We start from the raw sequence: 71266 nt of genomic DNA on the forward strand, positions 1-71266 counted from the left end.
GGGGCCTTTGTTCTGTTCCATCCAATTTTATAGCTTGTGCATAAGGCGGGAATCCTTTGTCTCTCTCTGGGTTCCCAGCCCTCCTTCTAAATGGAAAGGCATGAGGTTAAAGATGGATTCCAGTACCAGGTGACATGGTCACATGTCCATGAACAATTCAGCTTTTTGCAGGCTGACACCATTGTTTCCATGTTAGTTTGAATGTTCCCAGGAAAGTTCAGATGTGGATTGGCATCTCCCAAAGTCTATTGTTAGTTAAGTACTCCCAATTACTTGAATTGTCCCTTCACAATATGTTGGCCAAATCTCCCTTATGTGTTTCCTACAGCAAACACTTCAAATAAAAGCATAGAAGCAGTGCTCATAACTTCAGATATAAAAATGATACATGCATAGAAATAGGATGAACACATTCAGTAGATAATAACCTTTGCAAAGATATGTTACATGGCGTACCTAGCACAAAGCATTTTCCAGTTATGTCATATTTACACTCATAAGCATATTTCCATAAACAAATAGAGTGCAACATCACAATTATCACAAAGCAAGTCTGATTGGACAGCACAGTCTCTTCCCTTTAGGGGGTTTTGTGACCAGCGCTACAAAGTCCACCCCAGCCTCCTTCAAAGTAGAAGGTTTATTGTCAAATAGAACAAAGCATTAGAGAAAATGGATTTAAAATAACAGGCAGCTGTCACACGTCTACACTCATCTATCTCACGTCTCACTACCAACTGAGTTAGACAGGGTTTGCTCTGGAAATAGAGGAACAGAGCTGGCCCATCTTACATTCTTTTGGAAAGCCAAGGAGCTCTTGGGACACAGCTTAGTTTCCCTGTGTCTCTGAGAGCATCTTCCCATCTTTTGTCCCCTTTCTTGTGGAAGCAGCCTTTGCTGAAACCTGTGTGAGCCTGGGCCCAGTCACCACAGTGCTCAGCCTGCTGTGAGGCAGGGCAGGGCTATTATCCACCTGTCCAGAGGATCAGAGACAGCCAATGGCTTGACCATGGTGACACATGTCAGGGAATCAAACACAGCAGTCCTGAGTCACAGAGCAGTGCCTGGACCACAGGACCAGAATTCCAGTCTCTGGTCTGCCAGCAGAGATTGAGAATGGCAAGAATCCCTGCACTTCAGAGATTGAGAATGGCAAGGAGCAAGTTACAGTGATTTGATTCACTGGCCTGTTCTCACCCTACAGCGTGGAGTCAAGAGCAGCCTGGGGACTGGGCTGACATACTCTCATTGGTAACAGCTTCCTAGAGCACAGAACACCCAGACCAAGTCCCTGAGGACAGATGCCACCTCAGGATGCCTCCTTCAGGCCTGAGGTGGCGCTGCAGGCACACTGACCTTCCCTCTGAGATTTTTGCAGTGACTTACTCTCAGCCTGGGATACTTAAAAGAGGAGCACCCTTTGTGGGGTCACATTAATTTAGTCTTCTCCAAAACACAGGCTCTCCGATCCTCCAGCCCCATCTTCCTCCTTTGCTCAGGAACATCCCCACCATCTTGCTTGCTGGGGTGACATTTGTTTCAGACTTGCCACATCCCCTACTCCCCTTTTTCCCCTGAAGCCCCACCCTGTATCCCATCTCTTCCCACTAAGCCCTGCCTCCTGCTTCTCCACTTTCCCCGATGCTCCGCCTTACATGCAGGCCTGAGTCAGGCCATGGTAAGAGCTGCTCCGGGAGCACTGGCTGCTGTGAGGAACCCCAGACTGCCCACTTTACCTGGCTTGTACATCCTGGGGAGTAAAATGTGGAGGGTCTGGGGCACCCACAGTGGCTGTGGCTGTCTGGGCAGCTCTTACCATGGCCCGGCTCTGGCTTCCAGCCAGACAAGGGAGCAGAGTCTCAGTGTCAGGGTTCCCTCCCAAATCTGAACACTGGGGTACAGATGTGGGGACCCGCATGAAAGACCCCCGAAGCTTATTTCTACCAGCTTAGCTTAAAAACTTCCCCAAGGCACAAATCCTTTCTTGTCCTTGGATGGGTACTACTGCCACCACCATGTGAGTTAGAGAAAGATTCAGGAAAAGAACCACTTGGAGTTCCTCTTTCCCTAAAATATCCCCCCACCTCTTTACCCCCTTTTCTGGGGAGGTTTGGGAATAATCTACCAACCAAATAGGTAAACCAGGTGAGGACAGACCAGACCCTTGGGTTTTTAGGACACTAAAAACCAATCAGATTCTTAAAAAAACAGAACTGTATTATAAAAACAAAATAAAACAAGCACCTCTGTAAAATCAGGATGGAAGGTAATTTTACAGGGTAATCAGGTTCAAAACACAGAGGATTCCCCTCCAGGCAAACTTCAAAATTACAAAAAAAAAAAAAAAAGGGATAAACCTCCCTCTTAGCACAGAGAAAATTCACAAGCTAAAACAAAAGGTAAACTAACGCCTTCTCTTGCTATACTTACAATTTGTAATCTTAGAGACTTATTTCAGGTATGGTTTAGGAGAGGTTTTTTTCTTTCCTGCCTGGTCCCCCTCTTTCTCCCGAGAGAACACAAATAAAAACCTTCCCCCACAGATTTGAAAGTATCTTCTCCCCTTATTGGTCCTTTTGGTCAGGTGCCAACCAGGTTATCTGAGCTTCTTAACCCTTTACAGGTAAAGGAGGGATTTTATGCTACCCATAGCTATATGTTTATGACACTCTGTTAAAGGGGAGTATAGGGGTGGGGCCCTGGGGGAAGAGATGAGGCAAAAGGAGGGGCCTCAGGGAAAAAGGAACCAGGATGGAATAGGTGGCCGTGGCCGTCACTCATGTTTTTTGGATCCTGTGTCACAGGTGCCAGAACCAAGTGATGAACTGACCCTTCACTTGACAAATGCCCTGATTATCCTCTCACGAAGATGTTTGCTTTTCACACTGTACACAATTGGATTCATCACGGGGGGGACCAGCAGGTAGACATAGCCCAGGAGAATCTTAAGTAAGTGAGAAGAGCTATTCCCAAATCTGTGTATCACAGTCAGGCTGACGTTTGGTGTGTAGAAGAGCAGGACGGCACACAGGTGGGAGACGCAGGTGTTCAGGGCCCTGAGGCACTCCGTGTGGGACGTGATGCTCAGCACTGTTTTGAGAATCATCATGTAAGAGAGGAAGATGAGCAGTGAGTCCAATCCAAACGTGAAGAGAGTAGTAAACAAGCCATAGATGTAGTTGACTGTGATATCCGAACAAGCCATCTTCATGACATCCTGGTGCAGGCAGTAGGAATGCGAGAGGACATTGGCTCGACAGTATTGGAACCTTTTCAGGAGACAGGGGAATGGTAATGCTACAGCCAGCCCTCTTACCACAAACACCAACCCCATCTTGGCTATTCCCGGTGGAGTTAAGATGGAAGCATATCTCAGCGGGTTACAGATGGCAACAAAGCGGTCAAAGGCCATCAACAAGAGCACGGAAGATTCAATTTTTGCAAGAAAGTGGAGGAAGAACAGCTGCCCAAAACAGGCATTAAGGCTGATCTCCCTAGAGTTAAACAAGTATATGCCCAGGATTGTCGGTATGGTGGATATAGATAAGCTAAGGTCTGTGACAGCCAACATTGAAAGGAACATGTACATGGGCTCATGGAGGCTTGGATCTGTTTTTATAATGAACAGAATGACTGAATTTCCTAGTATCGAAATAGCGTACATTAAGCTGAAGAGGATAGAGATCCAGATATGGACGTCTTCCTGCCCAGGTATCCCAGTGAGAAGGAACACTGCAGAGTTGAATTCGGTGTCATTCGCAGCTGACATAATGGACTGGGCCATACCAAAGAGTTTTGAGATTTACTTCCTAAAAGAAAAAAGAACAGGAGACTAGATGATATTTAATGAGACATTTTTCTGCTCTCTGTGCCACTTGAGAGATTTTTAGGAGCTTAAGGAAGATCAGCAAATCCATATCCTTGGATTTGCAGCACCAATAGGAAGATAGGCACTGCCAGAGTGGATCAGACCTGCAGTTCATCTAGCCCAGTATCCAGTGACCAGTTCCAGATGATACAGAGGAAAGTGGAAGAAGCCCTGCAATAGGCAGCTATGAGATAACCTGCTCCCAGGAAAAGTGTCCCCCTGACACCAGCTAGTTAGACATATTTTGTGATGTAAATCTGGAAGGTTTAGAGCTCTTCCAAGACTTTAAAAAACAAATCCTCATGACTGTAATTGGATTTTCTGGTTACCCATATCAACCTCCAGGCCCTCTTTGAATCATACTTAGCCCTTGGCCCCATTCGTGTCTTGTGGCTCTGAGTTCCACAGCCTACTTGAGCACTGTGTGATTGTACAGTTGCGACCTTCCTAAAGACACCCTTTCTGGCCCTCCACTTCTGAGTGTGACCCGTTGTATCATATGTATCAGATGGTAAAGACATGGCAAGTGCAGTGAAAACAGTCATTCTATAGAGCTGAACACAGTGATTCTATTTAGCTGTCCTGCATTGAAGCTACGTATAAACATGTTTTATTGCTTCTGTAGAGGTTATGATCTACTGAATCTATTAATCCTGTTTGTATACATGTCTCATTTGTGCATTCGAAGTTATGAATATTGGCTGCATACTTGTTTAATTCTGAGTAGGTTTCAGTGAAGCAGTTGGTCAGCTTCGTGAGAAAAGACTATTCTCAGTAAGTGCCCGATCAAGAAGCCCTTATGCCAACAATGAACTAGGAGATGCCGATCCACATCTGGGCTTTCCCAGGAATGTGGCTTGGCTGATAGGGAACTCAGTCATGCGTGGACATGTGACTTGCCCGGGGGACACCAAAACTCCATTTTGCAGCTGGATTTTGTCTAGGGGAGTGGAGGGGGTCTCCACCCACAAGATGTTCTGTCTGTTAATACTTGGAACCTCTTAAATCCTACTTTCTGTATTTAATACAATCACTTTTCACTTTTTAATTGACCCAGAGTATGTATTAATACCTGGGCAGGGGGGCAAACAGCTGTGCATACCTCTCTATCAGTGTTATAGAGGGTGAACCAACTGATGAGTGGTTACCCTTCCCTTCATAAATATAAAGGGAAGGGTAACCACCTTTCTGTATACAGTGCTACGAAATCCCTCCTGGCCAGAAGCAAAGTCCTTTTACCTGTAAAGGGTTAAGAAGCTCAGGTAACCCAGCTGGCACCTGACCCAAAATGACCAATGAAGGGACAAGATACTTTCAAACCTGGAGGGGGGGAAAAGGCTTTTGTCTGTCTGTGTGATACCTTTGCCGGGAACAGATCAAGGATGCAAGCCTTCCAACTCCTGTAAAGTTAGTTAGTAATCTAGCTAGAAAATGAGTTAGGTTTTCTTTGTTTTGGCTTGTGAAATTCGCTGGGCTAGAGGGAATGTGTATTCCTGTTTTTGTGTCTTTTTGTAAACTAAGGTTTTGCCTAGAGGGATTCTCTGTGTTTTGAATCTGACTGCCTGTAAGATTATCTTTCATTCTGATCTTACAGAGTTGTTCTCCTATCTTTTTTTTGTTGTTGTTCTTCTAATAAAGTTCTGGTTTTTAAGAATCTGATTGGGTTTTTGGTCTTAAAAATTCAAGGCTGGTTTGTGCTCACCTTGTTTATTCTCAAGCGTCCCCAGGAAAGGGGGTGTAAGGGCTTGTGGGGATATTTGGGGGAAATAGGAACTCCAAGTGGTCCTGTCTCTGTTCTTTGTCTAAATCTCTTGGGTGGTGGCAGCATACTGTTCAAAGACAAGGCGAAATGTGTGCCTTGGGAAAGTTTTTAACCTAAGCTGGTAAAAATAAGTTTAGAGTTTTTTTCATGCGGGTCCCCACATCTGTACCCTAGAGCTTAGAGTGGGAAGGGAACCCTGACAAGGGTAAAACGGATTTATTTAGGGTTTGGACCCCACTGGGAGTTGGACATCTGTGTGTTAAAGACAGGCACACTTCTGTAAGCTGCTCTCAGTTAAGCTTTCAGTTTGTGGGATGTGATTCAGATCTCGGTCTGGGTTTGCAGCGGGCTAGCAGGTCTGGCTCAAACCAGGCAGGGCACTGAAGTCCTAAGCTGACAGAGCAGGAAAGCAGGAGCAGAGGTAGTCCTGGCACATCTGGTGGCAGCCTCCAAGGGGGGATCTGTGATCCAACCGGCCACACTCTCCCCGTGTAAGGGTCTGTAGATTTTTAGCAAGTTACAAGGTAACACAGAGAGTTACTTCAGCTGGGCGGGGGAAGGGATGGCATCACAAAAGTGTGAATATGCAAACACTAGGTTTGCGCTAATGTCAAGCTGAGTGTGCAAGTTACTTCAGCCATGCTCATGTAACAGGTGATGGGCGTAAATTACATGCAAGCTCTGTTACACTCCCCTTTCCTGCCCCTCAGCTCTCGTGTTTGCTGAAATACAAACTATCAGTTCTTTTCTCTCAGGACTTTTTGGAAAGTCTTGCCCAGGTATTGCAGAGGGTTTGTGTTCATCACCCTGAACGTCAGTGTTAGAAAGAGCTTCTGGTCAGTGACCAGGAGACAGTATCATACAACTGTTTACTGAACAAAGCGTTAATAGCACAAACCCAATTTTGAATACTAGTTGGAGTACTTCTGAAATACTTTCTAGAGTCAAAGACATTAAGCACAAAGTTACCACTGCTCCTTGCCTTAGAGATTGCAACATCTCTGCAGCAGGCTCTCAACATCTATTCATCTCATGAAAGTGTAGTTTGTAATATTTGTATTACAATTAAAAGTTCTGGCATAATATTTACACATCTGTACTTTGGTACACACACGTCAACCCATTGTTTCCCCTCTCATCTTCCTTCAGAGATGATTTCTCATTGTCATGTCAGAGTGTGACTTACAGTGTCGTGTCTGTCATCTGGATTTCTTCAGAACCTGTAGAGATCGCAGCGTCTCAGCCATCAGTCAGTTGCTTGTCTGCCAACAAAAGTCCAATAACTCCTCTGTCCCTGGGTTAATAGCTGATGGGTTCTCCTCAGGTTCTGTTCTGTCAGTCTGTAGCCTGTATCCGGAGTGGTAACAGGCATTGGGGTCAGTATAGAAAATATTCATTCCCTGAGCTCTCACTCTCTAGTACAGAGTAACCCCAGCACCTCTTATTTGCACCATGATGTGGATTTACAAGAAGTGGATTCAAAGTCAAATGCATGAGTATTCATGGAAATGGAACCTCATTTCACACACAAATGTACTCTATTGCTCTCTCTCTCTCTCTCTCTCTCTCTCTCTCTCTGAATGTCTATGCCCTGAATTGATAAAATACATCACACACTGGAATGACATTGGGACAGGCATGGAGCTGAGCTGCCATAATGAATGTGTCTGTAAAACCCAGTTCTTGGGATGTTTGCTGTAGAGCTATATTGGGTTGACTATTGGGGTATTTATGCTATGGCTGTATTAGGTGAAACTAGCCTGGCTCTTCTTACTTTAACACCAGGCTTCTGGAAAAGAAGCAATAGCTGAAGAAAAGCGGTCTCTCAGTCACCCCCCCCAGGGAGGTGGAGAGACAACACTGGAGCTACGTGCTGGCAGAGCCTATTTCTGGGCTCCAGCCATGTCGCTGAGTTCACAATGCTGAGAAGCTCTTCACACAGACACGCTCAGACATCGCTGGGGAAGTCTGAAGTCCCTCGGCCTGCCCGGGTCCCCATCAGAGTGGATCCAGAATGGAGCCAGCCTGCAGCCTTTATGCTTCACTTCACATTTTAAAGACGGTGAAACCTGCCAACGTACCCAATTCCTGCTAGAAGAGAAGCCGCCAGAGGTCTTCATCCTAGAGGACAAGGAGTCATCGGAGCGGTTGCATGGGCAGCAGGCAGTCTCTGTTCAGACGGGGAGGCAGGTGTCTATATGAAGATGCCGGCACTTTCCCCTGGGGGCCACTTGGCCATTTGGGAACCTGAGATGCTTGGCTAAGTGTGCACCAGCTTTAACCCCTCTCATGACCTATGGCAGGAGACCAAATCACAGGGGACGTGTGGTGAGGCTACCCAACTGGACTGCAGTGTCAGCCCTGCTGCAGGCTCTATTCCTTGTATCTGGGCTTGTCATCACTGTGCATATAGTTCCAGTTAGTCATAGGGCTACCTCAAAGGTGGCCGAGTGGTAATGATGATGCTGTCACAGCTGTGATCCTGCTGAAATAAAATATAATATAATAGTAATTATTATTAACAACATAGGACCGGATTTCTCCCCGGCAGCCCCCTGTCCTGAATGACAAACCCAGGGTGCAGGCCAGGGAAGGGAGAGTCCACAAGGCTCCCTACATGGAAATTTCCCTTGGATTGTTCTGGGGAGGGGGGTGTTCCTTCCCTTCTCCCTTATGAATTAAAAGGGGGACGAAGGATCCAGGGATCCCCAAAGTTAGGCACAGATCTCAGTGATCCACTGGTAGCTAGACCTACCCACCCACAATCTCTGGGCCTCCACAATTGCTCTAGGAACCTCTCCAGCTCCCTGCTGGCACAGGCTGATCAGAGAAGTGCTACCAGGGCCAGTCACAGTAGCTACTGCCTGCAGGATCTGCTGGAGAGGCGTTGTACAGTTTGAAGGGGGCTGCATGGAGATGGGAATTGCAGAGTGCAGCCATAGACTCAGTCAGTCCAACCTTCATTTACGTTGTGACGATGAGGCAGATGAAAAGACTCTAGTTTCTCTTTGGGATCCAGGCAGTTGCAGCTGGGCAGTAACTTTCAGATTAAAATGATCCTTTTTCTATGAATACTCTGCCCAAAAAAGTGAATGAAAAGGAAACACTTCACTTTGGGTCAAAATGTTTCATGGAGTGAAAAAAATTTGTTTTCCAGCCCAGCTCTTGCTCAACCCATGAGCCTCTGTCCCTCATGCTACAGGACCTCACCCCTAGGTGGCAGCACTAGCCCCGAATTCGCCTCCCATGAAGAACAGGAACTTAGGGTGACCATATTTACCAATGAGAAAACTGGAGACCCTCAGCTGCTCAACCAAGGATGTCTCCCTCCCTCACACAAGATTGTTGCACGTGGCTGAAACCCTAGAGGAGCCCACCCAGTGCTTAGGAAGCTGTCACCTTTGGCTGGAACGCTGATCTTCCCTCCCCCCCCCCCATCTCACCCCGTTTCGGGGGCTGGCTTCTCCATTCACCTTCCCTGAAGATTCTTCCATTCCCCACTTCCCCACGTTTTTCACAGAAGTGGGCATTTGTCCCATTTCCTCCTCCCAGCTGGTCAAGTCACCAAGACCAACCAAGACAAATGGCTCCTTTTGACATTAAAAAAAAGTTGGTGTGGCTGGGAGAGAACTTAAAAAAGGGACTGTCCTGGCCAAAACGGGACGTGTGGTTACCCTACCATGGATGTCTCCTAGGGTGGCTGCACCAGCTTTATAACACAGGGAGCCCCTGGAAAAGGCTTGTCTCCACCAGCCCATCCATCGGAGGAACAATTTAAGAACAGAGGAGTGGCCATATGGATTCAGACCAATGTCCATCTACCCCCATGTTCTGTCTTCTGACAGTGGCCAGTGCCAGGTGCTTCAGAGGGAATGGACAGAAGAGGGCAATTATCAAGTGGCCCATCCTCCGTCATCTGATCCCGTCTTCTGACGGTCAGTGGTTTTGAGACACCCACAGCATGGGGTTGCGTCCGTGACCATCTTGACTAAGAGCTGTGGAGGAAAAATCCAGTAGGCCTAAACTTCCTGTTAGGATATAGATATTCAGGCCTGTCTGCAAAGGCCTGTACTTTAAGAATTTAGGTGTATTCTTATCACTTGGTTTGTTCTACAGGTATAAAAGAAAGAATCAAAATCACTGTCTGCTGGAGTAAGGGCCTTCTCTTACTGTGACAGTCTGAGGCCCTGTTCTTAGGCTAAGGCCTTTGGCTAAGCAGCAGAGGCAGCCATAAGCTAGGAAGCGACCGGTCACCTCCTCACATTCCAAACTAGTCACATTGAAATAAGGTGCTATTGGGCTGTTAGGCACTATCAGGACAGGATTGTATTCCTATCACCTCCAGAGAAAGGGAAGTGTCTAGAAAATACAAAAGGAAACTTAGTTTGATAGCATCCTGTCTGGCAAGAACTCACTTATCAATAGCTGGGATGTGAAATCCTCACTTCTGTATTGTTTTGTCATTATAGTTCCCACTTTGCTGTTGTTTGTCTGTATAATCTCTGTCTGGTTCTGTGATTGTTCCTGTCTGCTGTATAATTAATTTTGCTGGGTGTAAACTAATTAAGGTGGTGGGATATAATTGGTTACATAATCATGTTACAATATGTTAGGATTGGTTAGTTAAATTTCAGGAAAATGATTGGTTAAGGTATAGCTAAGCAGAACTCAAGTTTTACTATATAATCCGTAGTCAATGAGGAAGTGAGTGGGTGTGGGTGGGGGAGATGGGAACAGGGAATGGGGGTAAGAAAATTGGAATCATGTTTTGCTAAAGGGGGAAATGGGAACAGGGAATGGGAGTAAGGAAGTTGGAATCATGTTTGGCTAAGGGTAGGAATGGGAACAGGGACTCAGGTGTAAGGCTCTGCGGTGTCAGAGCTGGGAAGGAGGATACTAAGGAAGGAAACTGGAATCATGCTTGCTGGAAGTTCACCCCAATAAACATAGAATTGTTTGCACCTTTGGACTTCGGGTATTGTTACTCTCTGTTCATGCGAGAAGGACCAGGGAAGTAAGTGGGTGAAGGAATAAGCCCCCTAACACTTCCCAAGTAGGCCTAAAGCTTTGGTCAAGCTAACTGTGTATAGAGAGCATAAAAAGAGAGTCAGGAAAATTCCAGTGTGGGGCAATTGCAGCAACATAGCTTAAGAAATATCACCCTACCAGCTAGAAATTAGGAAAGACCCGTTAACCGCAAAGAACAACTTGTCAATAACAGGAAAATCTTGTTTCGCTATATCCTAAATAAGGAAAGCTCCTGTTACAGCTTGCACTATATGCCAAATAAGGGAAAATGCTCTTAAAGGATGTGTGCCTAACAAATTGTGATTTTCAGCTACATAAACTCCTGTATTTCCTGCTTATGCAGAGCAGCTACGGCTGACTCTCCCTTTATACGTATACTTGAATAAGGGATCCTCAGGTGATTCTGATTTGAAACAGAAGACATGGTTAATTTTCCACCACAGAGCCACGGATGGAACTATCTTCCATGAACTTACCTAGTCATTTTTTTACCCGGTTAATAATTGTCTTGGGTGGAATGTTATCTTGGATGCAATTTGAAGAAGTTGCTCCTCTGAATCCTGATAGGCACTCAATAAGGATATGCACTGGCCATGAAGAACCGGGATTGTCACAGTAAAACTGGGATATATGGTCTCTTTACCTTCTTAACCAGGTCCTTTCCTGTCTTGGGGAAAGTCTCAAAATTGTCCCATTCTTGCAGCTGGGAACGGAACCTCATCTATGCTAAAAGATTGGATATTAGGAAAAACTTTTTCACTAAGAGGGTGGTGAAACACTGGAATGCGTTACCTAGGGAGGTGGTAGAATCTCCTTCCTTAGAGGTTTTTAAGGTCAGGCTTGACAAAGCCCTGGCTGGGATGATTTAACTGGGAATTGGTCCTGCTTTGAGCAGGGGGTTGGACTAGATGACCTTCTGGGGTCCCTTCCAACCCTTATATTCTATGATTCTATGATTATAGTGATGGGTTGGGTCACAGAAACTCCTTCAAGACTGCCACTAGATGTGCTGGGATGCCACTGAGAACACACACCCCTGCCAGAAAAGGCTTCTCTCCACTCCCATCTTGCTGAGCTAGGCACACCAGTCGGCTCCAGCACAGATCAAGAGGTTGGGCCATGCCCCCCTGCAGTTCACAGAAACTAAGGTTCACTTAGCCCAGGGGCTTCTCAGTTAACAGGGACTTTCCCAGCACCCAGTAATCAGTCTTTCTGGGAGCCTAAACCCTGTTTTACTCTGTATAAAGCTTATATAGGGTAAACGCATAAATTGTCTGGCCCCTATAACACTGATAGAGAGATATGCACAGCTGTTTGCTTCCCCAGGTATTAATCACTTACTCTGATTAATTAATAAACAAAAATTATTCTATTAAGTATAAAAGGTGGGATTTAAGTGGTTCCAAGTAATTACAGACAGAACAAAGTTAGTTACCAGGCAAAATAAAACAAAACATGCAAGTCTAAGCCTAATACATTACGAAACTGAATACAGGTAAATCTCATCTTCAGAGATGTTCCAATAAGCTTTTTTCACAGACTAGACTCCTTCCTAGTGTGGAACCAATCCTTTCCCCTGGTACAGTCCTTGTTAGTTCCAGCAGGCATCTTAGGTGAAAAGCAGGGGATTCCACATGACTGGGGCCTTTGTTCTGTTCCATCCAATTTTATAGCTTGTGCATAAGGCGGGAATCCTTTGTCTCTCTCTGGGTTCCCAGCCCTCCTTCTAAATGGAAAGGCATGAGGTTAAAGATGGATTCCAGTACCAGGTGACATGGTCACATGTCCATGAACAATTCAGCTTTTTGCAGGCTGACACCATTGTTTCCATGTTAGTTTGAATGTTCCCAGGAAAGTTCAGATGTGGATTGGCATCTCCCAAAGTCTATTGTTAGTTAAGTACTCCCAATTACTTGAATTGTCCCTTCACAATATGTTGGCCAAATCTCCCTTATGTGTTTCCTACAGCAAACACTTCAAATAAAAGCATAGAAGCAGTGCTCATAACTTCAGATATAAAAATGATACATGCATAGAAATAGGATGAACACATTCAGTAGATAATAACCTTTGCAAAGATATGTTACATGGCGTACCTAGCACAAAGCATTTTCCAGTTATGTCATATTTACACTCATAAGCATATTTCCATAAACAAATAGAGTGCAACATCACAATTATCACAAAGCAAGTCTGATTGGACAGCACAGTCTCTTCCCTTTAGGGGGTTTTGTGACCAGCGCTACAAAGTCCACCCCAGCCTCCTTCAAAGTAGAAGGTTTATTGTCAAATAGAACAAAGCATTAGAGAAAATGGATTTAAAATAACAGGCAGCTGTCACACGTCTACACTCATCTATCTCACGTCTCACTACCAACTGAGTTAGACAGGGTTTGCTCTGGAAATAGAGGAACAGAGCTGGCCCATCTTACATTCTTTTGGAAAGCCAAGGAGCTCTTGGGACACAGCTTAGTTTCCCTGTGTCTCTGAGAGCATCTTCCCATCTTTTGTCCCCTTTCTTGTGGAAGCAGCCTTTGCTGAAACCTGTGTGAGCCTGGGCCCAGTCACCACAGTGCTCAGCCTGCTGTGAGGCAGGGCAGGGCTATTATCCACCTGTCCAGAGGATCAGAGACAGCCAATGGCTTGACCATGGTGACACATGTCAGGGAATCAAACACAGCAGTCCTGAGTCACAGAGCAGTGCCTGGACCACAGGACCAGAATTCCAGTCTCTGGTCTGCCAGCAGAGATTGAGAATGGCAAGAATCCCTGCACTTCAGAGATTGAGAATGGCAAGGAGCAAGTTACAGTGATTTGATTCACTGGCCTGTTCTCACCCTACAGCGTGGAGTCAAGAGCAGCCTGGGGACTGGGCTGACATACTCTCATTGGTAACAGCTTCCTAGAGCACAGAACACCCAGACCAAGTCCCTGAGGACAGATGCCACCTCAGGATGCCTCCTTCAGGCCTGAGGTGGCGCTGCAGGCACACTGACCTTCCCTCTGAGATTTTTGCAGTGACTTACTCTCAGCCTGGGATACTTAAAAGAGGAGCACCCTTTGTGGGGTCACATTAATTTAGTCTTCTCCAAAACACAGGCTCTCCGATCCTCCAGCCCCATCTTCCTCCTTTGCTCAGGAACATCCCCACCATCTTGCTTGCTGGGGTGACATTTGTTTCAGACTTGCCACATCCCCTACTCCCCTTTTTCCCCTGAAGCCCCACCCTGTATCCCATCTCTTCCCACTAAGCCCTGCCTCCTGCTTCTCCACTTTCCCCGATGCTCCGCCTTACATGCAGGCCTGAGTCAGGCCATGGTAAGAGCTGCTCCGGGAGCACTGGCTGCTGTGAGGAACCCCAGACTGCCCACTTTACCTGGCTTGTACATCCTGGGGAGTAAAATGTGGAGGGTCTGGGGCACCCACAGTGGCTGTGGCTGTCTGGGCAGCTCTTACCATGGCCCGGCTCTGGCTTCCAGCCAGACAAGGGAGCAGAGTCTCAGTGTCAGGGTTCCCTCCCAAATCTGAACACTGGGGTACAGATGTGGGGACCCGCATGAAAGACCCCCGAAGCTTATTTCTACCAGCTTAGCTTAAAAACTTCCCCAAGGCACAAATCCTTTCTTGTCCTTGGATGGGTACTACTGCCACCACCATGTGAGTTAGAGAAAGATTCAGGAAAAGAACCACTTGGAGTTCCTCTTTCCCTAAAATATCCCCCCACCTCTTTACCCCCTTTTCTGGGGAGGTTTGGGAATAATCTACCAACCAAATAGGTAAACCAGGTGAGGACAGACCAGACCCTTGGGTTTTTAGGACACTAAAAACCAATCAGATTCTTAAAAAAACAGAACTGTATTATAAAAACAAAATAAAACAAGCACCTCTGTAAAATCAGGATGGAAGGTAATTTTACAGGGTAATCAGGTTCAAAACACAGAGGATTCCCCTCCAGGCAAACTTCAAAATTACAAAAAAAAAAAAAAAAGGGATAAACCTCCCTCTTAGCACAGAGAAAATTCACAAGCTAAAACAAAAGGTAAACTAACGCCTTCTCTTGCTATACTTACAATTTGTAATCTTAGAGACTTATTTCAGGTATGGTTTAGGAGAGGTTTTTTTCTTTCCTGCCTGGTCCCCCTCTTTCTCCCGAGAGAACACAAATAAAAACCTTCCCCCACAGATTTGAAAGTATCTTCTCCCCTTATTGGTCCTTTTGGTCAGGTGCCAACCAGGTTATCTGAGCTTCTTAACCCTTTACAGGTAAAGGAGGGATTTTATGCTACCCATAGCTATATGTTTATGACACTCTGTTAAAGGGGAGTATAGGGGTGGGGCCCTGGGGGAAGAGATGAGGCAAAAGGAGGGGCCTCAGGGAAAAAGGAACCAGGATGGAATAGGTGGCCGTGGCCGTCACTCATGTTTTTTGGATCCTGTGTCACAGGTGCCAGAACCAAGTGATGAACTGACCCTTCACTTGACAAATGCCCTGATTATCCTCTCACGAAGATGTTTGCTTTTCACACTGTACACAATTGGATTCATCACGGGGGGGACCAGCAGGTAGACATAGCCCAGGAGAATCTTAAGTAAGTGAGAAGAGCTATTCCCAAATCTGTGTATCACAGTCAGGCTGACGTTTGGTGTGTAGAAGAGCAGGACGGCACACAGGTGGGAGACGCAGGTGTTCAGGGCCCTGAGGCACTCCGTGTGGGACGTGATGCTCAGCACTGTTTTGAGAATCATCATGTAAGAGAGGAAGATGAGCAGTGAGTCCAATCCAAACGTGAAGAGAGTAGTAAACAAGCCATAGATGTAGTTGACTGTGATATCCGAACAAGCCATCTTCATGACATCCTGGTGCAGGCAGTAGGAATGCGAGAGGACATTGGCTCGACAGTATTGGAACCTTTTCAGGAGACAGGGGAATGGTAATGCTACAGCCAGCCCTCTTACCACAAACACCAACCCCATCTTGGCTATTCCCGGTGGAGTTAAGATGGAAGCATATCTCAGCGGGTTACAGATGGCAACAAAGCGGTCAAAGGCCATCAACAAGAGCACGGAAGATTCAATTTTTGCAAGAAAGTGGAGGAAGAACAGCTGCCCAAAACAGGCATTAAGGCTGATCTCCCTAGAGTTAAACAAGTATATGCCCAGGATTGTCGGTATGGTGGATATAGATAAGCTAAGGTCTGTGACAGCCAACATTGAAAGGAACATGTACATGGGCTCATGGAGGCTTGGATCTGTTTTTATAATGAACAGAATGACTGAATTTCCTACTATTGAAATAGCGTACATTAAGCTGAAGAGGATAGAGATCCAGATATGGACGTCTTCCTGCCCAGGTATCCCAGTGAGAAGGAACACTGCAGAGTTGAATTCGGTGTCATTCGCAGCTGACATAATGGACTGGGCCATACCAAAGAGTTTTGAGATTTACTTCCTAAAAGAAAAAAGAACAGGAGACTAGATGATATTTAATGAGACATTTTTCTGCTCTCTGTGCCACTTGAGAGATTTTTAGGAGCTTAAGGAAGATCAGCAAATCCATATCCTTGGATTTGCAGCACCAATAGGAAGATAGGCACTGCCAGAGTGGATCAGACCTGCAGTTCATCTAGCCCAGTATCCAGTGACCAGTTCCAGATGATACAGAGGAAAGTGGAAGAAGCCCTGCAATAGGCAGCTATGAGATAACCTGCTCCCAGGAAAAGTGTCCCCCTGACACCAGCTAGTTAGACATATTTTGTGATGTAAATCTGGAAGGTTTAGAGCTCTTCCAAGACTTTAAAAAACAAATCCTCATGACTGTAATTGGATTTTCTGGTTACCCATATCAACCTCCAGGCCCTCTTTGAATCATACTTAGCCCTTGGCCCCATTCGTGTCTTGTGGCTCTGAGTTCCACAGCCTACTTGAGCACTGTGTGATTGTACAGTTGCGACCTTCCTAAAGACACCCTTTCTGGCCCTCCACTTCTGAGTGTGACCCGTTGTATCATATGTATCAGATGGTAAAGACATGGCAAGTGCAGTGAAAACAGTCATTCTATAGAGCTGAACACAGTGATTCTATTTAGCTGTCCTGCATTGAAGCTACGTATAAACATGTTTTATTGCTTCTGTAGAGGTTATGATCTACTGAATCTATTAATCCTGTTTGTATACATGTCTCATTTGTGCATTCGAAGTTATGAATATTGGCTGCATACTTGTTTAATTCTGAGTAGGTTTCAGTGAAGCAGTTGGTCAGCTTCGTGAGAAAAGACTATTCTCAGTAAGTGCCCGATCAAGAAGCCCTTATGCCAACAATGAACTAGGAGATGCCGATCCACATCTGGGCTTTCCCAGGAATGTGGCTTGGCTGATAGGGAACTCAGTCATGCGTGGACATGTGACTTGCCCGGGGGACACCAAAACTCCATTTTGCAGCTGGATTTTGTCTAGGGGAGTGGAGGGGGTCTCCACCCACAAGATGTTCTGTCTGTTAATACTTGGAACCTCTTAAATCCTACTTTCTGTATTTAATACAATCACTTTTCACTTTTTAATTGACCCAGAGTATGTATTAATACCTGGGCAGGGGGGCAAACAGCTGTGCATACCTCTCTATCAGTGTTATAGAGGGTGAACCAACTGATGAGTGGTTACCCTTCCCTTCATAAATATAAAGGGAAGGGTAACCACCTTTCTGTATACAGTGCTACGAAATCCCTCCTGGCCAGAAGCAAAGTCCTTTTACCTGTAAAGGGTTAAGAAGCTCAGGTAACCCAGCTGGCACCTGACCCAAAATGACCAATGAAGGGACAAGATACTTTCAAACCTGGAGGGGGGGAAAAGGCTTTTGTCTGTCTGTGTGATACCTTTGCCGGGAACAGATCAAGGATGCAAGCCTTCCAACTCCTGTAAAGTTAGTTAGTAATCTAGCTAGAAAATGAGTTAGGTTTTCTTTGTTTTGGCTTGTGAAATTCGCTGGGCTAGAGGGAATGTGTATTCCTGTTTTTGTGTCTTTTTGTAAACTAAGGTTTTGCCTAGAGGGATTCTCTGTGTTTTGAATCTGACTGCCTGTAAGATTATCTTTCATTCTGATCTTACAGAGTTGTTCTCCTATCTTTTTTTTGTTGTTGTTCTTCTAATAAAGTTCTGGTTTTTAAGAATCTGATTGGGTTTTTGGTCTTAAAAATTCAAGGCTGGTTTGTGCTCACCTTGTTTATTCTCAAGCGTCCCCAGGAAAGGGGGTGTAAGGGCTTGTGGGGATATTTGGGGGAAATAGGAACTCCAAGTGGTCCTGTCTCTGTTCTTTGTCTAAATCTCTTGGGTGGTGGCAGCATACTGTTCAAAGACAAGGCGAAATGTGTGCCTTGGGAAAGTTTTTAACCTAAGCTGGTAAAAATAAGTTTAGAGTTTTTTTCATGCGGGTCCCCACATCTGTACCCTAGAGCTTAGAGTGGGAAGGGAACCCTGACAAGGGTAAAACGGATTTATTTAGGGTTTGGACCCCACTGGGAGTTGGACATCTGTGTGTTAAAGACAGGCACACTTCTGTAAGCTGCTCTCAGTTAAGCTTTCAGTTTGTGGGATGTGATTCAGATCTCGGTCTGGGTTTGCAGCGGGCTAGCAGGTCTGGCTCAAACCAGGCAGGGCACTGAAGTCCTAAGCTGACAGAGCAGGAAAGCAGGAGCAGAGGTAGTCCTGGCACATCTGGTGGCAGCCTCCAAGGGGGGATCTGTGATCCAACCGGCCACACTCTCCCCGTGTAAGGGTCTGTAGATTTTTAGCAAGTTACAAGGTAACACAGAGAGTTACTTCAGCTGGGCGGGGGAAGGGATGGCATCACAAAAGTGTGAATATGCAAACACTAGGTTTGCGCTAATGTCAAGCTGAGTGTGCAAGTTACTTCAGCCATGCTCATGTAACAGGTGATGGGCGTAAATTACATGCAAGCTCTGTTACACTCCCCTTTCCTGCCCCTCAGCTCTCGTGTTTGCTGAAATACAAACTATCAGTTCTTTTCTCTCAGGACTTTTTGGAAAGTCTTGCCCAGGTATTGCAGAGGGTTTGTGTTCATCACCCTGAACGTCAGTGTTAGAAAGAGCTTCTGGTCAGTGACCAGGAGACAGTATCATACAACTGTTTACTGAACAAAGCGTTAATAGCACAAACCCAATTTTGAATACTAGTTGGAGTACTTCTGAAATACTTTCTAGAGTCAAAGACATTAAGCACAAAGTTACCACTGCTCCTTGCCTTAGAGATTGCAACATCTCTGCAGCAGGCTCTCAACATCTATTCATCTCATGAAAGTGTAGTTTGTAATATTTGTATTACAATTAAAAGTTCTGGCATAATATTTACACATCTGTACTTTGGTACACACACGTCAACCCATTGTTTCCCCTCTCATCTTCCTTCAGAGATGATTTCTCATTGTCATGTCAGAGTGTGACTTACAGTGTCGTGTCTGTCATCTGGATTTCTTCAGAACCTGTAGAGATCGCAGCGTCTCAGCCATCAGTCAGTTGCTTGTCTGCCAACAAAAGTCCAATAACTCCTCTGTCCCTGGGTTAATAGCTGATGGGTTCTCCTCAGGTTCTGTTCTGTCAGTCTGTAGCCTGTATCCGGAGTGGTAACAGGCATTGGGGTCAGTATAGAAAATATTCATTCCCTGAGCTCTCACTCTCTAGTACAGAGTAACCCCAGCACCTCTTATTTGCACCATGATGTGGATTTACAAGAAGTGGATTCAAAGTCAAATGCATGAGTATTCATGGAAATGGAACCTCATTTCACACACAAATGTACTCTATTGCTCTCTCTCTCTCTCTCTCTCTCTCTCTCTCTCTGAATGTCTATGCCCTGAATTGATAAAATACATCACACACTGGAATGACATTGGGACAGGCATGGAGCTGAGCTGCCATAATGAATGTGTCTGTAAAACCCAGTTCTTGGGATGTTTGCTGTAGAGCTATATTGGGTTGACTATTGGGGTATTTATGCTATGGCTGTATTAGGTGAAACTAGCCTGGCTCTTCTTACTTTAACACCAGGCTTCTGGAAAAGAAGCAATAGCTGAAGAAAAGCGGTCTCTCAGTCACCCCCCCCAGGGAGGTGGAGAGACAACACTGGAGCTACGTGCTGGCAGAGCCTATTTCTGGGCTCCAGCCATGTCGCTGAGTTCACAATGCTGAGAAGCTCTTCACACAGACACGCTCAGACATCGCTGGGGAAGTCTGAAGTCCCTCGGCCTGCCCGGGTCCCCATCAGAGTGGATCCAGAATGGAGCCAGCCTGCAGCCTTTATGCTTCACTTCACATTTTAAAGACGGTGAAACCTGCCAACGTACCCAATTCCTGCTAGAAGAGAAGCCGCCAGAGGTCTTCATCCTAGAGGACAAGGAGTCATCGGAGCGGTTGCATGGGCAGCAGGCAGTCTCTGTTCAGACGGGGAGGCAGGTGTCTATATGAAGATGCCGGCACTTTCCCCTGGGGGCCACTTGGCCATTTGGGAACCTGAGATGCTTGGCTAAGTGTGCACCAGCTTTAACCCCTCTCATGACCTATGGCAGGAGACCAAATCACAGGGGACGTGTGGTGAGGCTACCCAACTGGACTGCAGTGTCAGCCCTGCTGCAGGCTCTATTCCTTGTATCTGGGCTTGTCATCACTGTGCATATAGTTCCAGTTAGTCATAGGGCTACCTCAAAGGTGGCCGAGTGGTAATGATGATGCTGTCACAGCTGTGATCCTGCTGAAATAAAATATAATATAATAGTAATTATTATTAACAACATAGGACCGGATTTCTCCCCGGCAGCCCCCTGTCCTGAATGACAAACCCAGGGTGCAGGCCAGGGAAGGGAGAGTCCACAAGGCTCCCTACATGGAAATTTCCCTTGGATTGTTCTGGGGAGGGGGGTGTTCCTTCCCTTCTCCCTTATGAATTAAAAGGGGGACGAAGGATCCAGGGATCCCCAAAGTTAGGCACAGATCTCAGTGATCCACTGGTAGCTAGACCTACCCACCCACAATCTCTGGGCCTCCACAATTGCTCTAGGAACCTCTCCAGCTCCCTGCTGGCACAGGCTGATCAGAGAAGTGCTACCAGGGCCAGTCACAGTAGCTACTGCCTGCAGGATCTGCTGGAGAGGCGTTGTACAGTTTGAAGGGGGCTGCATGGAGATGGGAATTGCAGAGTGCAGCCATAGACTCAGTCAGTCCAACCTTCATTTACGTTGTGACGATGAGGCAGATGAAAAGACTCTAGTTTCTCTTTGGGATCCAGGCAGTTGCAGCTGGGCAGTAACTTTCAGATTAAAATGATCCTTTTTCTATGAATACTCTGCCCAAAAAAGTGAATGAAAAGGAAACACTTCACTTTGGGTCAAAATGTTTCATGGAGTGAAAAAAATTTGTTTTCCAGCCCAGCTCTTGCTCAACCCATGAGCCTCTGTCCCTCATGCTACAGGACCTCACCCCTAGGTGGCAGCACTAGCCCCGAATTCGCCTCCCATGAAGAACAGGAACTTAGGGTGACCATATTTACCAATGAGAAAACTGGAGACCCTCAGCTGCTCAACCAAGGATGTCTCCCTCCCTCACACAAGATTGTTGCACGTGGCTGAAACCCTAGAGGAGCCCACCCAGTGCTTAGGAAGCTGTCACCTTTGGCTGGAACGCTGATCTTCCCTCCCCCCCCCCCATCTCACCCCGTTTCGGGGGCTGGCTTCTCCATTCACCTTCCCTGAAGATTCTTCCATTCCCCACTTCCCCACGTTTTTCACAGAAGTGGGCATTTGTCCCATTTCCTCCTCCCAGCTGGTCAAGTCACCAAGACCAACCAAGACAAATGGCTCCTTTTGACATTAAAAAAAAGTTGGTGTGGCTGGGAGAGAACTTAAAAAAGGGACTGTCCTGGCCAAAACGGGACGTGTGGTTACCCTACCATGGATGTCTCCTAGGGTGGCTGCACCAGCTTTATAACACAGGGAGCCCCTGGAAAAGGCTTGTCTCCACCAGCCCATCCATCGGAGGAACAATTTAAGAACAGAGGAGTGGCCATATGGATTCAGACCAATGTCCATCTACCCCCATGTTCTGTCTTCTGACAGTGGCCAGTGCCAGGTGCTTCAGAGGGAATGGACAGAAGAGGGCAATTATCAAGTGGCCCATCCTCCGTCATCTGATCCCGTCTTCTGACGGTCAGTGGTTTTGAGACACCCACAGCATGGGGTTGCGTCCGTGACCATCTTGACTAAGAGCTGTGGAGGAAAAATCCAGTAGGCCTAAACTTCCTGTTAGGATATAGATATTCAGGCCTGTCTGCAAAGGCCTGTACTTTAAGAATTTAGGTGTATTCTTATCACTTGGTTTGTTCTACAGGTATAAAAGAAAGAATCAAAATCACTGTCTGCTGGAGTAAGGGCCTTCTCTTACTGTGACAGTCTGAGGCCCTGTTCTTAGGCTAAGGCCTTTGGCTAAGCAGCAGAGGCAGCCATAAGCTAGGAAGCGACCGGTCACCTCCTCACATTCCAAACTAGTCACATTGAAATAAGGTGCTATTGGGCTGTTAGGCACTATCAGGACAGGATTGTATTCCTATCACCTCCAGAGAAAGGGAAGTGTCTAGAAAATACAAAAGGAAACTTAGTTTGATAGCATCCTGTCTGGCAAGAACTCACTTATCAATAGCTGGGATGTGAAATCCTCACTTCTGTATTGTTTTGTCATTATAGTTCCCACTTTGCTGTTGTTTGTCTGTATAATCTCTGTCTGGTTCTGTGATTGTTCCTGTCTGCTGTATAATTAATTTTGCTGGGTGTAAACTAATTAAGGTGGTGGGATATAATTGGTTACATAATCATGTTACAATATGTTAGGATTGGTTAGTTAAATTTCAGGAAAATGATTGGTTAAGGTATAGCTAAGCAGAACTCAAGTTTTACTATATAATCCGTAGTCAATGAGGAAGTGAGTGGGTGTGGGTGGGGGAGATGGGAACAGGGAATGGGGGTAAGAAAATTGGAATCATGTTTTGCTAAAGGGGGAAATGGGAACAGGGAATGGGAGTAAGGAAGTTGGAATCATGTTTGGCTAAGGGTAGGAATGGGAACAGGGACTCAGGTGTAAGGCTCTGCGGTGTCAGAGCTGGGAAGGAGGATACTAAGGAAGGAAACTGGAATCATGCTTGCTGGAAGTTCACCCCAATAAACATAGAATTGTTTGCACCTTTGGACTTCGGGTATTGTTACTCTCTGTTCATGCGAGAAGGACCAGGGAAGTAAGTGGGTGAAGGAATAAGCCCCCTAACACTTCCCAAGTAGGCCTAAAGCTTTGGTCAAGCTAACTGTGTATAGAGAGCATAAAAAGAGAGTCAGGAAAATTCCAGTGTGGGGCAATTGCAGCAACATAGCTTAAGAAATATCACCCTACCAGCTAGAAATTAGGAAAGACCCGTTAACCGCAAAGAACAACTTGTCAATAACAGGAAAATCTTGTTTCGCTATATCCTAAATAAGGAAAGCTCCTGTTACAGCTTGCACTATATGCCAAATAAGGGAAAATGCTCTTAAAGGATGTGTGCCTAACAAATTGTGATTTTCAGCTACATAAACTCCTGTATTTCCTGCTTATGCAGAGCAGCTACGGCTGACTCTCCCTTTATACGTATACTTGAATAAGGGATCCTCAGGTGATTCTGATTTGAAACAGAAGACATGGTTAATTTTCCACCACAGAGCCACGGATGGAACTATCTTCCATGAACTTACCTAGTCATTTTTTTACCCGGTTAATAATTGTCTTGGGTGGAATGTTATCTTGGATGCAATTTGAAGAAGTTGCTCCTCTGAATCCTGATAGGCACTCAATAAGGATATGCACTGGCCATGAAGAACCGGGATTGTCACAGTAAAACTGGGATATATGGTCTCTTTACCTTCTTAACCAGGTCCTTTCCTGTCTTGGGGAAAGTCTCAAAATTGTCCCATTCTTGCAGCTGGGAACGGAACCTCATCTATGCTAAAAGATTGGATATTAGGAAAAACTTTTTCACTAAGAGGGTGGTGAAACACTGGAATGCGTTACCTAGGGAGGTGGTAGAATCTCCTTCCTTAGAGGTTTTTAAGGTCAGGCTTGACAAAGCCCTGGCTGGGATGATTTAACTGGGAATTGGTCCTGCTTTGAGCAGGGGGTTGGACTAGATGACCTTCTGGGGTCCCTTCCAACCCTTATATTCTATGATTCTATGATTATAGTGATGGGTTGGGTCACAGAAACTCCTTCAAGACTGCCACTAGATGTGCTGGGATGCCACTGAGAACACACACCCCTGCCAGAAAAGGCTTCTCTCCACTCCCATCTTGCTGAGCTAGGCACACCAGTCGGCTCCAGCACAGATCAAGAGGTTGGGCCATGCCCCCCTGCAGTTCACAGAAACTAAGGTTCACTTAGCCCAGGGGCTTCTCAGTTAACAGGGACTTTCCCAGCACCCAGTAATCAGTCTTTCTGGGAGCCTAAACCCTGTTTTACTCTGTATAAAGCTTATATAGGGTAAACGCATAAATTGTCTGGCCCCTATAACACTGATAGAGAGATATGCACAGCTGTTTGCTTCCCCAGGTATTAATCACTTACTCTGATTAATTAATAAACAAAAATTATTCTATTAAGTATAAAAGGTGGGATTTAAGTGCTTCCAAGTAATTACAGACAGAACAAAGTTAGTTACCAGGCAAAATAAAACAAAACATGCAAGTCTAAGCCTAATACATTACGAAACTGAATACAGGTAAATCTCATCTTCAGAGATGTTCCAATAAGCTTTTTTCACAGACTAGACTCCTTCCTAGTGTGGAACCAATCCTTTCCCCTGGTACAGTCCTTGTTAGTTCCAGCAGGCATCTTAGGTGAAAAGCAGGGGATTCCACATGACTGGGGCCTTTGTTCTGTTCCATCCAATTTTATAGCTTGTGCATAAGGCGGGAATCCTTTGTCTCTCTCTGGGTTCCCAGCCCTCCTTCTAAATGGAAAGGCATGAGGTTAAAGATGGATTCCAGTACCAGGTGACATGGTCACATGTCCATGAACAATTCAGCTTTTTGCAGGCTGACACCATTGTTTCCATGTTAGTTTGAATGTTCCCAGGAAAGTTCAGATGTGGATTGGCATCTCCCAAAGTCTATTGTTAGTTAAGTACTCCCAATTACTTGAATTGTCCCTTCACAATATGTTGGCCAAATCTCCCTTATGTGTTTCCTACAGCAAACACTTCAAATAAAAGCATAGAAGCAGTGCTCATAACTTCAGATATAAAAATGATACATGCATAGAAATAGGATGAACACATTCAGTAGATAATAACCTTTGCAAAGATATGTTACATGGCATACCTAGCACAAAGCATATTCCAGTTATGTCATATTTACACTCATAAGCATATTTCCATAAACAAATAGAGTGCAACATCACAATTATCACAAAGCAAGTCTGATTGGACAGCACAGTCTCTTCCCTTTAGGGGGTTTTGTGACCAGCGCTACAAAGTCCACCCCAGCCTCCTTCAAAGTAGAAGGTTTATTGTCAAATAGAACAAAGCATTAGAGAAAATGGATTTAAAATAACAGGCAGCTGTCACACGTCTACACTCATCTATCTCACGTCTCACTACCAACTGAGTTAGACAGGGTTTGCTCTGGAAATAGAGGAACAGAGCTGGCCCATCTTACATTCTTTTGGAAAGCCAAGGAGCTCTTGGGACACAGCTTAGTTTCCCTGTGTCTCTGAGAGCATCTTCCCATCTTTTGTCCCCTTTCTTGTGGAAGCAGCCTTTGCTGAAACCTGTGTGAGCCTGGGCCCAGTCACCACAGTGCTCAGCCTGCTGTGAGGCAGGGCAGGGCTATTATCCACCTGTCCAGAGGATCAGAGACAGCCAATGGCTTGACCATGGTGACACATGTCAGGGAATCAAACACAGCAGTCCTGAGTCACAGAGCAGTGCCTGGACCACAGGACCAGAATTCCAGTCTCTGGTCTGCCAGCAGAGATTGAGAATGGCAAGAATCCCTGCACTTCAGAGATTGAGAATGGCAAGGAGCAAGTTACAGTGATTTGATTCACTGGCCTGTTCTCACCCTACAGCGTGGAGTCAAGAGCAGCCTGGGGACTGGGCTGACATACTCTCATTGGTAACAGCTTCCTAGAGCACAGAACACCCAGACCAAGTCCCTGAGGACAGATGCCACCTCAGGATGCCTCCTTCAGGCCTGAGGTGGCGCTGCAGGCACACTGACCTTCCCTCTGAGATTTTTGCAGTGACTTACTCTCAGCCTGGGATACTTAAAAGAGGAGCACCCTTTGTGGGGTCACATTAATTTAGTCTTCTCCAAAACACAGGCTCTCCGATCCTCCAGCCCCATCTTCCTCCTTTGCTCAGGAACATCCCCACCATCTTGCTTGCTGGGGTGACATTTGTTTCAGACTTGCCACATCCCCTACTCCCCTTTTTCCCCTGAAGCCCCACCCTGTATCCCATCTCTTCCCACTAAGCCCTGCCTCCTGCTTCTCCACTTTCCCCGATGCTCCGCCTTACATGCAGGCCTGAGTCAGGCCATGGTAAGAGCTGCTCCGGGAGCACTGGCTGCTGTGAGAAACCCCAGACTGCCCACTTTCCCTGGCTTGTACATCCTGGGGAGTAAAATGTGGAGGGTCTTGGGCACCCACAGTGGCTGTGGCTGTCTGGGCAGCTCTTACCATGGCCCGGCTCTGGCTTCCAGCCAGACAAGGGAGCAGAGTCTCAGTGTCAGGGTTCCCTCCCAAATCTGAACACTGGGGTACAGATGTGGGGACCCGCATGAAAGACCCCCGAAGCTTATTTCTACCAGCTTAGCTTAAAAACTTCCCCAAGGCACAAATCCTTTCTTGTCCTTGGATGGGTACTACTGCCACCACCATGTGAGTTAGAGAAAGATTCAGGAAAAGAACCACTTGGAGTTCCTCTTTCCCTAAAATATCCCCCCACCTCTTTACCCCCTTTTCTGGGGAGGTTTGGGAATAATCTACCAACCAAATAGGTAAACCAGGTGAGGACAGACCAGACCCTTGGGTTTTTAGGACACTAAAAACCAATTAGATTCTTAAAAAAACAGAACTGTATTATAAAAACAAAATAAAACAAGCACCTCTGTAAAATCAGGATGGAAGGTAATTTTACAGGGTAATCAGGTTCAAAACACAGAGGATTCCCCTCCAGGCAAACTTCAAAATTACAAAAAAAAAAAAAGGGATAAACCTCCCTCTTAGCACAGAGAAAATTCACAAGCTAAAACAAAAGGTAAACTAACGCCTTCTCTTGCTATACTTACAATTTGTAATCTTAGAGGCTTATTTCAGGTATGGTTTAGGAGAGGTTTTTTTCTTTCCTGCCTGGTCCCCCTCTTTCTCCCGAGAGAACACAAATAAAAACCTTCCCCCACAGATTTGAAAGTATCTTCTCCCCTTATTGGTTCTTTTGGTCAGGTGCCAACCAGGTTATCTGAGCTTCTTAACCCTTTACAGGTAAAGGAGGGATTTTATGCTACCCATCGCTGTATATTTATGACACTCTGTTAAAGGGGAGTATAGGGGTGGGGCCCTGGGGGAAGAGATGAGGCAAAAGGAGGGGCCTCAGGGAAAAAGGAACCAGGATGGAATAGGTGGCCGTGGCCGTCACTCATGTTTTTTGGATCCTGTGTCACAGGTGCCAGAACCAAGTGATGAACTGACCCTTCACTTGACAAATGCCCTGATTATCCTCTCACGAAGATGTTTGCTTTTCACACTGTACACAATTGGATTCATCACGGGGGGGACCAGCAGGTAGACATAGCCCAGGAGAATCTTAAGTAAGTGAGAAGAGCTATTCCCAAATCTGTGTATCACAGCCAGGCTGACGTTTGGTGTGTAGAAGAGCAGGACGGCACACAGGTGGGAGACGCAGGTGTTCAGGGCCCTGAGGCACTCCGTGTGGGACGTGATGCTCAGCACTGTTTTGAGAATCATGATATAAGAGAGGAAGATGAGCAGTGAGTCCAATCCAAACGTGAAGAGAGTAGTAAACAAGCCATAGATGTAGTTGACTGTGATATCCGAACAAGCCAACTTCATGACATCCTGGTGCAGGCAGTAGGAATGCGAGAGGACGTTGGCTTGACAGTATTGGAACCTTTTCAGGAGACAGGGGAATGGTAATGCTACAGCCAGCCCTCTTACCACAAACACCAACCCCATCTTGGCTATTCTCGGTGGAGTTAAGATGGAAGCATATCTCAGCGGGTTACAGATGGCAACAAAGCGGTCAAAGGCCATCAACAAGAGCACGGAAGATTCAATTTTTGCAAGAAAGTGGAGGAAGAACAGCTGCCCAAAACAGGCATTAAGGCTGATCTCCCTAGAGTTAAACAAGTATATGCCCAGGATTGTCGGTATGGTGGATATAGATAAGCTAAGGTCTGTGACAGCCAACATTGAAAGGAACATGTACATGGGCTCATGGAGGCTTGGATCTGTTTTTATAATGAACAGAATGACTGAATTTCCTAGTATCGAAATAGCGTACATTAAGCTGAAGAGGATAGAGATCCAGATATGGACGTCTTTCTGCCCAGGTATCCCAGTGAGAAGGAACACTGCAGAGTTGAATTCGGTGTCATTCGCAGCTGACATAATGGACTGGGCCATACCAAAGAGTTTTGAGATTTACTTCCTAAAAGAAAAAAGAACAGGAGACTAGATGATATTTAATGAGACATTTTTCTGCTCTCTGTGCCACTTGAGAGACTTTCAGGAGCTTAAGGAAGATCAGCAAATCCATATCCTTGGATTTGCAGCACCAACAGGAAGATAGGCACTGCGAGAGTGGATCAGAACTGCAGTTCATCTAGCCCAGTATCCAGTGACCAGTTCCAGATGATACAGAGGAAAGTGGAAGAAGCCCTGCAATAGGTAGCTATGAGATAACCTGCTCCCAGGAAAAGTGTCCCCCTGACACCAGCTAGTTAGACATATTTTGTGATGTAAATCTGGAAGGTTTAGAGCTCTTCCAAGACTTTAAAAAACAAATCCTCATGACTGTAATTGGATTTTCTGGTTACCCATATCAACCTCCAGGCCCTCTTTGAATCATACTTAGCCCTTGGCCACATTCGTGTCTTGTGGCTTTGAGTTCCACAGCCTACTTGAGCACTGTGTGATTGTACAGTTGCGACCTTCCTAAAGACACCCTTTCTGGCCCTCCACTTCTGAGTGTGACCCGTTGTATCATATGTATCAGATGGTAAAGACATGGCAAGTGCAGTGAAAACAGTCATTCTATAGAGCTGAAAACAGTGATTCTATTTAGCTGTCCTGCATTGAAGCTACGTATAAACATATTTTATTGCTTCTGTAGAGGTTATGATCTACTGAATCTATTAATCCTGTTTGTATACATGTCTCATTTTTGCATTCGAAGTTATGAATATTGGCTGCATACTTGTTTAATTCTGAGTAGGTTTCAGTGAAGCAGTTGGTCAGCTTCGTGAGAAAAGACTATTCTCAGTAAGTGCCCGATCAAGAAGCCCTTATGCCAACAATGAACTAGGAGATGCCGATCCACATCTGGGCTTTCCCAGGAATGTGGCTTGGCTGATAGGGAACTCAGTCATGCATGGACATGTGACTTGCCCGGGGGACCCCCAAACTCCATTTTGCAGCTGGACTTTGTCTAGGGGAGTGGAGGGGGTCTCCACCCACAAGATGTTCTGTCTGTTACTACTTGGAACCTCTTAAATCCTACTTTCCGTATTTAATACAATCACTTTTCACTTTTTAATTGACCCAGAGTATGTATTAATACCTGGGCAGGGGGGCAAACAGCTGTGCATACCTCTCTATCAGTGTTATAGAGGGTGAACCAACTGATGAGTGGTTACCCTTCCCTTCATAAATATAAAGGGAAGGGTAACCACCTTTCTGTATACAGTGCTACGAAATCTCTCCTGGCCAGAAGCAAAGTCCTTTTACCTGTAAAGGGTTAAGAAGCTCAGGTAACCCAGCTGGCACCTGACCCAAAATAACCAATGAGGGGACAAGATACTTTCAAACCTGGAGGGGGGGGGGAAAGGCTTTTGTCTGTCTGTGTGATACCTTTGCCGGGAACAGATCAAGGATGCAAGCCTTCCAACTCCTGTAAAGTTAGTTAGTAATCTAGCTAGAAAATGAGTTAGGTTTTCTTTGTCTTGGCTTGTGAAATTCGCTGTGCTGGAGGGAATGTGTATTCCTGTTTTTGTGTCTTTTTGTAAACTAAGGTTTTGCCTAGAGGGATTCTCTGTGTTTTGAATCTGACTGCCTGTAAGATTATCTTTCATTCTGATCTTACAGAGTTGTTCTCCTATCTTTTTTTTGTTGTTGTTCTTCTAATAAAGTTCTGTTTTTTAAGAATCTGATTGGGTTTTTGGGTCTTAAAAATTCAAGGCTGGTTTGTGCTCACCTTGTTTATTCTCAAGCGTCCCCAGGAAAGGGGGTGTAAGAGCTTGTGGGGATATTTGGGGGAAATAGGAACTCCAAGTGGTCCTGTCTCTGTTCTTTGTCTAAATCACTTGGGTGGTGGCAGCATACTGTTGAAAGACAAGGCGAAATGTGTGCCTTGGGAAAGTTTTTAACCTAAGCTGGTAAAAATAAGTTTAGAGTTTTTTTCATGTGGGTCCCCACATCTGTACCCTAGAGCTTAGAGTGGGAAGGGAACCCTGACAAGGGTAAAACGGATTTATTTAGGGTTTGGACCCCACTGGGAGTTGGACATCTGTGTGTTAAAGACAGGCACACTTCTGTAAGCTGCTCTCAGTTAAGCTTTCAGTTTGTGGGATGTGATTCAGATCTCGGTCTGGGTTTGCAGCGGGCTAGCAGGTCTGGCTCAAACCAGGCAGGGCACTGAAGTCCTAAGCTGACAGAGCAGGAAAGCAGGAGCAGAGGTAGTCCTGGCACATCAGGTGGCAGCCTCCAAGGGGGGATCTGTGATCCAACCGGCCACACTCTCCCCGTGTAAGGGTCTGTAGATTTTTAGCAAGTTACAAGGTAACACAGAGAGTTACTTCAGCTGGGCGGGGGAAGGGATGGCATCACAAAAGTGTGAATATGCAAACACTAGGTTTGCGCTAATGTCAAGCTGAGTGTGCAAGTTACTTCAGCCATGCTCATGTAACAGGTGATGGGCGTAAATTACATGCAAGCTCTGTTACACTCCCCTTTCCTGCCCCTCAGCTCTCGTGTTTGCTGAAATACAAACTATCAGTTCTTTTCTCTCAGGACTTTTTGGAAAGTCTTGCCCAGGTATTGCAGAGGGTTTGTGTTCATCACCCTGAACGTCAGTGTTAGAAAGAGCTTCTGGTCAGTGACCAGGAGACAGTATCGTACAACTGTTTACTGAACAAAGCGTTAATAGCACAAACCCATTTTGAATACTAGTTGGAGTACTTCTGAAATACTTTCTAGAGTCAAAGACATTAAGCACAAAGTTACCACTGCTCCTTGCCTTAGAGATTGCAACATCTCTGCAGCAGGCTCTCAACATCTATTCATCTCATGAAAGTGTAGTTTGTAATATTTGTATTACAATTAAAAGTTCTGGCATAATATTTACACATCTGTACTTTGGTACACACACGTCAACCCATTGTTTCCCCTCTCATCTTCCTTCAGAGATGATTTCTCATTGTCATGTCAGAGTGTGACTTACAGTGTCGTGTCTGTCATCTGGATTTCTTCAGAACCTGTAGAGATCGCAGCGTCTCAGCCATCAGTCAGTTGCTTGTCTGCCAACAAAAGTCCAATAACTCCTCTGTCCCTGGGTTAATAGCTGATGGGTTCTCCTCAGGTTCTGTTCTGTCAGTCTGTAGCCTGTATCCGGAGTGGTAACAGGCATTGGGGTCAGTATAGAAAATATTCATTCCCTGAGCTCTCACTCTCTAGTACAGAGTAACCCCAGCACCTCTTATTTGCACCATGATGTGGATTTACAAGAAGTGGATTCAAAGTCAAATGCATGAGTATTCATGGAAATGGAACCTCATTTCACACACAAATGTACTCTATTGCTCTCTCTCTCTCTCTTTCTCTCTCTCTCTCTGAATGTCTATGCCCTGAATTGATAAAATACATCGAACACTGGAATGACATTGGGACAGGCATGGAGCTGAGCTGCCATAATGAATGTGTCTGTAAAACCCAGTTCTTGGGATGTTTGCTGTAGAGCTATATTGGGTTGACTATTGGGGTATTTATGCTATGGCTGTATTAGGTGAAACTAGCCTGGCTCTTCTTACTTTAACACCAGGCTTCTGGAAAAGAAGCAATAGCTGAAGAAAAGCGGTCTCTCAGTCACCCCCCCAGGGAGGTGGAGAGACAACACTGGAGCTACGTGCTGGCAGAGCCTATTTCTGGGCTCCAGCCATGTCGCTGAGTTCACAATGCTGAGAAGCTCTTCACACAGACACGCTCAGACATTCCTGGGGAAGTCTGAAGTCCCTCGGCCTGCCCGGGTCCCCATCAGAGTGGATCCAGAATGGAGCCAGCCTGCAGCCTTTATGCTTCACTTCACATTTTAAAGACGGTGAAACCTGCCAACGTACCCAATTCCTGCTAGAAGAGAAGCCGCCAGAGGTCTTCATCCTAGAGGACAAGGAGTCATCGGAGCGGTTGCATGGGCAGCAGGCAGTCTCTGTTCAGACGGGGAGGCAGGTGTCTATATGAAGATGCCGGCACTTTCCCCTGGGGGCCACTTGGCCATTTGGGAACCTGAGATGCTTGGCTAAGTGTGCACCAGCTTTAACCCCTCTCATGACCTATGGCAGGAGACCAAATCACAGGGGACGTGTGGTGAGGCTACCCAACTGGACTGCAGTGTCAGCCCTGCTGCAGGCTCTATTCCTTGTATCTGGGCTTGTCATCACTGTGCATATAGTTCCAGTTAGTCATAGGGCTACCTCAAAGGTGGCCGAGTGGTAATGATGATGCTGTCACAGCTGTGATCCTGCTGAAATAAAATATAATATAATAGTAATTATTATTAACAACATAGGACCGGATTTCTCCCCGGCAGCCCCCTGTCCTGAATGACAAACCCAGGGTGCAGGCCAGGGAAGGGAGAGTCCACAAGGCTCCCTACATGGAAATTTCCCTTGGATTGTTCTGGGGAGGGGGGTGTTCCTTCCCTTCTCCCTTATGAATTAAAAGGGGGACGAAGGATCCAGGGATCCCCAAAGTTAGGCACAGATCTCAGTGATCCACTGGTAGCTAGACCTACCCACCCACAATCTCTGGGCCTCCACAATTGTTCTAGGAACCTCTCCAGCTCCCTGCTGGCACAGGCTGATCAGAGAAGTGCTACCAGGGCCAGTCACAGTAGCTACTGCCTGCAGGATCTGCTGGAGAGGCGTTGTACAGTTTGAAGGGGGCTGCATGGAGATGGGAATTGCAGAGTGCAGCCATAGACTCAGTCAGTCCAACCTTCATTTACGTTATGACGATGAGGCAGATGAAAAGACTCTAGTTTCTCTTTGGGATCCAGGCAGTTGCAGCTGGGCAGTAACTTTCAGATTAAAATGATCCTTTTTCTATGAATACTCTGCCCAAAAAAGTGAATGAAAAGGAAACACTTCACTTTGGGTCAAAATGTTTCATGGAGTGAAAAAAATTTGTTTTCCAGCCCAGCTCTTGCTCAACCCATGAGCCTCTGTCCCTCATGCTACAGGACCTCACCCCTAGGTGGCAGCACTAGCCCCGAATTCGCCTCCCATGAAGAACAGGAACTTAGGGTGACCATATTTACCAATGAGAAAACTGGAGACCCTCAGCTGCTTAACCAAGGATGTCTCCCTCCCTCACACGAGATTGTTGCACGTGGCTGAAACCCTAGAGGAGCCCACCCAGTGCTTAGGAAGCTGTCACCTTTGGCTGGAACGCTGATCTTCCCTCCCCCCCCCATCTCACCCCGTTTCGGGGGCTGGCTTCTCCATTCACCTTCCCTGAAGATTCTTCCATTCCCCACTTCCCCACATTTTTCACAGAAGTGGGCATTTGTCCCATTTCCTCCTCCCAGCTGGTCAAGTCACCAAGACCAACCAAGACAAATGGCTCCTTTTGACATTAAAAAAAAGTTGGTGTGGCTGGGAGAGAACTTTAAAAAGGGACTGTCCTGGCCAAAATGGGACATGTGGTTACCCTACCATGGATATCTGCTAGGGTGGCTACACCAGCCTTATAACACAGGGAGCCCCTGGAAAAGGCTTGTCTCCACCAGCCCATCCATCGGAGGAACAATTTAAGAACAGAAGAGTGGCCATATGGATTCAGACCAATGTCCATCTACCCCCATGTTCTGTCTTCTGACAGTGGCCAGTGCCAGGTGCTTCAGAGGGAATGGACAGAAGAGGGCAATTATCAAGTGGCCCATCCTCTGTCATCTGATCCCATCTTTTGACGGTCAGATGTTTTGAGACACCCACAGCATGGGGTTGCTTCCCTGACCATCTTGGCTAAGAGCCACTGATGGACCAATCCTCCATGGACTTATCTAGTTCCTTTTTTGACCCAGTTATGCTTTTGGCCTTCACAACATCCCCTGGCATTGAGTTCCACAGGCTGACTCTGCATTGTGTGAAGAACTACTGCCTTTTATTTGTTTTAAACGTGCTGCCTGTTAACTGCATGGGTGACCCCCTGGTTGGTGTGTTTTGTGAAGGGACAAATAACATTTCCTGATTCAGTTTCGCCACACCACACATGATTTTATAGACTTCTATCATATCCCCACTTCATCTTCTCTTTTCCAAGCTGAGAAGTCCCAGTCTTCTTAATTTCTCCTCATAGGGAAACTGTTCCATACCCCCAAACATTTTTTGTTGCCCATCTCTGTACCTACTCCAATTCTAATATATCTTTTTTGAGTTGCAGTGACCAGAACTGCACACAGTACTCAAGCTGTGGGCGTATCATGGATTTATACAGAAGCATGTTATTTTCTGTATTCTTATTTGTGTCTTTCCTAATGGTTCCTAACATTCTGTTCTCTTTTTTGACTGCTGCTCCACAACGAGTGAACCTTGTCAGAGAACTCTCCACACTAACACGGCTGCTCCTCTGAAACCTTTCTTGAGTGCTAACAGCTAATTTAGACACCATCATTTTGTGTGTATAGTTGGGATTATGTTTTCTGATGTGTATTGCTTCCAGTTATTAACACTGAGTTTCATCTCCCATTTTGTTGCCCAGTCACCCACTTTTGTGAGATTGCTTTGTAACTCTTCAAAATCTGATTTCCTCTTAAATATATTCAGTCATTTTGTCTCATTTGCAAATTTTGCCACCTCACAGTTAATCCCTTTTTCCAGATCATTTATGAATATGTTGAACAGCACTGCTCCCAATACTGGCCCCAGAAGGACGCCACTGTTTACCTGTCTCCATTTTGAAAACTGACCATTTATTGCTACCCGTTGCTTTGTATCTTTTAACCAGTTACTGATCTATGAGAGAACCTTCCTTCTTCTCCCAGGACTGCTTCCTTTTCTTAAGAGCCTTGGTGAGGGACCTTGTCACTTTCTCAAATTCCAAATACAATATATCCACTGGATCCCTCTACCCTGCATGTTTGAGGACCCCCTCAAAGAATTCTAATAGATTGGAGAGGCAGGATTTCCCTTTGAAAAGCTGTGTTGATTCTTCCCCAACAGATCATGTTCCTCTGTGGATCTGATAATTCTGGTCCTTACTATTACTTCAACTATAGTTTCCAGTTGTAAGGAATATGGTTACGCCACAGAGAGCCAACACAGGCTCGCAGAGTCACTTGGTGCCTGAGGCACAGCTCAGAGGGTCTTTTCTCATGTTCAGGCATGAGACATGCACACGCCGGTTAAGCAAGGCCATGCACGTGTTTAATAGAAAGGGATGTGGTCAAAGCCCAGCTCCAAAAGCCTGCTACTAGCTCTCTATTAGACCCAAACAACCCCCTCTACCAGATCCAGCTACCCCCAAACTGGGTGATGTTGGAAATATGGATGCAGGGTGTGAGGTCTATCTGCAGCTCTAGAGGGGCTCTCGGTGCTCACGGAAGGGGTGGGGATCAGGATCAGAGCAAGGGGCAGCCCAGCAGGGCTCTGCTAAGCCAGGCAACGTTCCCCAGATCCTTCACTCTCTGAAAGCACGTCCTGATTCCCCCTCTTACTGACAAACTGTAGCAGGGGCCCAGAACTCCCTTGTCAAAGGGGGCTGTGCTGATGACAGGCCTCATCACCAAGGGGTGTTGGGAAGAGTTCAGGTTCTCCACCCAATGCCCCAGACCATCCTGATGAGGCACACCGAGCTGAAATCTTTCTACGGCACTTAGCAATATCCCCACTTATTGTAGAGTTCAGGAGCCTGTCAATCTGTAACATATTTATCAGTCCAACACTGCATGTAGCAGGGCAGTGCTATTAACGCCACTGGGCAGATCCCAAGGCCAGAAGGCACCACTGGGATCAGGTAGTCTGACCTCCTGCCTAGCACAGGCCACAGACCTGCCCAAAAATAAGTCCTAAAGCAGAGCTGTTTAGCTAGAACTACCTCCTGCCGTGATGTAACAATTGTCAGCGATGGAGAATCTACCACGGCCCTCGGTAAATTGTTCCAATGGTTAAATAAAATTACACATTATTTCCGATCTTAATGGGTCTAGCTTCATCTGCCAGCCAGTGGATCATGTTATAACTTTCTCTGATACATTGAAGAGCCCATTGTTAAACTTTTGTTCCTTATGCAGCTACTTACAGACTGTGTTCAAGTCACCTTTTAACTTCTCTTTGTTAAGCTAAATAGATTGAGCTCCTTTAGTCTATCAGTATAAGGCAGATTTTCTAATCCTTTAATCATTCTCGTGGCTTTTCTCTGGACTCTTTCCATTGTATCAATGTCCTCCTTGAACTATAGACACCAGAACTGGACAAAATATTCCAGCCACGGTCACACCAGTGCCAAACACGAGAGGTAAAATAACCTCCCTGCTCCTACTCAAGATTCCCCCAGTTGTACATCCTGGATTGAATTTGTTTTTTTGGCTGTAGTGTGGCACTAGAAGCTCATGTTCAGCTGATTATCCACTATGACCCCCAAGTGTTTTTCGGAGTCAGTGCTTCCCAGCATTGGGTCCCCCATACAATATGGATGGCTTGTCTCTTCCTCCAAGATGTACACCTTCACACTGAGCCGTATTAAAACACATGTTGCTGTGGGACCGATGGACTAAGTGAGCTGCCCAAGGTCACAGAAGAGGTCTGTGGAAGAGTCTGGAACTGAAGCCAGCACTTCTGAGTCCGAGGACAGCACTTTAAGCCCTGAATCATCTTTCCTCTCTGGGGCAAATGACTGAGGTGGGGGCAGCTAGCAGGTCAGCATGCTGAGATTACCAGAAACTCAGGGAGTTACACTCCTGTAACATCATAAACAGTGTGGTGGAAAATTAACCACGCTTTGTCTTTGGATGAGAACAGGCCTGAGGCTCCTTTATTGATTACAAATGCAGGGGGGTAACAGCTCGAAGTAGCTGCCCCCCGATGCAAAGCACACACAGCTTTTTAATGCTTAAAACCACAGACAAATTACACATACTTCCGTATTAATTACCTTACTTGAAATACATTGCAAAATTAACACTGGTCAGAAGCAAAAACAAGCGTCTCCCCCACTAGGCCCCCTCTTGTTATTTACTGTCTGTTCTTTTGCGGTCAGTGACCTTTCTAACACAACTGTTGCGGCTATATATTTCATAAGCTTGACTTTTGCAAATTTGTTCTCTCCCCATAGAATCATAGAATCATAGAATATCAGGGTTGGAAGGGACCTCAGGAGGTCATCTAGTCCAAACCCCTGCTCAAAAGCAGGACCCATCCCCAATTAAATCATCCCAGCCAGGGCTTTGTCAAGCCTGACCTTAAAAACTTCTAAGGAAGGAGATTCTACCACCTCCCTAGGTAACGCATTCCAGTGTTTCACCACCCTCCTAGTGAAAAAGTTTTTCCTAATATCCAACCTAAACCTCCCCCACTGCAACTTGAGACCATTACTCCTTGTCCTGTCCTCTTCCAACACTGAGAATAGTCTAGAACCATCCTCTCTGGAACCACCTCTCAGGTAGTTGAAAGCAGCTATCAAATCCCCCCTCATTCTTCTCTTCCGCAGACTAAACAATCCCAGTTCCCTCAGCCTCTCCTCATAAATCATGTGTTCCAGACCCCTAATCATTTTTGTTGCCCTTTGCTGGACTCTTTCCAATTTATCCACATCCTTCTTGTAGTGTGGGGCCCAAAACCGGACACAGACAGTACTCCAGATGAGGCCTCACCAATGTCGAATAGAGGGGGACGATCACGTCCCTCGATCTGCTCGCTATGCCCCTACTTATACATCCCAAAATGCCATTGGCCTTCTTGGCAACAAGGGCACACTGCTGACTCATATCCAGCTTCTCGTCCACTGTAACCCCTAGGTCCTTTTCTGCAGAACTGCTGCCTAGCCATTCGGTCCCTAGTCTGTAGCTGTGCATTGGGTTCTTCCGTCCTAAGTGCAGGAATCTGCACTTATCCTTATTGAACCTCATCAGATTCCTTTTGGCCCAATCCTCCAATTTGTCTAAGTCCCTCTGTATCCTATCCCTGCCCTCCAGCGTATCTACCACTCCTCCCAGTTTAGTATCATCCGCAAATTTGCTGAGAGTGCAATCCACACCATCCTCCAGATCATTTATGAAGATATTGAACAAAACCGGCCCCAGGACCGACCCTTGGGGCACTCCACTTGACACCGGCTGCCAACTGGACATGGAGCCATTGATCACTACCCGTTGAGCCCGACAATCTAGCCAACTTTCTACCCACCTTATAGTGCATTCATCCAGCCCATACTTCTTTAACTTGCTGACAAGAATACTGTGGGAGACCGTGTCAAAAGCTTTGCTAAAGTCAAGATACAATACATCCACTGCTTTCCCTTCATCCACAGAACCAGTAATCTCATCATAGAAGACAATTAGATTTGTCAGGCATGACCTTCCCTTGGTGAATCCATGCAGACTGTTCCTGATCACTTTCCTCTCATGTAAGTGCTTCAGGATTGATTCTTTGAGGACCTGCTCCATGATTTTTCCGGGGACTGAAGTGAGGCTGACTGGCCTGTAGTTCCCAGGATCCTCCTTCTTCCCTTTTTTAAAAGATTGGCACTACATTAGCCTTTTTTCAGTCATCCGGGACTTCCCCCATTCGCCACGAGTTTTCAAAGATAATGGCCAATGGCTCTGCAATCACAGCCGCCAGTGCCTTTAGCACTCTCGGATGCAACTCATCTGTCCCCATGGACTTGTGCACGTCCAGCTTTTCTAAATAGTCCCTAACCACCTCTTTCTCCACAGAGGGCTGGCCATCTATTTCCCATGTTGTGATGCCCAGTGCAGAAGTCTGGGAGCTGACCTTGTTCGTGAAGACAGAGGCAAAAAAAGCATTGAGTACGTTAGCTTTTTCCACATCCTCTGTCACTAGGTTGCCTCCCTCATTCATTAAGGGGCCCACACTTTCCTTGGCTTTCTTCTTGTTGCCAACATACCTGAGGAAACCCTTCTTGTTACTCTTAACATCTCTCGCTAGCTGCAGCTCCAGGTGCGATTTGGCCCTCCTAATTTCATTCCTACATGCCCGAGCAATATTTTTATACTCTTCCCTGGTCATATGTCCAACCTTCCACTTCTTGTAAGCTTCTTTTTTATGCTTAAGATCTGCTAGGATTTCACCGTTAAGCCAAGCTGGTCGCCTGCCATATTTACTATTCTTTCGACACATCGGGATGGTTTGTCCCTGTAACCTCAACAGGGCTTCCTTGAAATACAGCCAGCTCTCCTGGACTCCTTTCCCCTTCATGTTAGTCCCCCAGGGGATCCTACCCATCCGTTCCCTGAGGGAGTTGAAGTCTGCTTTCCTGAAGTCCAGGGTCCGTATCCTGCTGCTTATCTTTCTTCCCTGTGTCAGGATCCTGAACTCAACCAACTCATGGTCACTGTCTCCCAGATTCCCATCCACTTTTGTTTCCCCTACTAATTCTTCCCGGTTTGTGAGCAGCAGGTCAAGAAAAGCTCCCCCCCTAGTTGGCTCCTCTAGCACTTCACCAGGAAATTGTCCCCTATGCTTTCCAAAAACTTCCTAGATTGTCTACGCACTGCTGTATTGCTCTCCTAGCAAATATCAGGAAAATTAAAGTCGCCCGTGAGAACCAGGGCATGCGATCTAGTAGCTTCCGCGACCTGCCGGAAGAAAGCCTCATCCACCTCATCCTCCTGGTCCAGTGGTCTATAGCAGACTCCCACCACTACATCACTCCTGTTGCTCACACTTCTAAACTTAATCCAGAGACACTCAGGTTTTTCTGCAACCCACAATTGATCAAGCACCCTTCCACCAAGTGCGTTTTTCCCTTATTCAAGCCCTGTATTTTCCTCTTATTTAATGGTGTTAAATTTTGCAAATGAATTTTAGTTTTGCAGTTTCTCTTTGAAATCTGTTTTTGACATTATTTTGTTGAAGTATGGTTACTTTTAAATCTGTTAAAGAATGACCAGGGAGATTGAAGTGTTCTCCTACTGGCTTTTGTATGTTACTATTCCTGATGTCTGATTTGTGTCCATTTATTCTTTTACATAGAGACTGTCCGGTTTGGCCAATGTACATGGCAGAGGGGCATTGCTGGAACATGATGGCATATACCACATTGGTAGATGTGCAAGTGAATGAGCCTCTGATGGCGTGGCTCATGTGGCTGGGTCCTCTGATGGTGTCACTAGAGTAGATATGGGGACAGAGTAGGCAACGGAGTTTGTTACAAGGAATGATTCCTGGGTTAGTGTTTCTGTGGTGTGGTGCACAGTTGCTGGTGACTATTTGCTTCAGGTTGGGGGACTATCTGTAAGCGAACACTGGCCTGCCTCCCTAGATTCAGAGTGAGAGATCATTTTCCAGGATAGGTTGTAGGTCATTGATGATGTGCTGGAGAGGTTTTAGCTGGGGGCTGTACGTGATGGCCAGTGGTGTTCTGTTATTTTCTTTGTTGGGCCTGTCTTGTAGTAGGTGACTTCTGGGTACCCTTCTGGCTCTGTCAGTCTGTTTCCTCACTTCTCCATATGGGTATTGTAGTTTTAAGAATGTTTGATAAAGATCTTGTAGGTGTTTGTCTCTGTCTGAGGGATCGGAGCCAATTTGGTTGTATCTTAGAGCTTGGTTGTAGACAATGGATGGTGTGATGTGTCCTGCATCAAAGCTGGAGGCATGTAGATAAATATAGCAGTCAGTAGGTTTCCAGTATAGGGTGGTGTTTATGTGACCATCCCTTATTTGAACTGTAGTGTCCAGGACGTGGATCTCTTATGTGGACTGGTCCAGGCTGAGGTTGATATGGGGTGGAAATGGTTGAAATTCAGGTGGAATTCTTCAAGGGCCTCCTTCCCGTTGGTCCAGATGATGAAGATATCATCAATATAGCACAAGTAGAGTAGGGGCATTAGGGGACGAGAGATGAGGAAGCGTTGTTCTAAGTCAACCATAAAAATTTTGGCATCCTGTGGGGCCATGCGGGTACCCATAGCAGTGCTGCTGACTTGAAGGTATAAGTTGTCCCCAAATCTGAAATGGTTGTGGGTGAAGACAAAGTCACAAATCTCAGCCACCAGGTGTGCCATGGCCTCATCAGGGATAGTGTTCCTGAGAGCTTGTAGTCCATCCTCTTGTGGAATATTGGTGTAAAGAGCTTCTACATAAATGGTGGCCAGGATGGTGTTTTCAGGAAGATCATCAATGCATTGTAGTTTCCTCAGGAAGTCGGTAGTATCTCGAAGATAGCTAGGCATGCTGGTAGCGTAGGGTTGGAGGAGAGAGTCCAAATAGCCCGATAATCCTGCTGTTAGGGTGCCAATGCCTGAGATGATTGGGTGTCCAGGGTTTCCAGGTTTATGGATCTTCGGTAGTAGATAGAATACCCCTGGTTGGGGCTCTAGGGGTTTGTCCATGTAGATTTGTTCCCGTGCTATAGCAGGGAGTTTCTTCAGCAGATTGTGTAGTTTCTTTTGGTAACCATCAGTGGGATCAGAGGATAATGGTCTGTAGAATGTGGGGCTGGAGAGTTGCCTGGCAGCTTCCTGTTCATAATACAACCTGTTCATTATGATTACAGCACCTCCTTTGTCAGCCCCTTTGATTATAATGTCAGAGTTGTTTCTGAGGCTGTGGATGGCATTGCATTCTGTACAGATGAGGTTATGGGGCCAGTAATGCTGTTTGTTCACCATTTCAGCCTGTGCACGTCTGCGGAAGCACTCTATGTAGAAGTCCAGTCTGTCATTTCGACCATCAGGAACAGTCCACACAGAATTCTTTTTCTTGTAGTGTTGGTAGGAGGGTTACAAGGATATTAATACTTCCCTATCTTCCCTATCTTGCCTGACACATTCAAGGATCTCATTTGCTTTTTGTTCACTCCTGCAGGACACAGGTGGCTCACAGTCATCCTGGGACTGACTAATACATCTTTCTCCTCCTTGGTCAGTTCCAGCTTACCCTTGGCTGTATAAACTGGCATGTAGTGAGTTGAACTAGGGAAGATTCAGAACTGACATGATAACGGTGTGATAGCACTTTTACAGGAATGAAATACCAGGTACTAATGGGCTCTTTAACCTAGCAGGGAAAGGTATAACAAGGACCAATGGCTGAAAACTGAAGCCAGAGAACTTAGATTTGGAAAAGAGGAACACATATTTTTGACTGTGTTGGTAATTAACCAGGGGAACAAACTCTCAAAGGACGTTGTGGATTCTCCTGATATCTCTAAACCAGTATTAGATGCTGTCATAAATATAGAGGGAAGGGTAAACCCCTTTAAAATCCCTCCTGGCCAGAGGAAAAATCCTCTCACCTGTAAAGGGTTAAGAAGCTAAAGGTAACCTCGCTGGCACCTGACCAAAATGACCAATGAGGAGACAAGATACTTTGAAAAGCTGGGAGGAGGGAGAGAAACAAAGGGTCTCTGTCTGTCTATGTGAAGCTTTTGCTGGAGACAGAACAGGAATGGAGTCTTAGAACTCAGTAAGTAATTTAGCTAGGTATGTGTTAGATTATGATTTCTTTAAATGGCTGAGAAAATAGCTGTGCTGAATAGAATAACTATTCCTGTCTGTGTGTCTTTTTTGTAACTTAAGGTTTTGCCTAGAGGGATTCTCTATGTTTTGAATCTAATTACCCTGTAAGGTATTCACCATCCTGATTTTACAGAGGTGATTCTTTTCTTTTTACTTCTATGAAAAGTCTTCTTGTAAGGAAACTGAATGCTTTTTCATTGTTCTAAGATCCAAGGGTTTGGGTCTGTGGTCACCTATGCAAATTGGTGAGGATTTTTACCAAACCTTCCCCAGGAAGTGGGGTGCAAGGGTTGGGAGGATTTGGGGGGGGAAAGATGTGTCCAAACTCTGTTTTTTCAGGAACCCAGATAAAGTTTGGTGGTGGCAGTGGAAGTCCAAGTGTAAAATAGTTTGTACCTTGGGGAAGTTTTAACCTAAGCTGGTAAAAGTAAGCTTAGGAGGTTTTCATGCAGGTCCCCACATCTGTACCCTAGAGTTCAGAGTGGGGAAGGAACCTTGACAGATGCCTTCCTAAAAGATAGGCTTTAGAGGAACAGAAGCGATGCTTTAGTCAAAAAGAAATCATTGGGCTCAATATGGGGGTAAACTGGGAGAAATTTTCCAGGAGGTCGGACTCGATAATCTAATGGTCCCTTCTTTCCTTAAATTCTATGAATCTATGATTTATTCTCTTGAGTGAATTTCTATTTTGGATGCAACTGGAGAATGTAAGCATTCAGAATAGCAACTATCACTCAACAAGAATATATGCTGGCCTAGAAGGCTCAAGATTGCTACAATGAAACCAGGATGTATGGTCTCTTTACTCTATAAACCAGATCATTTCCTGTCATGAGAGGAATCTCACAATTTAATCATGATAGGTGTGGAGAAAGTACATAGGGAAGTGTTATTTACTCCTTCTCATAACACGAGAACTAGGGATTGCCAAATGAAACTAATAGGCAGCAGGTTTAAAACAAGAAAAGGAAGTATCTCTTCACATAACGCACAGCCACCCTATGGAACTCCTTGCCAGAGGATTTAGTGAAGGCCAAGATTATAACAGAGATCAAAGAAGAACTAGATAAATTAGTGGAGAGGAGGTCTTTCAGTGCCTATTAGCCCAGATGGGCAGGGATGGTATCTCTGGCTTACTTTTCCCAGAAGTTAGGAATGGGTGACAAGGGATGGGTCACTTGATGATTGCCTGTTCTGTTCATTCACTCTGGGGCACCTGGCATTGGCCACTATTGGAAGACAGGATACTGGGCTAGATGGACCTTTGTTCTGACCCAGTAGGGCCATTCTTATGTTCTTAATTGTCTCGCTCTTTGATCCAGGAACAGCATCCTACCAAAGATAAAAGCTTATCAACAAGCAGCACTGATTGGACACTTGAGACTCTTACTTGTGACCAGATCTATATAGTCACCCCCAGCCTCCTTAAAATGAGTAGGTTTATTAGCAAACAGAATTGGCCCAACTTATAGTCTTTTGGGAAGACAAGGAGCTCTTGGGACCCAGCCTAGTCTCTCTGTGTCTCTAAGAGCATCTTCCTATCTGTTTGTTTTTTGTCCCTTTCTTCTGGAAGCAACCTTTACTGAAACCCTGTGATCCTGGGCCCTCTCATTGACATTCTTATCCATGTCTTTGTTACAGGGCCTAGGTGTGAAGCTGACCTTTGCCCTCAGTCTGCTTTCGCTCAACCAGACCATTAAAGATGAGGTCCCCCATGGCTGTTAATACATAGTTTGTCAGTTAGAACCATTTAGCCTCAATGGCTTACAATCACTGGTTCTGTGACTGTGCTGAACCTCCCTGCAGCACTCCAATATTACTCTCAGAAATCCACTACTTAACCTTCACTGTCACCCCCACATCTGCCACAGACACTAAGGGGCTGGAGTCATGGGGCTTCCCAGAAGCCAGCTGTCACAGGAGGCTGTGGTAAGAGGCCTTTTATAGACAAATGTCAGAGGTGTTGCTCTGTGGAACCCTGACACCGCCCTGATCTTAGGGTCTCAGAGTATCTAACTGCATTGACTGTATATATCCTTCCACCACCGCTGTGAGGCAGGGCAAGGCTATTATCCACCTGTGCAGAGATATCCAATGGCTTGGCCACAGTCACGCATGGCCTGGGAATCAAACTCAGCTGTCTGGAGTTGCAGAGCCGTGCCCAGACACAGGACCAGCCTTCCAGACACATGAGCAGTGACAGGCCTGGTTGCATTCTCTGCTGCGCCAGGAGAGCTCCCCCCTGTGCTATATAGAGTGGGGATGGCCATGTGCCAGTTAGAATCATAGAATATCAGGGTTGGAAGGGACCTCAGGAGGTCATCTAGTCCAACCCCCTGCTCAAAAGCAGGACCCATACCCAATTAAATCATCCCGGCCAGAGCTTTGTCAAGTCTGACCTTAAAAACTTCTAAGGAAGGAGATTCCACCACATTTTACAGAGGTCACATATTACATGTTACAGAGGTCTGATTCGCTGGCCTGTTTTCTCCCTGCCTCAGCAGAGTTTAGAGCAGCCTGGGGGCTGGGATGACATCTGCCCGTTGGTAACGGCTTCCAGGACTACAGCCCACTTTGCCCAAATCCCTGTGGATGGGGGCCATCCCAGAGTGCCCCCCTGGGATCTGAGGTGGCCCTGCAGGAACCCTGCCCGTCCCTCTAAGGTCCTTGCAATGACTTACTCTCAGCCTCGGATACTTAAAACAAGATACCCCTTTGTGGGGTGGCATCTATTTATTTATCTTCTCACTAAGCCCAGCCTCTTGCTCCTCCACTTTCCCCGAGGCTCCGCCTCTGAGCCAGGCCACAGTTGGGCCATTGTAAGAGCTGCTCTGGGAGCAAAGGTTGCTGTGGGGAGACCAAGATTCTCCACATTCCCTGACTTGTACATCCTGGGGGATAAAATGTGGAGGGTGTGGAGCATCCTAGTTCCCTTAGCAGATTTTACCAAGGCCTGGCTCTGGCTTCCAGCATGGAAAGGAGGCAGAGTCTCGGGTAAAGGGGAACAGTAGAGGTGTGGTCTTCGGGGAAGAGACAGGGCAGAGGAAAGGGCCTCAGGGGAAGAGGAAACAGGATGGAATACATGGCCATGCCCATCGCTCGTGTTTTTCCTCTCCCATGTCACCAGCACTGGAGCCAGGTGATGAACTGACCCTTCACTTGACAAATAGCCCGATTATCCTCTCATGAAGGTGTTTGCTTTTCACACTGTACACAATGGGGTTCATTGGGGAGGGACCAGCAGGTAGACGTAGCCCAGGATAATCAGAAGCAAGTGAGAAGAGCTATTCCCGAATCTGTGTATCAAAGCCAGGTTGAAGTCTGATATGTAAAAGAGCACGACAGCATAGAGGTGGGAGACGCAGGTGTTTAGGGCCCTGAGGCACTCTCTGTGGGATGTGATGCTCAGCACTGTTTTGAGGATCATCACATAAGAGAGGAAGATGAGGAACGAGTCCAACCCAACTGTGATGACTTTAACAAACAAACCTTGGATGCTGTTCACTGAGATGTCTGAACAAGCCACCTTCAGGATGTCCGGGTTCAGGCAGTAGGAATGGGAGAGGACATTTTCTCGACAGTATCAGAACTGTTTCAGGAGAATGGGAGTATTAGTACCACCGATCTTACCACAGCCACCAGCCCGTCATGGCTATTCTCGATGGAGTTAAGATGGAGGCATATCTCAGTGGGTTATGCGATGAAGAGGTCAAAGGCCATCAACAAGAGGACAGAGGATTCAATTTTTGAAAGCGAGTGGATGAAGAACATCTGAGCAAAACAGGCATCAAGGCTGATTCCCCTAGAGTTAAACAAGTATATGCCCAGTATCGTCGGTATGGTGGTTATGGATAAGCCAAGATCCGTGACAGCCAACATGGAAAGGAAAATGTACATGGACTCATGGAGGCTTGGATCTGTTTTTATAAAGAACAGAATGACTGAATTTCCTACTATTGAAATAACATACATGAAGCAGAAGGGGATAGAGATCCAGAGGTGGATGTCTTCCAGCCCAAGTATCCCGGTGACAAGGAACATTACAGAGTTGAATTTAGTGTCATTGACAGCTGACATAATGTACTGGGCAGGTGCGGGGACTTTTGAACTTTCGTTCCTGAAAAGAAAAAGAACAGGAGACTAGATGATATTTAGAGAGACATCTTTCTGCTCTCAGGACAAATCTAGAGATTCCCAGGACCTCAAGGAAAATCAGCAAAAAATTGTCTGGGATTTATACCACCAATAGGAAGATAGGCACTGCCAGTCTGCCTAGTCCAGTAGCCAGTAAGGGATCCTGCAAAGGAAGGTGGAAGAAGCCTTGCAATAGGGAACTAAGATATACCCTGATCCCATGGAAAGTTTCCCCCTGACACCCACTCGTTAGACATATTTTGTCATGTAAATCAGGAAGGTTTCGATCCCTTACAAAACGTTTTTGAAAAAAATTCTCAGTACTGTAGTTGTATTTCCTGATTACTCGTTTAAACATCCCATCCTTCTTTGAATCCTGAGAAGCTGCTGGGCCCATTGATATTTTGTGGCTGGGAGTTGCACATGTGGAAGTATAACATTGTATATGAGAGGGCATGCCAAAACATATTACAAAGTATCTGAGAGAGCACACGTAGGGACAGTTAGCTTTTGAATGGAGAAGCAATTAAGATAGAGCCAGCACTTCTAAGAAGCAGGCATCAGAATGGAAGGTGTGAAGGGCAATTACTTAAGTTAACTGGATGCTGTTAAAGGAGATTGTTAATGGTGGCAGGTAATTGAAGATACGTGACTGGTCTCAGGGATCTCGAAGGGTGGTGACTAAAATCTTTTTCTTCTTTTGTCTGTAACTTCTCTGTAACTTGTTCTCCAGCAAGCTGTATAAATTAAGAGACACAAGCCCCACTCGGGGGGCTCACTTCTAAATGTATTAGCAGAGCAGCTTTGCTAATAAAACAGAGTGGTCTGATAAATTGTGAGTCTGAGTCAAACTTTGACAATTTGGAGGTCCCACCGAGATGGCAAGCGGCTTCACTGAGGCTGTGTGATCCCTGACTGCCTTGCAGGATGATCGTGGCAGCCAGCGCCTGGACGCTTAGTCCAAGCGATCCTCCACAAGACAGAAAGGTACACAGCAGCAGCGCAGTCTACGCCATTGAACTTGTTGGTTCCCACTCTGTTTGGGTAGGGGTCTTTGGATCCAGCTTCTGGAATCAGACGTCTCAGGTAATTATTATTTTTGTGCTTTAATCGGTTTGAGGACTGTCTTGTCTTTGTGTCTATCCGTCTTCCCCGTGGTGTGTGTGTGAATCTGGGAGCCATCTCTGTCCGGAGACTGGCTGACCAAGGGGTCCCCATCCCCACGGTCTGAATAAGTGGAATCTGCACAGCTGCAGCCGCACCACGCCTTGGGTATAACCCCTGGTGTGAAAGCAAGGGCAGTTGAGGCAGTAGCCTGTGGGCTCCTTTCTGTGTGTTCCACCGGGCACCGCTCTGCTGAGCCCGAATTTCCTTCTTGTGTGAGTGGTGTGTGAAGTCCTCCTGGATGGGTAGTCAGAAGTCTAAGGTAGAACAGTTCCCTAAGGGAACTCCAGCTTATTTTATGTATTTTAGGAGGGGTCCGGACTCTTGTAGGTTTCTTGAAAAATGGTCCAAATTAGCTCTAGAGAACCCCAAATTACAGTGGCCACTGTTAGGTTCTTGGGACAAGGATCTAGTGGACGCTTTAAAAAGCAAACTCGTTCTCCCAAAAACCAAATTGGAGAGAGGAGAAGTAGACTGCTTCATGCACTGGTGGGAAGAGGCAAATCATAGATGGACTGAGTCAAAACTCACCTCTCTTAAAAATTCTATCAAAAAACTAACAGTTCAATTGGATGCAGTCTCTCCCACCACTAGTCCGAGCGCTCCCCTTTGCCCAGTCCTGTGCAATGATCCGGATCAAACCCGACCCCCACCATACTCCTGTGCAAATAAGAAATCAGAAAAGAAAAAATCTTCAGTGACTACAGATAATGAAAGTGAAGAAGATACCCTCATTGGCCTCGCAGCTCTGCAAAATATTATGAAGAAGAAATCCAAAGCAGACTGCAAAGATTCTCTTGACATCTCTTCTTGGAAAAGAGAACCTGATGGGAGGTTAATGAGAGACTCTGATCAAACTGTTGTGGCACCCTTACGAGTCCTTAAGATGGGAGAAAGTGAGTCCATATGGGATTATAAGCCCTGGACTCGTACGGAACTTTTATCTATAGTTAAAAGTTTTCCCAAACCACAGAAAAACTCTGTCAAATTTGCTGAGGAGTTTCTGTTAATCTCTGAAAACTATGAACCCTCTGAGACAGATCTCCTCCAACTGTGTAAATTTTTAGCTCCTGCCAGTTATTATGAAAAATGGCTGGCTGCCGCAGACTGGCCAGCTGAGGCACGCCACTCAACCATAAAAAGTACTGGCCCAGATTCGGCATACAGAGACCGGTGTATGGCTCTTTGGAAGCGCCTGCATCAAGCCATTCTCAAAGTGTGGTCTCCTAAAACAAACTGGACAGCAATACATTGCTGTAAGCAAGGACAAGGAGAAAGCCCAGGCGACTATAGGTCCCAGCTAACTGATATTTTCCTACAACATTCAGGAATACAAGAGCCCGATGTAAATGGGCAGGGGGCCTTGGCACATGCATTTGTTGATGGTCTTCTCCCTGCCACAGGCAGCATGTTAAAATGAATAAGTGTGGGATGGGAGACTGAAACCATGGACAAATTGCTGGCAGTAGCAGAGCATTGCCCCCACACTTTAAAAGGAAAGGAGGAACAGTCCTCCCAAAAGTTAATGGCTCTGCAGATACAGCATTATTCAGGACTAAGCAGACCACACCCGGGACAGGGAAGGGGGTGGGGGGCTGCATTAACTGGGGTTTGTAACTACTGTAAACAGCCTGGACACTGGAAAAAAGAGTGTCCAAGACGACCTAATAATTGTATGAGAAATCAAGTGAACTCCCCGCTGGTTCCTCCAGCTGATCCCCAACCCTATTTTTCACCCCAACAATGACGGGATGCTGGGGAACCTCACAAAGGTTTAGCTCCCTTATTATCTCTGTCCCCTACTGGAGAATGTGTCCTGACTGTAAATGATCTCTCTCTCCCTTTCCTTGTTGATGCTGGAGCTTCTCTTTCTACAGTCCACACCACTGACTTGCCTGAGGCTCCCCGATCTGGAAAATCTGTGTCTGCTGTTGGCATTACAGGGATCCCTACCTCTTTGACCCTCTCAAAACCTTTGTCTGTTCAGGTCGGTCCCCGCTCTGAGGAGCATGCATTCCTCCTCTCTGATTCCACCCCTGCAAACCTTCTGGGAAGGGACTTGTTATGCAAACTTGGCTGTTCTATTTACTGCTCCCCAGATGCTGTCTATCTGCAAATCCCTCAGTCTTCCTTATGTGATTCTGTAGCGTCCCTGCTGTCTGAAACTTCCCTCTCCACTCCGGTCCCTTGCTCTCCCTTAACTCCATCCCTAGAGCACCTAATCTCTCAGGTTCCTTCCTCCCTATGGCCATCTCACCCATCTGAAGTGGGCCGATTAAATACTGACCCAGTTCGGATTACTGTAGACAATTCCAAACTTCTGCCTTGCCTATCTCAGTATCCTTTGAATCCTGAGGCAGAGGCTGAGATTGTTCCAGTTATATCTGCATTAAAAGAACAAGGAATTATTGTCCCTTGTTCCAGCCCCTGTAACACCCCTATCCTCCCAGTTCAAAAGGTTGATGGCAAATCATGGCGATTTGTTCAAGACCTTTGAGCTATTAACCGTATTGTCATACCTTCTTTTCCAGTGGTTCCTAACCCTGCTACAATACTAGCGTCTATTCCTCCAAATGCAACCCACTTTACTGTTGGAGATTTGTGCTCCGCTTTCTTCTCTGTCCCAGTTCACTCTGAATCCCAGTATCTCTTTGCCTTCTCCTACAAGGGTCAGCAATATACATGGACTACCCTTCCCCAGGGGTATACAGAGAGTCCATCCTATTTTTCTCAAGGCCTAGCCAGGGATCTCGCTGATCTGGTTTTCCCATCAGGATCCACACAGATCCAATATGTGGACAACTTACTCCTGTGCTCCCCCTCTCTGTCTGCCTCAGAAACTGATTCACTAACACTTCTCACAGCTTTCGCAAACAAGGGTCATAAGGCTTCTCGCACAAAATTGCAGCTCTGCCAAACCTCTGTCACATACCTAGGCTTCCTTCTCTCCTGGGCTCCCGTACACTCTATCCGGCCCGGATACAAGCCATCCTTAGCTTTCCCCAGCCTTGCTCTCCACGCCAGGTCAGAAAATTCTTAGGCATGACAGGGTTCTGTAGGCAATGGATTCCCCAATATGCTTCTCTGGCTAAACCACTCCAAGAACTCACTCGGTCCTCTGTACCTAACCCCATGCCATGGCCACTTGAAGCAAATGCTGCTTTCATCTCCCTTAAGCAGAATTTAGCCTCTGCCCCTGCCTTAGGGTTGCCTAACTATGACAAGCCTTTTACCCTTTTCTGTCACGAACAATCTGCTTGTGCCCTCGGGGTTCTTACTCAGGAGCACGGTGACAGAAATCACCCGGTGGCTTATTTTTCTGCAACCTTGGACCCTGTAGCCCAGGGTTTACCCCCTGCCTACGCGCTGTAGCTGCTGCAGTGTGCCTGATTGAGATGTCTGAGTCCCTTGTCCTCCGCTCTCCTCTCACTCTCATGGTTCCCCATTCTGTGGAAACTCTCCTTCTGCAACGCAACACGGCTCACCTCTCCTCTGCTCGCCTGACTAGGTATGAACTTTTGCTGCTTTCAGCCTCACATATCACTATTAAGCGCTGCTCCCGGTTAAACCCTGCTACCCTCCTTCCTTTACCTAGTGATGGTGAACCCCATGACTGCCTTGCAACTGTCTCCGCTATCACTGTCCCGCGCCCCGACCTTTCAGCTGTACCTCTCCCTAACTCTGACCTGGTATTATTCACTGATGGGTCCTGTTATAGAAATGACCAAGGCCACCTTCTTGCAGGGTATGCTGTGGTCTCTCTCTCTGAGACCATAGAAGCTGTGCCCTTACCCTCTGTGACCTCTGCCCAGGTGGCTGAACTGATTGCTCTAACCCGTGCCTGCTTTCTAGCCGAGGGGCTCTCTGCCACTATTTTTACTGATTCTCGGTATGCCTTTGTGGTTGTGCATGACTTTGGCACCCTCTGGCAGGCTCGAGGTTTTCTTACCTCTACTGGTACCCCTATCAAGAATGGCCCCTACATTGCCGCCCTCCTGTATGCAGTTTTACTACCGTCTGCCTTGGCAATTGTTAAGTGTACTGGCCACCCAGCGGCAGACACTGAGGTGGCAAAAGGTAATGCACTTGCTGATGCTGCTGCAAAACATGCCGCCACTATAAAACCTTCACCAGAAGCGTTTCTTGGTCCCCTCTCTGTCTCTGTAACACCACCATCCCTGTCTCATCTCGCTCAGCTCCAGGATTCTGCCCCAGAAACAGAGAAAGACTCCTGGAGTGCTTTGGGTTGCTCTTTGCATTCCGATTCCCTTTGGCGATCGCCCACCAGTACCTTTGTAGCCCCCCTCTCACTCTACCCATCTCTAGCCGCCCTGCTACATGGTGTTTCGCATGTTGGTAAGGAGGGGATGGTCTCTGCTATGAGTAAGGCGGGGTGGTGGGCTCCCCATTTCAGCTCCTTTGCAACCCGCCACTGTGCCGCTTGTGTTACTTGTCAAAGCCACAGTGTAGGCAAATCTGTAAAAGTAACACAAGGGTTCCGGGGTTTGCCGCAAGCACCTTTCCTACACTGGCAACTTGATTTTGTATAAATGCCAAAGTGTCAGAAATATTAATTCATTTTAGTTATAATATGTCTGTTTTCAGGTTGGATTGAAGCCTTTCCCTGTCGCAAAGCTGATTCATTGTCCGTTGCAAAATGTTTGTTAAACCACATTATCCCTACCAAGGGAATTCCTGCCACTTTGTCTAGTGACCGGGGAACACATTTTACTGGAAAAATTGTTCAACATCTAAACCAGGTATTACATGTCACCCACCTGTTGCACTGCCCTTACCATCCACAGAGTGCAGGGGCAGTGGAAAGGCGAAATGGTGTGCTTAAAAATAAGCTGGCAAAAATCTGTAGTTCCACAGGGTCAAACTCGCCAGCTGCTTTACCACTGGCCCTTATGGAAATTCGGTAATCCCCATCCCAGAGACACAAATTGAGTCCATTTGAAATCATCATGGGACGCCCTATGCGAACAATGGCTACTATTACCCCAGCCCCAGACCTAAACCTAACTCACAGCACGCTCCTCCAGTACTGCAAAGGGTTAATGCAAGCTGTGAGCTCCTTCCATTCGCAGGTGCGAGCAGCTTGGCCGAGGGAACCCACCTCTGCTGCCTGTCACACTCTTGAGCCTGGTGATTGGGTCTACCTGCGGCACCACCTTCGGAAGCACGCCTTGGAACCCCGGTGGAAGGGTCCATACCAGGTACTGCTCACCACCCAGACAGCAGTGAAATTATCCGGCATCGCTGCATGGATCCACGCCTCACAGTGTAAGCCAGTGCCACCTCAAGGGGACCAAGCACCTCTGCAAGACCACGCAGAACCAGCTTCAATCCCAGAAGACAAAGAGGAACAGCCTGCAATACCTTACAATCTGCGCTCTCGTAAGGGTTGCCAGAAGCAGAGGGTAAGCAGACAGCAGGACCCAACAAACAAGAAGCAGTAGTGAGCCTAGCGCCTGCTGCCTGGTGGACGTAAAACCGTGACTGGGGTTCCCTCGAAAGGGGTTGTCGGAACCAGAAAGGGTCCTGCTTCCAACATGTGTCCTTTGAGAAGCTTAATCCTCAGCTACTGTGTCCTGAGGGTCTGGGGAATCCAGAGTGACAGTGACAACTCTTTCATCCAACAACAGGTGCAGACAGCCCAGATCCTGAATATTTCTAATTGCTGGGTCTGCAGCCACATCCCAGCTCACTCACAAGCTAGTATCCCCACCATGGTAATCCCTTTGAATTCCTCAGAGCTTGCTGGAGAACCCTATTGTCATAAATATAAAGGGAAGGGTAAACCCCTTTGAAATCCCTCCTGGCCAGGGGAAAGCTCCTCTCACCTGTAAAGGGTTAAGAAGCTAAAGGTAACCTCGCTGGCACCTAACCAAAATGACCAATGAGGAGACAAGATACTTTCAAAAGCTGGGAGGAGGGAGAGAAACAAAGGGTCTGGGTCTGTCTGTATGCTGGTCTTTGCCAGGGACAGAACAGGAATGGAGTCTTAGAACTTTTAGTAAGTAATCTAGCTAGGTATGTGTTAGATTATGATTTCTTTAAATGGCTGAGAAAAGAATTGTGCTGAATAGAATAACTATTTCTGTCTGTGCATCTTTTTTGTAACTTAAGGTTTTGCCTAGAGGGGTTCTCTATGTTTTTGAATCTAATTACCCTGTAAGATATCTACCATCCTGATTTTACAGGGGGGATTTCTTTATTTCTATTTACTTCTATTTTTTATTAAAAGTCTTCTTGTAAAAACTGAATGCTTTTTCATTGTTCTCAGATCCAAGGGTTTGGGTCAGTGGTCACCTATGCAAATTGGTGAGGCTTTTTATCCAACATTTCCCAGGAAAGGGGGGGTGCAAGTGTTGGGAGGATTGTTCATTGCCCTTAAGATCCAAGGGTCTGGGTCTGTAGTCACCTAGGCAAATTGGTGAGGCTTTTTACCAAACCTTGTCCAGGAAGTGGGGTGCAAGGTTTTGGGAAGTATTTTGGGGGGAAGGACGCGTCCAAACAGCTCTTCCCCAGTAACCAGTATTAGTTTGGTGGTGGTAGCGGGCATTCCAAGGATAACGGGTGTAATATTTGTACCTTGGGGAAGTTTTGACCTAAGCTGGTAAAGATAAGCTTAGGAGGTTTTCATGCAGGTCCCCACATCTGTACCCTAGAGTTCAGAGTGGGGGAGGAACCTTGACACCTATCCACTTAAAAGGACATGGAAGGAAAATGACACTTGGGGGCTGGGAAAAACATATGTTCCTAAACTTATAAGTGTGGTGAAAGGAAAGGGCCACTGGTGCTGGGTGTGTAATGGGACAGGGTTGAATCTAGGGAGGAGCAGCTGTCTCCAATACATCGTGTCCCATGGTGTATGGGACTATTTAAACAAGATTGGAGAATGGCAAACCGGGTATGGAAAGATAAACTTCCTCTCAACCTGGGACCAAACCAAAGATTCAATCTCTTGCTCCCCCTACAGCCTCCCTGAGAAAAACAGCACCATCTACAAATGTCCTGTGAATGCTACCTCTTCTCCCAGTGAAAATCATCCTGTGCCCTTTGGGGGATACTATTCCTCCTTTGTAAATTTCCAATTGATTTCTTGTTGTATCCAAAACTGCACAAGACACACCATCCATCAGGTTACCCCTAACCAGAGTGCTAATCTAATGTTGTTGAATGTCACTAGTGAAAGTAATGAAAAAAAGATTGATGTATGGAATCCACGAAGTCATTGGTCATGGGCGTAGCCTTGACCAAAAGGGGGAATTGTGGAAGTATAACACTGTATAAGTATAACGTTGTATAAGGGGACATGCTGGATACATTGTATATGAGAGGGCATGCCAAAACATGTTACTAAGTATCTGAGGGAGCACACGTAGGGACAGGTAGCTTTTGAATGGAGAAGCAATTAAGATAGAGCCAGCACATCTAAGAAGCAGGCATCAGAATGGAAGGTGTGAAGGGCAATTAGTTAAGTTAACTGGAAGCTGTTAAAGGAGATTGTTAAGGGTGGCAGGTAATTGAAGATACGTGACTGGTCTCAGGGATCTCGAAGGGTGGTGACTAAAATCTTTTTCTTCTTTTGTCTGTAACTTCTCTGTAACTTGTTCTCCAGCAAGCTGTATAAATTAAGAGACACAAGCCCCACTCAGGGGGCTCACTTCTAAATGTATTAGCAGAGCAGCTTTGCTAATAAAACAGAGTGGTCTGATAACTTGTGAGTCTGAGTCAAACTTTGACACTAGTGACCTGGGAGTCAAAAAACACAGGCCACAGCCATCTATTCCATCCTGGACCCTTACATCTGAGACAAATAGACACAAATCTGACATCAGGAAGCATAACATTCCAAAACCAGAAGGAGAACACTTCAACCTCTCTGGCCACTCAGTAAAACATTTCAGGGTGGGAATTTTGCAACAGAAAAGCTTGAAAAACAGACTCCAACGAGAAACTGCTGAGCTTGAATTAATGTGCAAACTAGATACCATGAACTTGAGTTTGAATAGAGATGGGAGTGGCTGGGTCATTACACATATTGAATCAATTTCCTTAAGTATCCTCACACCTTCTTGTCAACTGTCGAAATGGGCCATCTTGATTATCACTACAAAAGTTTTTTTCTCCTGCTGCTAATAGCTCATCTTAACTAATTAGCCTCTCACAGGTCGTATGGTGACTTCCAACTTATCTGTATGTATATATCTCTATATCTTATTATATGTTCCATTCTATGCATCCGATGAAGTGACCTGTAGCCCATGAAAGCTTATGCTCTCATAAATTTGTTAGTCTCTAAGGTGCCACAAGTACTCCTGTTCTTTTTTCTGAGAAGACATGAGCAACTGATCTCCACTTTGTAAAGAGAGGCCCAGATGGGGTCGAAGGCCCAGAGCAAGGGGAGAGGGGCTGGTGAGGGAGGAGAGCGCAGTTGGGAAAGGAAACCAAGGCCGGAAGCAGCATTTACAAAGTGATGCTGTTCATGGGGAGCCAGGGGAGCAATGGGATGTTGGCCCATAAAGAGCCGTATCGGTGGCTACCCCAAACTCAGAATTCCTGTTGATACAGTCAGTAAAGAGAAGGGACGTGGATGTTGTTTCCCGTTACACCTGGCCTTTCCCTGTCCTGTCTCTGCCTAAACATCCAGGGGCCATGACAAAAGCTGCAGAGCTCTTCTGTTGTCGCAGTCCTGGCCCTTCCTGAACACTCTGGTTGCTGTATGATTCATGGGGCTGCACCAGCTGTGGACAGGGATTACTACTTGGGCAGAGACACCCACCCTTCCCCGACGCCTTCAGCCAGATTCTTGTGTCTCAGTGGTGTCAGAGACCTGATTAACACAGGAGCCCCACGAGAACCCATTCAGTCATCCCCTCCCCTACTGATGTCTCTGCACACTGCACACCCACTGAGCCCTCTTCCCACAGAGGCAGAGCAGAACTATTTGTGTGAGTGAGGGTCTGAGACACACGAGTCCTGCCAAGAGACTCAGGCCCAGATTCCCTCCCCTTCCCCCAATTTGTCCTGCCCCAGCTGATTGGAAAGTGGTGGAAATGCATCTCAACTACCCCAGAGAGGCACGGCTAGCTCCTATCCCAGCCTAGCTCATGCCGTTTAGGGTGACCACCTAGTCAAAAGGTAAAAGCAAGACACATGAAGGAGTCCTGCCATCCTGTGACCCTGCCCCTACCCTTCTTCTCCTCCCTGAGGCTCCACCCACTCCTCCTCCTCTTCCTCTAAGGTCTTTGCTCCATCTCTCCCCCCAGAAGGCTTCATGCTCTCCTCCTCCTCTTCTCCTTGAGGGCCTGCCTCCTGGTCTTCCTGAAAGCGAGAGCTAAGCTGTGTTCAGAGCCACCCAGGGATCCTGGCCCACCGTGGGGAACCACGGACCCGCTATCTGCCCTTGGCATTGGGGGGCAAGAGGAGGAGCAGGAGCAGGGGCCCAAAAACAGCCCCCATCCCATGACCCTGTCTCCCCACAGGTAGCAAAATGGAGTTTAGTGTCATGTGGTCTGATCACATGCCTTTGCATTCCCTGCTGAGTCATAGCTTCCATTATCCATAGGCTGTCTGGAGAAGTCTCAGGAGGGCTTTTCTCAGGTAGGGGATAAGCTTTTCCTGGGGTCTATTATTTCCCCAATGCACCAACAACCAGAATAGGCCCTTCATAACCAGCTGTCTTGACTGTAAGTATTTTGCCGAGTGTGTGTCAGCCTGGTGTAGCTACACAGTTAAATAGTCAATATTCATAACTTCAGATGCAAAACTAAAAAATGCGTAGACGTGGGATCATCATATTCTGCCAATCAGAACTTTTCCATAGACACCTCACAGGACCCGTTTGGTACAGGATGCGTTATAACTATGTCATAATCACATCACAATGATGATGATGGGGAAAGTGTCACAGAAGCCTCCTCAGCTGCCCTGGAACCTTCATGGCACATGTAAAAAGGTCAAGTTCCTCAAGAAGAGACAACGTGGTAGCAGACGGGGCGGGGGAGGGTACTGGGTTGCAGTCACAGGGGCGAGGGAGGCTCAGTCTTGTCCAGGAGCGGGGGCTCTTGGAAGCCATTACCACCCAGAGGAGGTCAGCCCAGCCCTCAGGCTGCTCTAAACTCCACTGAGGCAGGGGGAGAACAGGCCAGCGAATCAAACCTCTCTAACTGGCTCCGTGCCTTCCCTGCTCTCTGCAGCCCAGGGGGGAGCTCTGCTGGCGCAGCAGACAATCCAGCCGGGCCTGTCACCATTCAGGAGTCTGGAAGGCTGGTCCTGTGGTCTGGGCATGGCTCTGCAATGCCATGCAAGAGAACGGGGTTTGATTCCCTTACTGTGGGCAAGCCGTTGGCTGTCTGAGCCTCTGCTCAGGTTCATACTAGCCCTGTCCTGTCTCACAGCGGAGGCAGGAGGATAAATACATTTAAGGTGCTCAGGTACTCTGAGACCCAAAGATCAGGGTACTGTCAGGGTTCCACAGAGCAACACCTCAGATATTTGTGTATAAAAGGCCTCTTACCACAGCCTCCTGTGACAGCTGGCTTCTGGGAAGCCCTGTAACTCCAGACCCTTGGTGTCTGTGGCAGATGTGGGGATGCTTGGGGCTGACAGTGTGGGGTAGTTATCGGATCTCTGAGGGGAGCGATGGAGTGTCACAGGGATGCCGGGAGTTCCAGCACAGTCACGGGACCAGTGTTTGCAAGCCATTGAGGCCGAATCGGTCTAACAGCCAAACAATGGAGCAAGTGCCACTGGGACCTCATCTTAGATATTTTGCTGTGAGAAAACAGTCTCAGGGCAAAGGTCAGCTCACCCCTTGGCCCTGAAACATGGACATGGCTGAGCACTATGGTGCCTGGGCCCAGGCTCACACAGGTTGCACCAAGGGTTGCTTTCACGAGAATGGAGTAAACAGATGGGAAGATGCTCTCAGAGACACAGGGAAAGTAGGATGTGTCCCAAGAGCTCCTTGGTTTCCCTAAAGAATGTAAATGGGCCATTTTCTCCAATGCTTTGTGCTGTTTGCTAATCAACCTACTAGTTTTAAGGAGGGTGGGGGTGACTCTATAGCTCTGGGTCACACGCATCCCAAACGGAAGAGACTGAGGTGTCCAATCAGATCTGCTTAGTGATAAGCGTTTAGCACAGATGGGGTATTGTTCCAAGCTCAAAAAGTGGGACAATTGTAAGACTCCCCCCAAGACAGGAAAGGACCTGGTTGAGAGGGTGCAGAGATGACATATCCCAGTTTTATTGTGGCAGTCCTGATTTTTCTTGGCCAGTGTCTATCCTTGTTGAGTGCCTGTCAGCATTCAAAGGAGCAACTTGTTCAAGTTGCAGCCAAGGTACAATCCACTCAAGACAATGATTCATAGCTCTGGTCTACACTAAGAATTTAGGTGGGATTGAGCAACATTAAATCAGTTTGGCCCTGCACCCGTTCACACTACAAAACCATTTTTTTCTGACTTTAAGGGCTCTTAAAACTGGTTTCTGCACTCCTCCCCAACGAGTGGTTTAGCACTGAAATCGACCTTGCTGGGTCCAATTTGGGGAAGTGTGGACGCAATTTGACAGTATTGGCCTCCGGGAGCTATCCCAGAGTGCTCCATTGTCACCGATCCGCACAGCACTCTCAACTCAGATGCACTGGCCAAGTAGACAGGAAAAGCCCCGCAAACTTTTGAATTTCATTTCCTGTTTGGCCAGTGTGGCAAGCTGATCAGCACAGGTGACTATGCAGTCCCAGAATCACAAAAGAGCTCCAGCATGGACCGAACAGAAGGTACTGGATCTGATTGCTCTATGGGGAGATGAATCCGTGCTAAAACTCCATTCTAAAAGACGAAATGACAAAATGACAAAATATTTGAAAAATTCTCCAAGGGCATGAAGGACAGAGGCTAGAACAGGGACCCACAGCAGTGCCGTGTAAAACTTAAGGAGCTCAGGCAAGCCTACCAAAGAACCAGAAAGGCAAAGGGCTGCTCCGGGTCAGAGCCCCAGACATGTCGCTTCTATGATGAGCTGCATGCCATTCTAGGGAGTGCCCCTCCAGCTACCCCAGCCCTGTGCGTGGACTCCGTCAATGGACTCTCACACAACAGGGATGCAGATTTTGGGGACGAGGAAGATGATGATGGGGAGGAGGTTGAAGCACAGTAAGCAAGCGGAGAAACCATTTTCCCCGACAGCCAGGAACTGTTTCATCTCCATCCCAGAGGCTATCAAAGATTAGAAGCTGAAATAAACCGCACTCTTGATGAAATGTTCTCTGAGCTCTTGCAGGCCTCCCAAGCTGAAAGAACTCAGCACAATGCCTTGAGGGAGACAATGTCAGAGTCCAGGAAAGCACAAATCAACGCGAGGACAGGAGGGACAAGTGAGAGGAGAGATGGCATCAGCGTGATGAGAGGAGGCAGGATGCAATGCTGAGGCTACTGGAGGATCAAACTAATATGTTCTGGCATATGAATGAGGTGCAGGAAAGGCAGCAGGAGCACAGACCACCGCTTCAGCCCCTGTGTAACCAACTGCCCTGCTCCCCAAGTTCCATACCCACCTCACCCAGACGCCCAAGAACATGGTGGAGAGTCCTCCGGACACCCAACCACTCCACCCCAGAGGACTGCCCAAGCGACAGAAAGCTGGCATTCAATAAGTTTTGAAGTGCAGTGTCGCCTTGTCCTTCAGTCCTCCCCTAGCGACAGATTTGGCCTCCTGCCATTGGCCATGATGGGAGTTAAAGTTGGTGTACAGTAAGTCAAGCAGCTGAGGCTCCCTGTTGGCCAAGAGGCCCCCAGGGGAAGGTGCCAGCAGGCTTCATAAAGGGAGATGCCTCCCGTTCTGAACAGATACTGCCTGCAGCCTGTGCAGCCTTGCCAATGACTCCTTGTCGTTTAGGGTGAAGACCTCTAGTGTCAGCGGCTCCTCTTCTAGCAGGAATTGGGTACGTTGGCAGGTTTCACTGTCTTTAAAATGCAAAGCGAACGGGAAAGGCTGGAAGGTGTTTCCATTGGCAGGTGTTCTGTTCAGCAGCAGAGGACTCAGCAGGGCTGTTAGGGGTCACTCAGTGATGGGGCTGGAGGGCAGGCAGCACTAGGTAGCTTGGAAACCCCTCCCCCACATCTGCGCATGCTGGGTGGTGGGTTGTTTCAAGCTACACAGAAATCTGACATTCAAAGTGAGCTCGGACTGTTAAAATCCTGATGCTCCACGTCCGGATTTTTCAAGGGGTCATGTTTCTAGAGGTGCAGTGTGCTGTGGGCTATAACGGGGTTGAAAAAAGAACTAGATAAGTTCATGGAGGACAGGTCCATCAATGGCTATTAGCAGGTTGGGCAGGGATGGTGTCCCTGGTCTCCGTTTGCCAGAAGCTGGGAATGAGTGACAGGGGATGGATCACTTGGTGATTCCCTGTTCTGGTCATTCCCTCTGCGGCACCTGGCGTTGGCCACTGTCAGAAGACGGGACACTGGGCTAGATGGAGCTTTGGTCTGACCCAGTATGGCTGTTCCTATTTTTATGTTCTTATGGGCCCAATCCTGCCAGTGTTTGAGCGAGATGAGACCCCATGGAATATCAGTGACTAGTTCACAAATCACCTCAGGTACATTTGCTGCTGGAAATTTATTCAGCAAAAGCATTTTCAAAGGTTTTATTCTCTGGCTCGATTGTGAAAGCAGGAATTGAGAGCTGCGTTGTTCTATAGTAAGAGGTCTGATATGGCATGTATCTTTTACCTGACTGGCTGAGGGCTCCAATGTTTCTGCCCTGTAGATACCCCTCAGAGCTGCAGGGATACTGGCATCTCCACCCCCTCTCTGGCCTCTGAGTGCCAGACATCAGACCTTGTAGTTTTCCCTCTCCTGGGCTGGAATCCCGTGATCCTCCCACTCTCAGGCTGGGCTCTGGGCTACCACACACTGCGGGTCCACTTGGCTGGCCCTGCAGGTCTGAGTGCGTTTGGCACCTGTGGCTCTTCCCTCTGGGAGTCTGTGACCAGTGGTGAGAGGAGTGACCAGCCAGCCTTCTTGCCCCCAAATACTGTTTGATCTGAAGAGAAGGAAGAAAGTGTAACATGGGAGAATAAGAGGTTTTTTCAAACGATGGTCTGTACACGTCTCTGAGTCCAAGCCCTCCCACTCTGTTGGAGACCCAGGCAGGCTGAGAGCCTTTAGACTTCCCCAGCCGTGTCTGTGCCTTTCAGCCTGAAGAGCTTCTGAGCAACAGCTGCCCCACCTCTGGACAGACTCCCAGTGCTGGCAAAACAAGCTGTGTAACGTGGCTGGAGCCTGGAAATAGGCTCTTCCCAGCTTGTAGCTCCCGTGTTGTCTCTCAGCCTCCCTGAAGTGCTCACTGGGGTGTGGCTTTTCTTGAGCTGTTGCTTCTCTTCCTGCTTCTTTTTTAGCAGCCTGCTTCTAAACTAAGATGAGCCGGACGAGTTTCTCCTAATATAGGTGGAGCACAAACATCCCAATACTTAACCCAATACAGCTCTACAGCAAACATCCCCAGAACTGGGTTTAACCCACACATTCATTATGGCAGCTCAGCTCCATAGATGTCACAGTGCCGTTCCCAGTGCTCCGCATTTTATGAATACAGGACACAGGCAGCCAGAGAGCAATAGGCTACTTTCCTGTGGGAAATGAGGTTCCATTTCCATGAATACTCATGCACTTGACTTTGAAATCCATGTCCGGCAAGCTCTCATCATGGCTGAATCACAGGTGCTGGGGTTACCTGGTGCTAGTGAGTGAGAGCTCAAGGAATGAATATTTTCTATAGCAATCCCAATGCTTGTTCCTACTCGGAACGGGCTACAGACTGACAGAACAGAAGCTGAGGAGACCCAGTCAGCTATAAACCCAGCGACAGAGGAGCGACTAGACTTTTGTTTGCTGACAAGGGACTGAATGAGGGCCAAGATGATGTCATCTTTTCAGGTTCTGAAGAAATCCAGATGACATAAACTCGGTTTTAAGTCCCACTCTAACCTGAGAAAACATCTCGGAAAGCAGATCAGAGGGGAAAGAATGGGTTGGCATGAGTGTACTAAAGTACAGGTATGCAAATGGAATGCCAAAACTTTTCATCATAATACAAATATTACAAACCGAAGTTTCATAACATGCATGTCTAGCCAAAGCTGGCAGTAGAGTTGTTGGAATCGCTATAGGAAGGAGCACTGGTAACAGTTGTGGAAGAAATTATCTGATAAGTTTTTGTGATGCCCCTATTGCAGGATAATTGTATGTGGGAAAGGGTCATCTTAGTGGGTGGCCAACAGGGAATATGGCAGCAAAAGAGTATCTGAAGGCCCCTGATTATCCAACTACTTCCACTTAAATTTCCCCTAACCGCAATAAGTCTGTTATAACCCATGGCTTACTGTTAACCGCACTTGGACTATGATTTACCCTCAAAACTGGATTAAACTGGAAAAATTATGTATCATTGTATTATGTATGATTTTGTCCTTACAAGGCATTGTTGGAAGGGTTTGTGGAAAAGTACCCATGCAGAAGAGTATTGTTTGAAAATGCCACCGAAAACCCTGGATAAGTCTGTTAAAGTGTATGGAAAACAGAGCAGCTTCCCACCCTGTGTGGGGCTATGCTGACTCTCCTGCTCACATAAAATAAAAAAGCCTCAGGCAATTCTGATTCCTAAAACAAAGTGTGGTTCATTTTCCATGACACAGTTAATGGCCTTTGTTTTAGAAACTATTTCAGAAGTATTCCACATCCTGGTTGCAATGGGTTTGTGCTATTAATTGTTTTGTTCAGTGAACCATCTTACGATACTGTCTCCTAGTAACTGACAAGAAGCTGTTTCTAACACATACATTAAGGTCCTGCATTCATTCACTCTGCAAGACTTGTGCAAGGCTTTCCAAACAGCCCTGAGAGTACAGAACCGCTGGCCTGTGTTACTGCAAAGAGCAGAGCCGAGGTGCAGCAAAGGGGAGTGCAATGGAGGTTGTACATAATTTACGCCCATCAACTGTTACCCACTCATGGCTGAAGTAACTTGCACACTCAGCTGGATATTAGTGCACAACTCGTGTTTGCATTATTCACCCATTTGTGAAGCCAACCCTTCCCCCCAGCTGAAGTAACTGTCAGTCTTATCTTTTAACTTGCCTGATATCCACAGATCCTTGCACGGGGAGACGATGCAGTTCCTGTGAGGGTGAAGAGAATCTTGTTGGATGATTGAATTCTCTGGAATCAGTCAATGCTGACCAGGCAAAGCACTTCAATTTCTCTTGGAGGGATTCTTGAGAGTCAGGGTGTATCACAAAGAGCATTTGGTAAGGGAGAGTTAACAGAGTTCGGTTCTGATCGCATTTACACATATATATCTGGAGTGATGCAGTTGAAGTCACTGTCATTGAATTCAGAACCTGGCCCTGCGAATTGATCCCATGTGCTACAAAGAGGCAGTGGCAGAATTTTTACTCTGAGGAGTTGTCATAAACATATAGCTGAGAGTAACCTAGAATTCCTCCTTACCTGTAAGGGGTTAAGAAGCTCAAATAACCTGGTTGGCACCTGAGCAAAAAGATCAATGGGGAAAGAAGATATTTTCAATTCGGGGTGGGGGGAGGAGGAAGGCTTTGTTTGTGGTCTGTGTTGTGTGTTCTCTAGGGAAGCGGAGAAGCATCAGGTCAGAAAACTGCTTCTCCTAAAGTCATCTTAAAATGAGTCTCAGTATTGCAAAAAGAGTAAGTAAATAAGGCAAGGCATGTTAGATTATCTTTTGTTTTTAGCTTGTGAATTTTCCCTATGCTTAGAGGGAGATTTATCCCTGTTTTCTGTAACTTTAAAGTTTGACCAAGAGGGGAATCCTCTGTGTTTTGAATCTGATTACCCTGTAAAGTTACCTTCCACCCTGATTTTACAGAGGTGCTTCTTTTACTTCTTTATAATAATGTTCTGTTTTTGAAGAATCTGGTTTACCTATTTGGTTGGTAGATTATTCTCAAGGCTCCCCAGGAAAGGGGGTGAAAGGACTTGGGGGGATATTTTAAGGAAACAGGAACTCCAAGTGATCCTTTTCCTGAATCTTTCTCTAACTCACTTGGTGGTGGCAGCAGCACCCATCCAAGGACAAGGAATGATTTGTGTCTTGGGGAAGCGTTTAACATAAGCTGGTAGAAAAAAGGTTCGGGGGTCCTTCATGTGGGTCCCCAGATCTGTACCCTAGAGTTCAGAGTAGCATGGGAACCTTGACAGGAGTGGAGAAAGTGAAAAAGAATGTATATAATGAGGCAATGAAACACATTTACAAATAGCTTCAATGGAGGACAGATAATACAACGACCGCTTTCACCATGCACTTGCAATGTGTTTATGCATGTGTCATGATACAATGGGTCACACTCAGAAGTGAAGGGCCAGAAAGGGTGTCTATGTGAAAGTTACAACTGTAAAATCACAGTTATCAAATAGGCTGCGGAACTCCCAGCCACAAGATATCATTGGGGATCAGAGCATAGTAGGATTGAAAGAGGGACTGGATGCTTCTCGGGGTAATTGGAAAAAAACAATTTCATTAGTGAGCAATTTAAAAAAAAAAAGGCTTGGAAGGGCTCTAAACCCTCCTGATTTATACCACAAAATATGGCTAACTTGTGGGTGTCAGGGGGAAACTTTCCCTGGGCGCTGGTTATCCCATAGCTCCCTATTGCAGGGTTTCTTCCACCTGCCTCTGAAGCTTCTGGAACTGGCCACTGGATAGTGCACTAGATGGACTCAGGTCTGATCCAGTCTGGCAGTGCCTATCTTCCTATTAATGGTGTAAATCCAAGAGTATGTTTTGCTGATCTTTTTTGAACTCCTGGGAGTCTCTAGACTTGCACTCAGACTAGAAAGATGTCTAGTTAAATATCAGCTAGTCTCCTGTTCTTTTTCCTTTCAGGAAGGAACGCTGAAAACTCCTTGAACCTGCCCAGTCCATTATGTCAGCTGTCAATGATACCAAGTTCCAATTTACAATTTTCCTTCTCACCGGAATACCTGGAAAGGAAGATGTCTATCTCTGGATCTCTATCCCCTTCTGCTTAATGTATGTTATTTCAATAGTAGGAAATTCAGTCATTCTGTTCATTATAAAAACAGATCCAAGCCTCCATGAGCCCATGTATATTTTCCTTTCCATGTTGTCTATCACAGACCTTGGCTTATCGATATCCACCATACCGACGATACTGGGCATGTTCTTGTTTAACTCTAGGGAGATCAGCCTTGATGCCTGTTTTGCCCAGCTGTTCTTCATCCACTTGCTTCAAAGTATGGAATCCTCCTTCCTCTTGTTGATGGCCTTTGACCGCTTCATTGCAATCTGTAACCCACTGAGATATGCCTCCATCTTAACTCCATGGAGGTTATCCAAAATGGGACTGCTGTGTGTGCTAAGAGGGATAGTCGTAGTATTACCACTCCCTTTTCTGCTGAAACGGTTCCAATACTGTCAAACTAATATTCTCTCCCATTCCTACTGTGTACATCAGGAAGTCATGAACCTGGCTTGTTCGGATATCACAGTCAACAATGTCTATGGCTTGTCTACTCTACTCTTAACCATTGGGTTGGACTCATTGCTCATCTTCCTCTCTTATGTGATGATCTTCAAAACAGTGCTGAATGTCGTGTCCCATGTGGAGTGTCTCAGGGCCTTGAACACCTGCGTTTCCCACCTCTGTGCCGTCCTGCTCTTCTACCTACCAGAGATCGGCTTGTCTGTGATACACAGATTTGGGAATAGCTCTTCTCAGTTGCTTCAGTTTGTCCTGGGCTACTTCTATCTGCTGGTCCCACCCCTAATGAACCCCATTGTGTACAGCGTGAAAAGCAAACAACTTCGTGCAAGGATAATCAGGGTGTTCAACAACTGAAGGGTCAGTTCCTCCCGCTGCTCCCATACTAGTGACCTGGGAGTGAAAAAACACAGGCCACAGCCATCTATTCCTTCCTGGACTCTTACATCTGAGACAAAGGGACACAAATCTGACATCAGGAATCATAACATTCAGCAACCGGAAGGAGAACACTTCAACCTCTCTGGCCACTCAGTAAAAGATTTAAGGGTGGGAATTTTGCAACAGAAAAGCTTGAAAAACAGACTCCGACGAGAAACTGCTGACCTTGAATTAATGTGCAAACTAGATACCATGAACTTGAGTTTGAATAGAGACTGGGAGTTGCTGGGTCATTACACATATTGAATCTATTTCCTTAACTTAAGTATCCTCACACCTTCTTGTCAACTGTCAAAATGGGCCATCTTGATGATCACTACAAAAAGTTTTTTTCTCCTGCTGATAATAGCTCATCTTAACTAATTAGCCTCTCACAGGTCGTATGGTGACTTCCAACTTATATGTATCTATATATATATATATATATATATATATATATATATATATATATCTTACTATATGTTTCATTCTATGCATCTGATGAAGTGGCGAAAGCTTATGCTCTAATAAATTTGTTAGTTTCTAAGGTGCCACAAGTACTCCTGTTCTTTTTATCTGAGAAGACATGAGCTACTGATCTCCACTTTGTAGAGAGAGGTCCAGATGGGGTCTAAGACCCAGAGCAAGGGGAGAGGGTCTGATGAGGGAGGAGAGTGCAGTCAGGAAAGGAAACCAAGGCCGGAAGAAGCATTTACAAAGTGACACTGTTCATGGAGAGCCAAGGGAGCGGTGGGATGTTGGCCCATAAAGAGCCGTATCGGTGGCTACTCCAAACTCACAATTCCTGTTGATACAGTCAGTAAAGAGAAGAGACGTGCATGTTGTTTCCAGTTACACCTGGTCTGTCCCTGTTCCGTCTCTGCCTAAACATCCAGGGGCCATGAGAAAAGCTGCAGAGTTCTTCTCTTGTTGCAGTCCTGGCCCTTCCTGAGCGCTCTGGGTGCTGCATGATTCATGGGGCTGCACCAGCTGTAGACAGGGGCTACTACTTGGGCAGAGACACCCACCCTTCCCCGACGCCTTAAGCCAGATTCTTGTGTCTGAGTGGTGTCAGAGACTTGATTTACACAGAAGCCCCAGGAAAAGCCATTCAGGCATCCACTCCCCTACTGATGGCTATGCACACCTGCTGAGCCCTCTTCCCACAGAGGCAGAGCAGAACTATTTGTGTGAGTGAAGGTCTGACACACACTAGTCCTGCCAAGAGACTCAGGCCCAGTTTCTCTCTCCTTCCCCCGATTTGTGCTGCCCCAGCTGATTGGAAAGTGGTGGAAATGCATCTCAACTCCCCCAGAGAGGCACGGCTAGCTCCTATCCCAGCCTAGCTCATGCCGTTTAGGGTGACCACCTAGTCAAAAGGTAAAAGCAAGACACCTGCAGGAGTCCTGCCTCCCTGTAACCCTGCCCTTCTTCTCCCCCCTCAGGCTCCACCCACTCCTCCTCCTCTTCCTCTCAGGCCTTTGCTCCATCTTTCCCCCCACAAGGCTTCATGCTCTGCTCCTCCTCTTCTCCTTGAGGGCCTGCTTCCTGGTCTTCCTGCAAGATAGAGCTAGGCTGTGTTAAGAGCCACCCAGGGACCCTGGACCACTATGGGAACTACGGACCCCCTATCTATCCTGGGCATGGGGGGGCAAGAGGAGGAGCAGGAGCAGGGAATTGAAAACAGCCCCCATCCCATGATCCTGACGCCCCACAGGTAGTCCACGCAATGGGATCTCAAAGGAGACTTCAATCCCCCTGTCAAGGTTCCCCCCCCACACTCTGAACTCTAGGGTACAGATGTGGGGACCTGCATGAAACACCTCCTAAGCTTATCTTTACCAGCTTAGGTCAAAACTTCCCGAAAGTACAAAATATTGCACCCTTTGTCCTTGGATTGGCCGCTACCACCACCAAACTAATACTGGTTACTGGGGAAGAGCTGTTTGGATGCGTCTTTCCCCCCAAAATACTTCCCAAAACCTTGCACCCCACTTCCTGGACAAGGTTTGGTAAAAAGCCTCACCAATTTGCCTAGGTGACTACAGACCCAGACCCTTGGATCTGAGAAAAATGAAAAAGCATTCAGTTTCCTTACAGAAAGACTTTTAATAAAAATAGAAGTAAATAGAAATAAAGAAATCCCCCCTGTAAAATCAGGATGGTAGATATCTTACAGGGTAATTAGATTCAAAAACATAGAGAACCCCTCTAGGCAAAACCTGAAGTTACAAAAAAGATACACAGAAAGAAATAGTTATTCTATTCAGCACAGTTCTTTTCTCAGCTATTTAAAGAAATCATAATCTAACACGTACCTAGCCAGATTACTTACCAAAAGTTTTAAGACTCCATTCCTGGTCTATCCCCGGAAGAAACCAGCATATAGACAGACACACAGACCCTTTGTTTCTCTCCCTCCTCCCAGCTTTTCAAAGTATGTTGTCTCCTCATTGGTCATTTTGGTCAGGTGCCAGCAAGGTTACCTTTAGCTTCTTAACCCTTTACAGGTGAGAGGAGCTTTCCCCTGGCCAGGAGGGATTTCAAAGGGGTTTACCCTTCCCTTTATATTTATCACACCCCCTGTGTCATAAATATAAAGGGAAGGGTAAACCCCTTTAAAATCCCTCCTAGCCACAGGAAAAATCCTTTCACCTGTAAAGGGTTAAGAAGCTACGGGTAACCTCGCTGGCACCTGACCAAAATGAGCAATGAGGAGACAAGATACATTCAAAAGCTGGGAGGAGGGAGGAAAAAAAAAGGTCTGGGTCTGTCTGGGTGAGGCTTTTGCCAGGGACAGAACAGGAATGGAGTCCTAGAACTTTTAATAAGTAATCTAGTTAGGTATGTGTTAGATTGTAATTTCTTTAAATGGCTGAGAACATAGCTGTGCTGAATAGAATGAATATTCCTGTCTGTGTGTCTTTTTTGTAACTTAAGGTTTTGCCTAGAGGGATTCTCTATGTTTTGATTCTAATTACCCTGTAAGGTATTTACCATCCTGATTTTACAGAGATGATTCTTTTTTACTTCTATTAAAAGTCTTCTTCTAAGGAAACTGAATGCTTTTTCATTGTTCTAAGGGTTTGGGTCTGTGGTCACCCATGCAAATTGGTGAGGATTTTTATGAAACCTTCCCCAGGAAGTGGGGTGCAAGGGTTGGAGGATTTGGGGGGGAAAGACGTGTCCAAACTACATTTTCTCAGGAACCCAGATAAAGTTTGGTGGTGGCAGTGGAAGTCCAAGGGTAAAATAGTTTGTACCTTGGGGAAGTTTTAACCTAAGCTGATAAAAGTCAGCTTAGGAGGTTTTCATGCAGGTCCCCAAATCTGTACCCTAGAGCTCAGAGTGGGGAAGGATCCTTGACATGGTGGCAGAGCGGTGGGATTAACTTGAAATCATTTTGTGATCAATTTGAGATTTTCTGAACCAGAAAAACAGATTTTAAAAGGAAATTTTTAAAATCCTTTGTGCTTCTAGAAAGCAGGTCTCCAACTGGCAATAGTTGGAAGGTTGGTTTGTTTGTTTTTTTCCTTTGCTTTGCTTTGGGGCCAGAGCAGAGACAAAAGGGAATTGTCTTTGGGAGCTGCAGTTTCTCTTCCTAAAGGCAGAGTAGTTAACCTCTTGTAGGGAAATTCACAAGTCTTCACAGACCTAAGAGCAACTAGAGGAGATTTCTACCTATTTGCCTGAAGACAAAAGTGTTAGGTTTTGGGTCTTTTGGTTTTGTATTTTTCTGTACGCTGACAATCACTATCAGAGAATAGGTATCCTATTCCAGCACAGCAAAATTTTACAAGCCAAGTTTTGTTTGCTTTATTTCTAAACCTCGGGTGTAAAGTTAGTTAAAAACCGAGAAGTTAGGATGACAGACTCCACGGCTCAACAAAAGCCGGAATTAGCCAGATTTCAGGCTGATGAAAAACAAAAGGAACATGAAAGACAGATAGAACTCATGCGGCTGGAGAAGGAGGTACAGGAGGCTGCCCACAGGAGGGAGATGGAGCAAGGGACAAAGAGATGGAGGCAAGGGACAAAGAAAGTGAGGCAGCGAAAGAGGCAGAACAACACCAAGTGGCTGCTCACAGGAGAGCTATGGAAGCAAGGGACAA

The 71266-nt window shown here is 46.4% G+C and overlaps 4 protein-coding genes and 1 pseudogene across 4 annotated transcripts; 1 reads left to right on the plus strand and 4 right to left on the minus strand.

Moving 5' to 3' along the window:
- Nucleotides 1-2833: 2833 nt before the first annotated feature.
- Nucleotides 2834-3769, minus strand: LOC125626997 (olfactory receptor 51G2-like). The gene has a single exon (XM_048830687.2). The coding sequence runs from the start codon at nucleotides 3767-3769 to the stop codon at nucleotides 2834-2836; it is 936 nt and encodes a 311-aa protein (XP_048686644.2).
- An 11362-nt stretch (nucleotides 3770-15131) lies between these two features.
- Nucleotides 15132-16067, minus strand: LOC142068511 (olfactory receptor 51G2-like). Its single transcript, XM_075117705.1, has one exon. The coding sequence runs from the start codon at nucleotides 16065-16067 to the stop codon at nucleotides 15132-15134; it is 936 nt and encodes a 311-aa protein (XP_074973806.1).
- Nucleotides 16068-27426: 11359 nt separating this feature from the next.
- On the minus strand, nucleotides 27427-28362 carry LOC125627050 (olfactory receptor 51G2-like). Its single transcript, XM_048830820.2, has one exon. The coding sequence runs from the start codon at nucleotides 28360-28362 to the stop codon at nucleotides 27427-27429; it is 936 nt and encodes a 311-aa protein (XP_048686777.2).
- Nucleotides 28363-46035: 17673 nt separating this feature from the next.
- Nucleotides 46036-46957, minus strand: LOC142073045 (olfactory receptor 51G2-like; annotated as a pseudogene).
- Nucleotides 46958-66155: 19198 nt separating this feature from the next.
- LOC125644367 (olfactory receptor 51G2-like) lies at nucleotides 66156-67091 on the plus strand. Its single transcript, XM_048868265.2, has one exon. The coding sequence runs from the start codon at nucleotides 66156-66158 to the stop codon at nucleotides 67089-67091; it is 936 nt and encodes a 311-aa protein (XP_048724222.2).
- The last annotated feature ends 4175 nt before the right edge of the window (nucleotides 67092-71266 follow it).

The sequence above is a fragment of the Caretta caretta genome, chromosome 1 (genome assembly GCF_965140235.1).
Source record: "Caretta caretta isolate rCarCar2 chromosome 1, rCarCar1.hap1, whole genome shotgun sequence".
Classification (NCBI taxonomy): domain Eukaryota; kingdom Metazoa; phylum Chordata; order Testudines; family Cheloniidae; genus Caretta; species Caretta caretta.

Excerpts from the sequence above, each read along its gene's own strand:
- LOC125627050 (XM_048830820.2), bottom strand. The coding sequence starts at position 28,362 with ATGTCAGCTGCGAATGACACCGAATTCAACTCTGCAGTGTTCCTTCTC.
- LOC125644367 (XM_048868265.2), top strand. The coding sequence starts at position 66,156 with ATGTCAGCTGTCAATGATACCAAGTTCCAATTTACAATTTTCCTTCTC.
- LOC142068511 (XM_075117705.1), bottom strand. The coding sequence starts at position 16,067 with ATGTCAGCTGCGAATGACACCGAATTCAACTCTGCAGTGTTCCTTCTC.
- LOC125626997 (XM_048830687.2), bottom strand. The coding sequence starts at position 3,769 with ATGTCAGCTGCGAATGACACCGAATTCAACTCTGCAGTGTTCCTTCTC.